The following is a 72,089-nucleotide window of genomic DNA, read 5'->3' as shown; positions in this document are numbered from 1 at the left end:
CCCTGGCTGCTTGGCTGTTGTGGTTATGGGACCTAGGAGTGGATAGTGTGATATACTCTGGTGAGGAGATAGAAAAATTGGCCTCCATCACCATGCACCCATCCCTGAGCAGTGGCTACAGAATAGCTGCAGATATGCACAAGTGTCGGGTCCACCGCTGGCCGACCCGAACAGCCCTAGCCTTGTTGCTTTCAGTGGGCGAGCGAATGGCCCGGGATTCCTCTTTACCTCCTGTTCCCTTTGGAAGGAGATGGGGGAAGAGAGCCATGAAGAGAGGTGAGCACACTGCCGGCCCCAAACCAGCCCAGTTTAAAGGACACTCAGATGCGGCAGGGGTTCTGTCAAGCAGTTCCGTTTATTATCACACAAGCACTTGCTTTTAAAGGCAAATGGGGAAGGGAGGTTTTTTACATAATCTTACCAGCCTAAAGGTCAAGAGAGCATGCATCCTGTCTCAATGCCTAGCTATTGCAATCACGAGCGCAGAAGCGTGTATTTGGCCAATAAGGGCTAAGGCAAGGTTCCCGCAGACACCCCCACCCTACTTCCTCCCGGTGCCATCTTAGGCTGCCCCGTTAATACGCCCTTGTGGGCCTATAATGGCGCCACTTGTAATGTCACTTAAGGTGGCGTTAGTTTTTAAGGCCCGACACACAAGGGACAGGGAATCACTCCTTAGTGGAATAGGTGAGTATAATTGCCTGAACCGTGTGAGCAATTGCTGGAGAACTGTCCAAGGTTTCAGTAAATGGCAAACATATGCTGTGTTAGTCCAAATAATTTGATAGCTGGGGATGCGGCCATCCACGTTTAATGTAAACAGTCATGGCCAAAATGATGAAAATTTTACAGGCAGCATGAGAAACATAGTGCTGCAAAATGCCCCATCAATGTCCTTTGGGTCACTGATGGTCATACTGGCCCCATACATTGGTCATCCTATACAGGAGGTAATGACCATGATAGCTGGCTTGGGTGAAGTAGAGGACAGGAGATGAGCAAAAGGGGTCTGAAACGTGGCTAAGACCAAACCCCCAAGAAATGCTCAGGATTTTATCCTGAGAGGACCAAGCAAGACTAGCCATAAGCAGATGTGGCTTGACTTGCTTGCAGCAGGTGTTGATAAAAAGAAAATTGACCAGCAGCCAAATGCAGTTCTGTTTGCCTTTTGGCAGCAATTGCATCCTGAACAGCATTTCACCAAAAGTCTGGAAACAGGTAGCAAGGCACACTAAGTGTATTTAAAAGACTTTTTGGTTGCTCCTGAGGAGGCATATGAACTGTTTCATTTTGACTAGGGAGCAGGCCAAGGTGCTTGTCTTTGGGGGGCAGGCAAGAACCAAAGGCCTCATGTTGAATTGGCAATGATGAAGCTGATGCGCTGGCTAAGGTAAGGTGGATGGAAAGAGCTCCAGCAGCTGATGTGGCTGAGTGACTACATTGGAGGGTGCAGCATGCTGGCTGCAGGACCGGGTGTTAGATGGCTTGCCAGGTGCCACATAAACCTGAGAAAGAATGCTCCTGATGAGCAGATGGTTGCCCCTGATGGGCAGATAACTCGTGTGAGAGTGCCCCTGAAACAGTGGCAGGTGGATCTCCTTGGACCACTGCCAAAGTCAGAGAGATCCTGGTCTTCTGTTTGTATGGCCTTGTGGGACCCCAAACCAAGTAAGATACCTATTCATGCAACCATCCTTTCTCAGGATGGCAAACTGGCATGTATCTTACCAGAGGGGTGAGAACTTCCCCTATTGGTACCAATAACTCTTCTGTCTTTTTGCTCATAGTGTTCTGGCTGCAGGCACTGCGCCAGAGTGAACTGGGTACATACATACATTGGTGTGATCATCTACTGAACATGCACTGAACTTCACATCAGTATGACTACAAGATTCCCATGGAAAATCACACCAATGATGATTACTATCCAGACATGTGTGACTAAAGGACAGAACTACAGGACAAGCCTTAAGGACAAACCTTAAGCCATATCAAACAGACAATAGGTTGTATAAATAAAAGGGTCATTTATCCTCGCTAAGGGAACATCATGGAAGATTTTTAATGCATAGATTGTACAGTGAGGGACCCTAAAGGAGTGGATCGTGGGGAAAATAGGATAATTTAGTCAGACTCCCTCGGCTCAGGTCTGGTTGGGGGTTGAGCAACCCCTTTCTTGTAAACAAGTTGTGTGTGGGTGGAGTTAGTGTGCATGTGCACCAATGTATCTTTTTAGTTTTGTTGCTATTGTGTGTTCTGGAGTTTGTGAAGCAGTGCTGGCCTAGCCAGCAGAGCTCGAGTTTAAAAACAGAGCACGTTTACTCTGCTGGCAGCTGTGTAGTTTTTCCTTGGACTTTGCCAGTAGCAGTTGAGATTCTGAGTTCCTCTTTGTACTGCCTAGCTCCTAGACATGTGGGTGCTGAATAAAGACTATTTATTCTTCAACCAAGGCTCCAAGGACCTTTTTGCCAGTTACCTAGCTCATAGACCTGCCTGTGAAGGGTTTGTGAATGAACTTGAAGGGTCTGTGAGCTCCAGACCCTAGCCCTAGCTCTACAGTTGTTTTGGATCACCCCGGGCTCACTTATGTAATAACAGCATTCCTCCCCCAAGAAGAGACAGGTGACTTCCTTCTCAGCTGTAAGGAGGTCAAGGGCCCAACAGTTCTGTAAAGTGACTGTTGTGAGTGAGGTGACCTATCACTGGAGGGAGGAGATGCTATCTATACTTAATTCTTCTGAGAGTTTCTGATAGAATTGAGAGGCATTAGCAAGGCCCCCTATGGCAGTCCCAGTTGCAGGAAGGATCCCTGCCCCAATTAAAAGGGTACAATTAGTGCCCTATGGTAGTGGGAGACTTCCTCAGAGGGGGGCCAAAGTTAGTCCCAGTCTTGTCTCCATCCCTCCATCTGTCTGGACTGTGATGTTGGAAAGAGCCAAATGAATATGCAAGATATCACATTAGGGGGCAGGCAACAGGATAGCATGGTTTTACAAAGGCAATATATTCCAGTTTTAGGGCATGAGTGAGGAGGGCATAAGTGAGTGGTAGCATTTGGTGGTGTTAGTAAAGCAGAGTGTGGGCAGGCCCCACACAACGCTGACAGTCCCCACTGAGGTGAGATTGGAGGAAAGTGAAGAGATGTTTGTGGAAACATTGCAGGCACATCAATGGGGGGTGACCACAAAAAGTTTCTCATGAAGTGGGAGACAGATGAGTCACTTGGGGATCAGTCTGATTCGTTGCGGACTGTGTCATCCCTGCAGACCTAGAACCTCCATGTTCCAGGTAAGGGGGAGCATTGAGATAGGAGGAAACACTCAAGAAAGATGCAAAGGGTTAGGGAGTCAAATAACTTAAAGGGCACATTGCCACAATGAAATTGCTAAGGAGCATCTTACTGACAGGAGGTAAAGGAGTGCCAGGAGCAATCTTCCTATAATGTTACAGTCCTTTGGGGCAGCACTGGCTAATCCTGTAGCAAGTACTAGAACATATAGTATAATAAAGGTTAGGGACATGAGGTGGCATATACTTATCATGTCACATGATGGCAAACCCGCAATAGCAGGTCAGGACCAGTCTCAGAGTAGCTTGTGAAGCAGGTCTGCAAGAGTGAGAGGGAAATCACCAGGGGAAAGATCATCCTTCTTCTGCGATTGGGGGAAGAGTGGAGGTCCTGGAGATTTTCAGTTTTGTGGGTTCTAAAATGGATGAGGTGTAAGGAGATGTTGTGTTGGGGGTTCAGCAGAGGGACCCCTCTGGCTTGGTGTTAACAGATTCTTTGGGTAAAGTCTCAGGTACTAGTTTTACCAAGGATAAGTAATACCAAGAGGTCTTTCCTAGTACTTTTACTGCCATGGGTATGGTGAGAAGTACTGTATAAGGCTCTTCCCAGCATGGTGAGAGGGGCTTTGGGATTCAGGTTTTAATATACACTTGCTGTCCTGGGCTCAGCTTAAAGTCTGAGGGGGTGGTGGGAAAGGATGAGGTAATAGAAGGTTGGCCTTCTCCCTGAGAAGATCCCTAGTGAGCAAAAGAGTAGGGAGATACCGGCCTAAAGGCGATGAGCTGGAAGGGAGAGATGTGAGAGGGAAGGGCCTACCACACATAAGTTCGAGGGGGCTGAGGCCTGTGGGCTAGTGAGCAACTGGTGGGTAGGCCAAAACAAGGGATGATTTCTGAGGTGAGAGCATGTGTTACTGCTGTAGCATCCTCTGAAGTGCAGGGGAAAGGCTCAACCCAACCTGAAAAGGTTGTGTCCTTTTGTGGGAAGGCATCTGAGTAAAGTCAACTTGCCAATCCTGGCCAAGAATGTATCCTCTGGCCTGGTGAGTGGGAAAGGACCAGACTTGGAGGCCACCTTGATTGGAGCAATGAGTACACAAAGGACAATTTTGAGTGATTTGTTTAAGTAACTTGGCTATGTGGGGAGAGTAATATAAGCACTGAGGAAGGCATAGTAGGGGTTCATAGTCTATATTAACTGAATTATGGAAATCCAAAAGGATTTGGTCAGCTTGTATGGTAGGGAGGACATAGAGACTGGAGAGAGTATACCAGTTGTCCTTTCTGTGTGCTCCCAACTGTTGGAGGTGTTGTATTTCTTGGGGTGTGTATTGAGATAAGGGTGTATGGGCCATGAGAAGGACCTGAGCAGGAGACGAAGAGTGGGGGGCTGGTGATTGAGCAGCCTATTTTGCAGTTAGATCCACTAGTTTGTTTCTGTAGGCTATGAGGTCATTGGAGGTTTGGTGTCCTCTGCAGTGTAAAACCCCAACCTCTTTTGGGAGTTGTGCAGCCTCAAGAATTATCTTGATGAGATGTCCATTTTTTATGGGCCCTCCCTGAGTGGTCATGTATTCTCTCTCCTTCCATATGGATGTGCAGGAGTGTAGGATATGGTAAGCAAACTTAGAGTCAGTGTATATATTGATTCATTTGTTACAATGAGTTCTGCCTGTTGGGAAGTGGTGTTAGGGGGAAGGGGGCAGCCACAATAGTTTGTGTTAGATTTACTGTGGGAAAAATAGGATAATTTAGTCAGGCTCCCTCAGCTGAGGTCTGGTTGGGTGGTCGAGCAGCACATTTCTTGTAAACAAGTTGTGTGTGGGTGGGGTTAGTGTGCATGTGTGCCAATGTATCTTTTTAGTTATTGCTATTGTGTGTTCTCCAGTTTGTGAAACAGGCTGGCCAGCAGAGCTCACATCTAAAAATAGAGCATGTTTACTCTGCTGGCAGCTGCTCAGTTTTTCTTTGAACTTTGCCTGTAGCAGTTGAGTTTCTGAGTTTCTCTGTGGACTGCTTGGCTTATAGTGTTGTGTGTGCTAAATAAAGACTGTTCCTACTTCAGCCAAGGATCCAAGGACCTTTTTGCTGGTTACCTAGCTCACAGACCTGCGTGTGAAGGGTTTGTGAATGGGCTTGAGGGGTCTGTGGGCTCCAGACCCTAGCTCTAGCTCTGCATTGCTATGGCATAACCCATCCAAGGGGGTGGGCATGGAGTTGGCACTCCCATCTATGAATGATGTATGTTGGGACCACAAAATGGGATGCAGGGAAATGTGTGGAAAGGGATTGAGAAAGAGGTCTAAAGCCTCTGTGCAATTGTGTTCTAAGAGTTGTGAGTGTTTTGGGATGAGAGTGGCTGGATTTAAGGGGGGGCAATGTTTAAAGGAGAACTGGGAATTTTCAATGAAAGTAGGGTAAATAAGTTGTAGGTGGGAATGGGAGAGAATTGACTTGGACTTATGGCTGAGAAGGTCTTGAAGATGATGGGAGGAACAAATGACTGTTTGTTGTCCAAAAGTAAGTTTAGAGCTTTCTTGTGCTAAAAGGGTGGTTGCAGCCAAGGCACATAATCAGGGGGTCCCATCCTCAAGCTGTGGTGTCTAGTTGTTTAGAGAGGTATGAAACTGGGGAGAAAATATCTCCTGCTTTTTGTCCGAAAACTCTGACTGCTAATCCTTGGGTCTTGGTGACATATAGGATAAATGGATGGGATGAGTTTGGGATAGAAAGAGCTAGGGCTGCAAGTAGAGCAACTTTTAATTGCTGGAAAGGAGAATGAATGGGCTTTGTGGGATCTAAGGGAATGGCAGGCTCCCCTTTGGCTGCCTCATAAAGTGGTTTTGCTGGCACACCAAAGTTAGGAGTCCATAGGCAAAGATAACCTGAAAACCCCAAGAAAGAAAGAATTTCATCCTTTGTGGTAGGAGTAGGAAGTTCAGAAGTTAGATTCTTGTGATCCACCATTATTTCTCTGGTGTTGGGGGTGAGGTGGACTCCCAAGTCGGTGACTGAAGGAGAAGAAATTTGGGCCTTGCTGGGGGACACTTGATATTCCCTGGAGGCCAGCAAATAAGGAGAGCAACAGTGTGGGCCTGTGAATCCTCATAGGAGGGGCTACAAAGGAGGAGATCATTCACATATTGTATTAAAGTGCTAGAGATTGGAGGAAGTTCAGATAAGTCTTGATCTAAGGCCTGGATGGAAAGTGGGGGCTGTCCCAAAACCCCTTAGGTAGTACTGTCCAAGTAAGTTGTTGGGAATGGCATGTGTCAGGATCAGTCCTGTACTAAATGTTATGATCCATTAGGCTTTATAACCAGAAGGATAGGTGTACTGAAAGGCCAGTGGGTAGGCCATAAGAGACGAGAAGAAAGGAGTTTGTGTATGATGCGTTTTAAGCCTATTAGGTGTTTGTTACCTAACAACAATACCCTATGATGGGGTATTGTGGGACATCAGGGAACGAAGAGGGGTTCTGTGATTTAACAAGTATAGGGGAATGGTGGATAGCAATGGAGAGAGAAGTATCCTATACTAGGGATTAACCTTGTCAAAGGGGGATGGGAAGGTGGAAGCTCCAGGGACCAGGTCTGGGTGCAGTCTGTAAAAGGAGTATTGTAGCTGGAGTTAAAGTGTTTAGGCTGAATGGCTTTGAGTTTGAAAAGAATGTCCCATCCCAGTAAGGGGATTGGGCATTGAGGCATTATTAGAAATTTCTGTGTGAATTGGGTGTGATGTAGGATGCAGGAAAGGGGTTGAGTGATCCATGGGTGGTATTCTGATCCTGTGACCCCTACTATTGTAATAGAGGATGAGGTTGTTGGTCCTACATGTTCAGGAAGGGTAGGGTAAATGGCCCCTGTATCGATGACAAAAGAGAGCAGGTTACCTGCTATGAGGTGAGTAACCCTGGGCTCACGCATGGTGATCTCTGTGGGGGCCTCAGGACCTGGGCATCATCAGTCCTCCTCCTGGGCAAAGCCAAGAAGCTCTGGTAGGGATGGCCATAGAGCCAAAGGCTGTGGGTTGGAGACTGGGCCACTCCCTCTCTGGTGAGTGGAATAGTCAATCCTCCCAGTGACCTGGCTGTTTGCAGTGAGGACAGGGCCCAGTAGGAGGCCAGGGGTTAGGATAGACCCTTACCCAGAGGCCCAATTGAGCACATTTGAAACAGTTCCTGGGTGGCTTGCCTCTTGAGGCAGCCAGCTTTGGAGTGTGTGAGCCTTGGATGGCAATAGCCAGGAGTTGGTATTTGGCCTGATCTCCTTTAAAATGTTCCTTTTCTCTCTCTCTCTCTCTCTCTCTCTCTCTCTCTCTATTGTTAAAAACCTTGAAAGCTGCATTGAGGAGGTAGTATAAAAGGGCCATACCTGCAGGGGAGTTTGGATCTATACGTGTATATTTATGTAAAGCCTCAGAGAGGCAGGTTAAGAATTAGTAGCCTTTTGGAGGCCATAAATTGAGTGTGTGATCATGTTATGCCAGAGATCCCGATCCCCATGGCCAGCCTGGTGGCCCCAGTTTGGGTCCATGTGAGGAAGAGCAATGGCTTCCACAGGCCACCTATTATTTTGGGCATGTACCTCGTCTGCCTGTTGTTGGGCCGCTATCCAGACCTGCTCCCTGTACATGGACTCGGATAATTCTCCCCATCCCAGTCACTTCACAGAGGGGGGTATAAAGGAGCCAGGGCTGAGGTTGAAGAGAGGGAAAAGGTGGAGGGGCTTGTGAAGGATTTGGAGCATAAGGAGGTAATCAAGGTGTCCTGTACAGGGAGCAGAGTAGGCTGATGGATTAAAAGATTCATCTGAGTCCAGAAGGGGAGGTCAGGCATGAGCTAGAAGAATTTGAGACCTAGGACAGTTTGAACAGAGAGAAGAACACATTCAGAGATAGAAGAAGGCTTGGACGTAAAGGAATCTCTCCAGCTTTTGCCATGTCAGAGAGTATCTAACTCAAGAGTGCCGTCTTGTGGCTACTGGGATCCATTGCAATGAGGCATTCAAGTTTTAATGTCTCTCTGGAGGCTGCAAGGTTGTCCAGGTGACAGCCCGAAGGTGTAGAGCACAGAGTATAATAGAAAATGAGACATTTAGGTTTAATGTCTCCCCAGAGGCCAAGAAATTGGCCAGAGATGGCCCACAGGCATAGAGTCTGGAGGTTTGGATCATGAGGATCCTGTGTAGAGGGTGAGAAAGGGAATGGGCAGTCCTGATAGGAGAACACCAACAAAAAGCATCCTCTTTTTGAAGCTGTTATCAGAAGCCTCCCCAAAAAGAAAAGCCCAGGACCAGATGGATTCACAACAGAATTTTACCAAACATTCAAAGCAGAATTGACACCGATTCTTTACAAACTATTCCAAAAGATTGAAACAGATGCAGATCTCCCAAACTCATTCTATGAAGCAAACATCATCCTGATACCAAAACCGGGTAAAGATATAACCAAAAAAGAAAACTAAAGGCCGATATCCTTGATGAATATAGATGCAAAAGTCCTCACTAAAATACTAGCAAACAGAATACAGCAACACATACGTAAAATTATTCACCACAATCAAGTGGGATTCATCCCAGGGATGCAAGGTTGTTTCAACATACGCAAATCAATAAATGTGATACACCATATTAATAAACTCAAACACAAGGACCATATGATCATCTCTATAGATGCTCAAAAAGCATCAGATAAAATTCAGCACTCATTCATGACAAAGACCCTCTATAAGTTAGGTATAGAGGGAAAGTATCTCAACATAATTAAAGCCATATATGCCAAACCCACTGCCAATATCATCCTGAATGGGCAAAAGCTGAAAGCTTTTCCTTGAAGAACAGGAACTAGACAAGGATGCCCACTCTCACCACTCCTATTCAACATAGTGTTGGAAGTATTAGCCAGAGCAATCAGAGAAGAGAAGGAAATAAAGGGCATCCAGATTGGAAAAGATGAAGTCAAACTGTCCCTGTTTGTAGATGACATGATCCTATATATCGAACAGCCTAAAACCTCTACAAAAAAACTCTTGGAATTGATAAATGATTTCAGCACAGTAGCAGGATACAAAATCAACACACAAAAATCAGTAGCATTTCTTTTCTCCAACAGTGAACATGCAGAATGAGAAATCAAGAAAGCCTGCCCATTTACAATAGCCACCAAAAAAATAAAATACTTAGGAATTGAGTTAACCAAGGAGGTGAAAAATCTCTATAATGAGAACTACAAACCACTGCTGAAAGAAATTAGAGAGGATACAAGAAGATGGAAAGATATCTCATGCTCTTGGATTGGAAGAATCAACATAGTGAAAATGTCCATACTACCCAAAGTGATATACAAATTCAATGTAATCCCCATCAAAATTCCAATGACATTTTTCTCAGAAATGGAAAGAACTATCCAGATATTTATATGGAATAATAAAAGACCACACGTAGCCAAAGCAATGCTGGGCAAAAAAAATAAAGCTGGAGGCATAACACTACCCGACTTTAAGCTATACTACAAAGCTATAATAACCAAAACAGTATGGTACTGGCGTAAAAACAGACACACTGACCAATGGAATAGAATAGAATCCAGAAATCAACCCACACACTTACTGCCATCTGATCTTTGACAAAGGCACCAAGCCTATTCACTGGGGAAGAGACTGCCTCTTCAGCGAATGGTGCTGGGATAACTGGATATCCATATGCAGGAGAATGAAACTAGATCCATACCTCTCACCATATACTAAAATCAACTCAAAATGGATTAAGGATTTAAATATACACCCTGAAACAATAAAACTTCTTAAAGAAAACATAGGAGAAACACTTCAGGAAATAGGACTGGACACAGACGTCATGAATACGACCCCAAAAGCATGGGCAACCAAAGGAAAAATAAACAAATGGGATTATATCAAACTAAAAAGCTTCTGCACAGCAAAAGAAACAATTAACAGAGTTAAAAGACAACCAACAGAGTGGGAGAAAATATTTGCAAAATATACATCTGACAAAGGATTAATATCCAGAATATACAAGGAACTGAAACAACTTTACAAGAAAAAAACAAGCAACCCAATTAAAAAATGGGCAAATGAGCTAAGTAGGCATTTCTCTAACTCAGATATACAAATGGCCAACAGACATATGAAAAAATGCTCAACATCACTCAGCATCCGGGAAATGCAAATCAAAACCACACTGAGATACCATCTAACCCCAGTTAGGATGGCTAAAATCCAAAAGACTCTAAACGATAAATGCTAGAGAGGCTGCGGAGAAAAAGGAACTCTCATACATTGTTGGTGGGACTGCAAAATGGTGCAGCCTCTATGAAAAATGGTATGGAGGTTCCTCAAACAATTGCAGATAGATCTGCCATATGACCCAGCTATCCTGCTGCTGGGAATATACCCAGAGGAATGGAAATCATTAAGTCAAAGGTATACCTGTTCCCCAATGTTCATTGCAGCACTCTTTACAATAGCCAAGAGTTGGAACCAGCCCAAATGTCCATCATCGGATGAGTGGATACGGAAAATGTGGTACATCTGCACAATGGAATACTACTCAGCTATAAAAACGAATGAAATACTGCCATTTGCAACAACATGGATAGACCTTGAGAGAATTATATTAAGTGAAACGAGTCAGGCACAGAAAGAGAAATACCACATGTTCTCACTTATTGGTGGGAGCTAAAAATTAATATATAAATTCACACACACACAATAAAAAACGGGGGGAGAGGATATAACAACCACAATTACTTGAAGTTGATACGACAAGCAAACAGAAAGGACATTGTTTGGGGGGAGGGAGGAGCGGGTGGAGGGAGGAAGGTTTTGGTAAGGGGCAACAATAATCAACTACAATGTATATCGACAAAATAAAAGTTAAAAAACAAAAAGCATCCTCTTTGGTGTCCACCTTCTTTTCAAGAGAAAAGCCATGACCAGCTAATGAAGCATCCTTTAATAGGTGGGGGGCACAAGAGGAGCTCCCCCGGCCAGGCACCTGGGCTTTGTAGAGACCAGAGTCATAGAGAGTAGTCAGGGGAACTCATAGATGTAGGACAGACCCACTGACTTACCCTGAATTGAGGCTGATGTTAGATGCATTGGTCTGAAATGGCAAAAGGAGAGTCCCAAGTGTACCTGCTTCAGCAGGTCCAGGAAGGGTGGCCAAGGGCCAATCAACCCAAGAGAGGGGATCGCCCAACTACATCAGCCAAAACCCTTCCCAGGTTTTGGCACCATAATGAAAGAAAGTGAGCCGAGATGCTGGGAACCAATCAAGCTTTATTAAAGGAAAAGAAAATCTGCCAGGTTGTGCTCAAAGTGGCGGGCAGCCCAGGGCTGCCCTCAAAATGGAGGACAGCACCAGGCATGGGGGTGGTAGAGCTTATATAGCATGCCAAAGGCTGGCTGATACCATCAAGGAGGGGCATTATGCTAATGTGGAAACTCCACCACCAGGGTGGAAAATTGTGCCCTTGCAGAAGCAAAAGCGTTTCTGTTTAAGTCACAAGGCTTCTTGTAAAGGGAAGGGGGAGGGGCTTGGTACTGGAGTGGAAGATGAGGCCAGTGGCTATTCTGTGCTTATTGTGTGCACAATGGCACTGGTCACATCTGAGATCCATCATTAGCCAACAGGATGTTGAAGCAGAATTAAACGTGTGTGTCTGTGTGTGTGTATGTGCACAAATGGATTGAGAATTTTAGTAGAAAAATGGAAATTATGGGGGGAAAGCCAAGACAAGATTGTAGAACTGAAAATAACAAACATCTAAAAGGCAAAACAACATTTCTGTCTGGGCATAACAGAAAATTAGAGAAAAAATAAAATAAAATTCAGTTAATTTAACATAAGCAACTAAAGGTTATCCAGAAAAATAAAGAGAAAAATGAAAATTCAGCAGTTCCTCAATGATCTTGCTAGAAGACAATATCAAGTAGTCTGTCTTATGTGTAATGTGTAATTGGTGTACCATAGGGAAAAAACACAGAGAATGAGGTTGAAAACATGATGACCTAAAAAATTACCTTACATATCCAAGATACATAGGGGCCATCCAAGGATATTAACCACATGGAAAACCACACAAAGGCACATCAGAGTCAAACTGCTGAAAGCCAAAGATTAAGAGAAAATTCTGAAAGGGTTAAAGAAAAGAAAATTGTATATTTCATACTGCATAAAGAGAAATACTATTTAAATAATGGCTGATGATCCAGCAGTAATAATGGAAGAAATGACCATTTTTCCCTTATTTATTTGAAAACTTCTGGACTTTTAAAGAAAAATGAAAACATTGTATAGGATGGTTTAGTATGTAAGTAGATGGTATAGGGGCATGTGTGCCAATGAGATAATTTCTTAAAACCAGTGATATGTACAAGTTCTGCAGTTGTTTAAGGATAGTGGATTTGTAAGGCTTGGATGTCAGTGAGCTGTTATGACAAATTCCATTAAGATATGGGCTGATATAACAGCTGGGAGGGGAAAAAAAGATGAAAGAGAAATCAATTCATCAACTTCTGTTGGTTACAGGCAGTTACAAAGAGTGGCTAACCACCCAGGAGAGGCAGAAGTGAGGCTTTTGGTCTCATTCCCCAATGGACCTGGAGCACCATGTCAGTGTTGATGCTTTTGTCCTACGACGCACAGCAATAATCAGCCTCATCTTCAGGTTGGAGCCCAGAGATGCTCAGGGAGGCCTTCATGCCTGAGTGGTTGCTTATTTTCTTATTGTTGCTTTTAAAAATTTTTTGTGCATTTTGGATAACTTCTTTATCACATATGTCTTTTGAAAATATTGTCCCTCACTTTTTGGCTTGTCTTATTCTCTTGACAGTGTCTTTCACAGTTTTTAATTTTGATGAAGTCTAGCTTATCATTTTTTTCTTTCATGGATCACACCTTTGGTGCTGTAATTAAAACATCATCACCATACTCAAGGTCATCTAGCTTTTCTCCTGTGATATCTTCTAGGTGATACATAGTTTTGCTTTTACAATTAGGCTGATAATCCATTTTGAGTTAATTTTTGTAATGGGTGTAATAATGTCTGACTCTAGACTTCTTTTTTTTTTCACCTGCGATGTCCCGTTGACCCAGCACCATCCAATGAAAAGACTGGTTTTTTCTCTGTTGTATTGCCTTTGCTCCTTTGTCAAATATGAGTTGACTGCATTTATGTAGTTCTATATCTGGGCTCTCTATTCTGTTCTATTAATTAATTTGACTACTCTCTTGCCAAAACACAGTGTTATAATTATTGTAGCTTTATAATAAGTCTTAAAGTTGGGTAGTGTCAGTTCACAGACTATTCTTCTCCTTCAATAGTGTGTTGATTATTCTAGGTCTTTTGCTTATTCATATAAACTTTAGAATGAATTTGTTGATATCCACAAAGTAACTTGGTGAGATTTTGATTGGGATTATATTGAATCTATAGGTGACTTGGAAAAACCTGATATCTTGACAATATTGAGTCATCTTATCCATGAACATAAAATATCTCTCCATTTATTTAGTTCTTCCTCAATTTCTTTCATTTAAGTTAAGTTTTGTAGTTTTCCTTATTGTACATATTTTGTTAGATTTATACCTAAGTATTTTATCTGGGGGATACTAATGTAAATGGTATTGTGTTTTTTTATTTCAAATTCCACTAGGTATGTAGGGTAGCTGATGACTTTTGTATATTAACATTGCATCTTGCAACCTTGCTATATTGCTTATTAGTTCCAGGAGTTTTTGTTGTGTTGATTCTTTAGACTTTTTTTGCACAGACAAACATGACATCTGCAAACAAATACAATTTTATTTCTTCCTTCCCAATCTGTATTTCCTTTTCTTGTTTTATTACTTTAGCTACTATTCCCAGTGTGATGTTGAAAAGGAAAGGTGAGAGCGAGGGAGTATCCTTGTCTTGTTGCTGATCTCAGCAGAAAAGCATCTAGTTTCTCACCATTAATATGTTAGCCGTAGGTTTTTGTAGGTGTTATTTATCAAGCTGTGGAAGTTTTCCTCTATTCCTACTTTGCTGAGAGTTTGTTTGTTTGTTTGTTTGTTTGTTTGTTTGTTTGTTTGTTTTATCATAAATGCATACTAGATTTTCTCAAATGCTTTTTCTGCATCTACTGGATATGGTCATGTGATATTTTTCTTATTCAATTGGTTGATATGATGAATTACATTAATTGATTTTTGAATGTTAAACCAGCCTTGTGTACAGGGGTAAATCCCACTTGGTTGTGGAGTATAATTCTTTTTATGTATTGTTGGATTCAATTTGCTAATATTTTGTTGAGGATTTTTGCATCTATGTTCAAAGGTATTTGTAATTTTCTTGTAATGTCTGTCTGGTTTTGATATTAGGGTAATGCTGGCCTCATAGAATGAATTAAGAAATATTTCATCTGTTTCTATGTGGAAGAGATCATAGAGAATTGACATAATCTCTTCTTTAAATGCTAGAACTTGCCAGTGAACCAGTCTGGGCTTCATTCTTTCTATTTCAGAAGGTTACTAATATTGATTCAATTTCTTTTATATATGTTCCTGTTCAGATTGCCTATTTCTTCTTGAGTGGGTTTTGGCAGACTTTATCTTTCAAGAAATTCATCCATTCATTGGGGTTTCCAAATCTTTGGGCATAGACTTGTTCATAGTATTCTTTTTTATCCTTTTAATGTCCAAGGTATTAGTAGTGATGTCCTTCTTTCATTTCTGATATTAGTAATTGAAGTCTTCTCTCTTTTTCCTCAGTTATTTTGGCTAGCAGCCTATAAATTTTAGTGATCTTTTCAATGAACTTTTGGTTTCATTGATTTTCTCTATTAAATTGTTGTTTTCAATTTCATTGATTTGTGGTCTAAATTTTTTTCTGCTGTAATTTTATCATTTCTTTCTTTTTTTTTTTTTTCTTCTTACTTTGCGTTAAATTTGCTCCTTTCTTTTCTAGTTTCCTAAGGTAAAAGTTTGTATTATGGATTTTAGACTTTTCCTCTTCTCTGATATGTGCACTCAACACCATAAATTTTCCTCTTAGCACTGCTGTTACTGCATCTCACAAATTTTGATAAGTTGTATTTTCATTTTAATTTAGTTCAAAACATTTTTAAATTTCTCTTGAGACTTATTCTTTGACCCATTTGTTAATTCAAAGTGTGTTGCTTAATGTTCAAGTATTTGGGACTTTTCTAGATACCTTTGTGTTATTGACTTATATTTGATGGTGCTGTATAATTCCAAGAGGTAAGAGGGGAGATGTGGTATAATTTCTATTATTTTGAATTTGTAAGGTGTGCTTTATTACCAAGAATGTAGTCTATCTTGGTGAATGTTCCATGTGAGCTTGAGAAGAATGTATATTCTGCTGTTGTTGGGTGAAGCAGTTGATTGATGTCAATTAAATCTAGTAGTTGATGCTGCTGTTTGGTTCAACTATGTCCTTACTGATTTTCTGCCTGCTGGATCTATTCATTTCTGATAGAGGGATGTTGAACTCTCCAACTGTAATAGTGGATTCATCTCTTTCTTCTTGCCATTCTAGCAGTTTCTGTGTCATGGGTATTTACAAAGTGTTGTTAGGAGCATGCACATTAAGGTTACATCTTCTTGGAGAAACAATCCTTTTATTATTGTGTATTGTCACTATTGACCACTGATAAATTTCCTTGCTCTGAAGCCTGCTCAGTCTGAAATTAATATAGCCACTCCAGCTTTCTTTTGATTAGTGTTATCATGGAATATCCTTTTCTATTCCATTATTTTTAATCTATACTTGTCTTTACAGACAACATAATAAGGTCTTGTTTTTTGATCCATTCTGATGATCTCTGTTTTCATATTTAGATCATTGATGCTTAAAGTGATTGCTAGTATAGCTGGATTAATATCTATCATATTTGTTACTATTTTCTGTTTGTTTCCCTTGTTCTTCATTCCTATTTTTTTCTATTATTTTTCTGCCTTTTGTAGTTTTAATGAACATTTTATATAATTTAATTTTCTATTTCTTTGTATATCAATTATCCTTTTTTTCTGCTAATTTTAGAAGTTGTCTTAGAGTTTTCTATATTCATTTACAACTTATTCAAATTCACTTTCAAATAACGGTACACCACTTCACAGGTAGTATGTTATAATAACTAAATATTTCTACTTTCTCTCTCCCATCCCTTGAATCACTGTTGTCCTTCATATCACTTACACATAAGCTATTATCATTGAATATATTATTGCTATTATTACTTTGAACATGCTATCATGTTAGATTAACAATAAGAAAGATAAAAGTTTATATTGTACCTTCTCTTACTCTTTCTCTAATGCTCTCCCTGTCTTTACATAGATGTGAATTTCTGACCTGTGACATTTTTCTTCTCTTTGAAGAATGTTTTTTAAACATTTTTTGCAAGGCAGGTTTACTGGCTACAAATTTCCTCAATTTTTGTTTTTATGCTTTTTGAGAAATTCTTTTTTGCTTTTGGAAGATAATTTCACAAGATACAGAATTCTAAGTTGGTTTTTGTTTTGTTTTGTTTTTCTCTCTCAACACTTTAAATATTTTATTCCTCTCACTTCTTGCTTGCATGAAGTGAGATGTCAGATTTCTGAGGAGATGTCAGATGTAAATCTTATCTTTGCTCTTCTGTACATGAGATGGGTTTTCCCTCCTCTAGCAAGAAGGGTTTGAAAATGATATGTACCCCATGAATATTCACAACCAATAAAAAATAAATAAATAATTTTTTAAAAGAAAATGATATGTATAGGTGTAGTTCTTTTGGCATTTAACTTGGTTGGTGTTCTCTGAGCTTTCTAGAACTGCGTTTTGTTGTCTGACAATAATTTGGGAAAATTGTTACTCATTATTGCTTTAACTACTTCTTTTTTTACTTTCTGTTTCTTCTCCTGCAGTATTCCCATTATGTGTGTGTTATACCTTTTGTAGTTGCCCCACAGTTCTTGGATATCCTGTTTTAGTTTTTTTCAGTCTTTTTTTCTGTTTGCTTTTTAGTTTTAAGTTTCTATTGACATATCCTCAAGCTCGGATATTCTTTCCTAAGCCATGTCCAATCTACTAATGAGCTCCTCAAGGACATTTTTCATTTCTGTTACAATTTCTTTTTTTTTTTATCTCTAACATCTATTTTTTATTTTTTCTTAGAATTTCCATCTCTCTGCTTACACCACCCATCAGTTCTTGCATTTTATCTACTTTTATATTAACCATGGTTGATTTAAATTTCAAACCTGGCAATTCCAAAATCCCTGCTATATCTGAGTCTGAGTCTGATGCTGCTTGCTCTGTCCCTTCAAACTTTTTAAAAAAATCTTTTAATATGCCTTATAATTATTTTGTCCAAAGCAAGATATGATGTACTCAGCAAAAGAATTCCAGTAAATAGGACTTTTGTACTGTAAGATGTGAAGGGAGGGAAAGTGTGGTATAGTGCTATGATTAAATCTCAGTCTTTTGGTGAACCAGTGCCCCTGGACTATGAGCTTCACAAGTGCTTCTTGATGTGTTACCTCCCTTGGGTGGAACAGGATGGCTAGAGCAGACTGGGATTGGGTATTTTTCTTTTCTTATGGAGAAGGCTTAAGGGGGGTGGAGCTGGGTATTTCCCTCCCCAGGTAGTCAGACTCTGATAAAAACCCAGTAGGTTAGGCTCTGGTAAAATAGTTTCTGTTGAGGGCTGGTCTTGTTAAGAACAGAATGATCTGGTATATTCCAAAATGGTTGCTTTTTCCCTTCCCCTGCTGGAAGCATGAGGGGATTTTTTCTCTGATAGTCACTGTGAGAACCTGGCAATGGTAAAGTGGCTGCAGGTAAAAGTCACAAAAGGGTGAAGGCCCTCTTGTGAATGGGCCCCCCTAGAATTTTTAACTCTCAGACATGTCCACATTGAGCCTCCAGTAATTCCTCAGTTACAGTTTAGGAATTTCTACTTGGCTACTGGTTCTTTTGTAGGTTTCTGCTCATGGGTTTCTGCTCCAGTAAGTTGTGATTCTCAGTTTTTGCCTGCCTGTCTCTCCAATTTTGGAGAGAGAGGTTTGTCCTGTGACCTCACTTCTCTGATCTATCTAAGGGGGGCTGTTGGCTTTTCAGTTTTTCCTCTTTTACGTGTTGTTAGGGTGGTGCAACTACTTCAAAGTTTCTTATGTGCAGGACCAGAAACTGAAAGTCTCTTAGGTAACCTTTTCAGAGGACTATTAAGCAGGAAGTTACTTAAACGCCAACCAACTATATGCAACTCTCCATATCCATGGTGTAGTAGTCCATTTCTGTTGCTTATAACAAAATACCTGGAACTGAGTAATTTGTAAGAAAATGAAATTCATTGTTTATGGCTTCAGTGGCTGGGAAGTCCAAAATCCAGGGAACACATCTGGTGAAGGCCTTGTTGGTGGTGACAGTGATGCAGGGGCCTCACATGGCAGAATGGCCGGGCAGAGGGAGAGAGAGCTCCTCATGCATTCTCCTTTTAAAGCCCTCAGAACTATGCCCACGACCACCATTAAACCATAAACTTATTAATCCCTTTACCGGGGCACAGTTCTCACAATCTAATCACCTCTTCAAGGCCCCATCATTCAATAACCATAATAGGATTTCCCACCCTTAACAGATACAGTGGGGATTAAGCTTCAATAAGTTTGGGGCAGCGAGACATTCAATTCACTGCACATGGGTTCTGCATTCATGGATTCAACCAACCACAGCTTGAAAATACTTTTTTTTAAAAAAACCTGTATCTGAACTGAACATTACAGACTATTTTCTTGTCATTATTCTCTATGCAATACAACATAACAAATATTTACATAATATTTACATTTATTAGGCGTTATAAGTAATCTAGAGGTGATTTAAAGGACACAAGAGGATATTCATAGGTCATATGCAAATACTTTGACATTTTAAGTCAAGGACTTGAGCATCCATGGATTTTGGTACCCATGAGAGGTCCTGGAACCAATCTCCCATGGAAACCGAGGGATGACTGTATATTGGAAACCTCATTTAACTCTCTGCTTTCCCCTACCCATTTTTTGAAAAAATGGTCAAACCCTTAAGAAACATCATTGACCTAGTTATAGGATACTCCACCTCATTCACTGTCCTTAATTTAGCCACTGTCATTAAGCTATCAGCCCTTCCTGCTCTACCCCTCCTCCCAACCCCCTCCCCCCACACACACATATCAGGACCTGACACACAATGGACACTGAAGACACAGGTCGGGGCTGATTCAATGGCTCTCCCAGCATCTCAAGTAATACAGGGGCTGCTGATTTTCATGAGTACTAGTTCCAGTTAAGATTCTTCTGAGAGCCTGTGGGTTGTATGAGAACCTTGTCAATATTTGTGCAAATGTCCAGCTCATCTCATCTCTCCATTCAAATGCACTCTTCCTTCCCCACACTTATGGGGAGGCACATTCTTCAGGCCCTCTGCATAATGAAGCCAGGCTGATAGGAGAGCGCAGTGAACATTTGGTGATCATGGGTGGAAAAGGTGGGGATAGCACTGCCTGTTCTTGTCCCTACCCCGTGCTCAGATATGCACTTGGTGCTCTGTGTCCCTCGTCCCACATAGTCTACCCACCAGGTTCATGAGGTGGGTACTTTATGTCCATTCTACAGATATTGAAAATGACACAAAGCAATTCAGTAGCATGCCTATTAAGCATGTTTAGTATTTGAAAGAGCCAGGTTTTAAATCCATCTTTTTCAAAATAAAAACAAGCTCTCTTTCCATCCCTCCTTTGGTGAGTGTGTCTTGGGAATAGGATTGTGGGGAAGAGCAAAAATCAGGGAAAAAATCAGAAGAGAACATTTCTAGAGCATCTGTTCCTATAGAAGGCAAAGTCTGTGGTGACAATGATCACAGCAGCTGAGTCTGAGCCACACTGTGACGAGTTCATATCCAAAACTTCATTTCATCCTACCACTGCCCTGTGAAGTAGACAATGTCCAGATCCCCTTCCATAAGTGAGGACCCCAAGACAAGGGCATTATTGGATCTGGGAGGTGAATCGGGAACATATAGGGAACAGGACCTCTGGGGCCAGCATTTCTGCTGACCCAAAGTGGCCATGCCCTGAGGATGCTCTGGCCCAGGACTGAGGACTGTCTCTGAAGCTCTGCTTGTTCAGCTCTGAGAGCCCACCCAGCACTGGGGAAGGTGGAAGAACCTCCCGAGCTTCTGTTGTGAGCAGAGCAGAGCAATGGGGAGGTTTTTGTCTCACTCCCCCGTAAGTTTGGAGCACTGTGAAAGTCTTTGAATTACCATGATAAGTTCCACAGAAATAGTCAGCCTCATCCTCAGGCTGGAGCCCAGAAATGAGCAAAAGCCCTGCATTGGTGGATGCATCACTGGATCCAGAGAATCTACTGGGAACCCCGGAACCCTGGTGTTTGTCTGAATCTGAATGGAATGTAAGAAGGTACCGGGGAGGGCTTCCTGGCTTCTGTTGGTACCAACGTATCCAGAAATCACCAACACTGAAGCCGCTGCTCAGGGTGCAGGTGAATCTCGCAGATGTTCCCGGGGATGCAGAGACGAACGGTGGTTGAGTCAGCACAGGCTGGGAGAGGGAACCTGCAAACACAGACATTTATGGAGTAAAGATCAGGGTAGAGTATCTGGTGTTCTGAGCCAAAGGGGCTGACACAGACTTGGGAGCTGCTCTGAGGCTCTGAGGCATGTTCCTACCTGTGCAGTAAGAGAGGAACACGAAGAGGAGAGGAGTCCAGGCCATGGTGGACGCAGCCCTCCTGAGGTCCCAGAGCTTGAGCTGGGCTGCCCCAGGTATCTTTTATCTCCTTCAGTGGCCTCAAGTAAGAGGGGAAGTTCATGCAAATTACTCTCCCCTTCTGGAGATTTCTTCTTTACCCTGAGCACCAGCTGAAGTCTGAGCTTCGTTCTTTAGTCAAACGAGGCTGCTGGATGAGATTCAGAGTTTGCCCCATGGAAGGGTCAGGGAGGAAGTAGCTGCTGGGGTCTTAACACAGGCCTGGGAGCAGGAGATTCTGCCCAGCCCAGAGGACACAGCTGTTGAGTCCGCATCAGCAAACACAGGCACCAACCCCCCTTCCCCAGAGACTTTGTGGGATTACACAGAAGTGTGCGCCCACTGTGCACTGTGCAGACCCTGGGGAAGACCCACAGCTCCCCCTGCTGCCTACTGGCCAAACTTCAGTTCCTCTGTGAAAACAATGTTGATTTTATCTTGATAGCTTAGTAACCATCATTTCAGAAACCTGAGTGGATCATGCCCCACAGTGTTCCATGGTAGCTGATATTAATAAACATCCTTTTCAATTGATGCCTTTCTAGATTACTAGGTAAAAGAGATGTGAAAATATGATAACCAGACAAGATGATGATGAAGCAGCAGTGAGGTGAGAACACAGAGGGCTCTGGAGAAAGACCTGATCAGCTCCTTCCACATGGGCCAGGGGAGGACGTGGCTGTGATCTGGGTCTGAGTGGAGAGTGGGGTCCTTCTGGGAGACAGACAAAGCAAACAATGTTTCTAGAAGAGATACAGGTTCCTAGAAGATTTATCAATAAGCAATTATAGAGAGACATTAATTAGTATGGGATATTAGGGAATGGTAAAATTCTCAGATTTATGGACCACCTTCCTGAATGCTTTTGTTGTCAAGCTACACAGTGTGTGTATTTTTCTGCTTCTCCTGCTACAGAAAATGTCTCCCCTGATATCCCAATACTGTGGATGCTGAGCCAGCACCACCTGGGCACAGGACTCTGAAAGAAAAGTGTGATGTCTGTTTCTCATGGCACTTAGAAAAACGTTTCCAATCATTCTAGAAATACTAGTAAAAGACTAGAACAAGCCAGCAGCATGCCAGGCACTAGGGATATGAAAGCTGAAAACACAGAAGACCACTGTGGGTAAAACAGGGAGCAGAGAGAACAGAAGGGGTATAGATGTCACCAGGGTTGACACCAGGATCTGTCAACTGTGATACAGATTTACTTCTCCAGTTCACCTTAGTCCCCTGGACATCCATGAAGTGAAAAATCACCAAAGTCTTTGTGATGGGACTTTCTAACATCCAGCTTCTCTCTTCCTTGGTCTTGCTCAGCTGCCCCAGCGTGAAGAGGGTCTTCATAGCTCCGTTCACTGAAGAGCTCTTTCTTATGGAAGAAACTTGATTTTCCATCAAAGTCCGAGTACTTGTTTGTCTCCTCACGAGGTGGATCAAAAGCTGAGCTTCTCTTCTAAAGTGCAGTACAGGCAGTTCACTCCCTGAGTCAATCAATCGGAGCCTGCTCTATTTGTTCGTCTTACCTTCATTGGTTGACCCTCTTGTTAAAACATCATCTCCGTCTTCTTTTCAGGGACAAAAGTGTCCACCTGTGCTCCTCACTGTTCGAGGGAACGGGGGAGGTGACTGTACCCGTGAGTCTTTACCTCCATAATGACTGAGTGATGAAAAACAAAGATAATAAGGAGGATCAGGTCCCTCGCTTTGAAGAATTCACTTTTGAAACATCAAGGTTTGGGAGAGGCCTATATCCTTTGATTAATTTATAGTGTGAAACTTACCCTAGGAAGCTTGACAAGATATAATGAAATGTGGAATCCTGTGGGATACTTATAATAAAGGCATGGATTATAAGGAAAAGGCCATATTCAGTAGACGATCCACGGGAGTCATGCATAGGGTGGAAGTCCACTGTGGTCCCATCACACTTCACTAAAGGCTGGCATCAAAGCCTAACTCCACCAATGCTTACCTCCCCACATTGCCACTTTCCTCTTGAGGTGTTTACAGTCTATTTACATCAAAATATCCAAAGGTTAGCATCTTAAATCAATAAACATGTAAGATGCTACAGTTTCTGTGAGTCAGGAAACAGTAAGCTTCTTTGCAGGTGGTTCTTGCTCAGGTTTGCTCACAGCATTGCAGTCAAGATTTTGGCTAGGGCTGTAGTCATATGAAGACATGACTGGGGCTAGAGGAACGACTTCCAAGTTGGCTGAGTCACAAGGCTGGTGGCAGAAGGCTGCAGGTCCTTGACCCATGAGCCTCTCCCCAGGGCTCCTTGAGTGTCCTTTCAAGTGGCTTTTCCCCAGAGTGAATGATCTGGGAGACAGAGAGAGAGAGAACAACGCAAATCACAATTTCTTTTATGATCTAGCATCATAAGTCACGCTCAAGCATTTTTTCAACATCCTGTTAGTTACATGAGCGTTCTTATTCAATATGTACAAGAGCATGAATATCACAGGCAGGAGTTGTCAGTAGAGTATCTTGGAGACCAAGTACCACACATGGTAAAGCCTTGTGAGACACAAATCTGACATCACAGAGGCCTCATACTGAGACACAGTGGAGCAAACCCCAGAGGCCAGAAGGAAGGTTAGAAATCCCACCTGTCCACCATAGTGTATTTGCCTGACAGTCAGACTCCTTGGGATCCTTCTCAGTCTGCATATCCAGATCTCTCTTTTATACCTTTTGTTCTCAAACCTTGGCTTTCAAATTTCAGTGCCCATAAAAATTACACCCTAGGCTTGCATCCAGAAACACCATGGCTCACAGAATACAGGAGGGATTTATCAAGAGTATTTTTACCAAATGGGCTGCATGCTCCCACGACTGGGTATATATCCAAAGGAATGGAATTCATCATATCAAAGGGATACCTGCACTCCTGTGTTTACTGCAGCTCTATGCACAATAGCCAAATGTAGAACCAAACTAAATGTCCACTGACAGATGACTGAATAGAGAAAATATGGTATATATACACAATGGGATCTACTCAGCCATAAAAAAGAACAAAATTCTGCCATTTGCAGCAGCATGGATGAACTTGGAGAAAATTAGGTTTTAAGTGAAATAAGGCAGGCACAGAAGGGGAAATATCACATTTTCTCATTTATATGTGAGAGCTAAATAAAGATAAACTGTTAAAAAGACAAAAACGATGGTTACTAGAGATCGGAAGGGGAGGAGAAGGGGAGAAATGAGAGGCTGGTTAATGGATAAAAAATTACAGCTAGATAGAAAAAATAAGTTATAGTGGTGCACAGTCAACCCAGAATCTATCATTAACGATGATTTACTGCACATTATCAAGTGACTAGAAGAGAAGAGATCAAATGTTCACACCACTAAGAAATGATTAAGTTTGGCACTGATTAATATGCTAATTATCCTGATCATCACACATCGCAAACATGTATTGAAATAAAACTGTGTACCCCATAAATATGTGTAATCCTTATGTTTCAATAGAAAATTAATTTAATACCGCATGTCCTCATAAGTGGGAGCTAAGAGACAGACAAAGAAAGACCATAATAAAACGTTGGACTTTCAAAAGGTAAGAACAGACCTATAGTTACTGGAGGTGGGCAAGGGGAAGGGGTCGGGGAATAGGGAATAATTGGGTAAGGAACACAAAAAGTAACTATGATTTGTAATGATGAACATTCTAATAATATTGATTTGATCATCGCATGTTGTACACAAATACTGATAGTCAACTCTGTACCCCATAACTATGTATAAATAAACAAAAATAATAATTTAACAAAATGGGCTGCCTGTATCCCTGAGCCCCCTTGCAAAGTGTGATGGGCAAATAGCTGCCTCCGGTGACAGATGGAATGGAATGAAAGTTGAGGGTTGTTAGGCCTGGTGAGCTTTCATAAGAACAGCCAGGCAGGGGTGAGCACACAGTCACCTGCATGTTTGACTCACTGGCTATAGCAAGAGAAGAGCCACAGGGGGAGGGGGAGGTCACTGCCGTGTTGCCTGGGGCACCCACCGTGTAGAGAAGAGGTGAAGAGGCGATGCTCTGCAGAAAAGCACAGGGGTACCTGGAACGACAGCCACAGTAGCACAGTGATTCAGCAGTGAGCCTTGTCTGCCAGAAGATGCAGCCTCGGTGAGCACCGCGCACCCTAGAGTTCTTAACAAATACTGTCACATCATTTGAACTTCACCAAAAGTGTGGAAGGAAACTGTAGGAAAAGGAGTGAAATGAGGGTCTCAGAGGTTAGGGGCCTTCCCTGAAAACTGAAGAGCGAAGAGGTATTAGTTCTGGCTTTTCCCACTACGTATGATTTAAGTGAGCAAGGATCACCTGTGTGCTCTCTGGAGACACCTGTGGGAGAAGACACCTGTATCCGTACAGAGGACAGGCCCCTGTGACTGAAACATCCCTCATGGGGGAGGCCTGGACCCCAGCCCGGCTCAGGAAGGAGGCAGATGGACAGCAGGGGACGATGAGTTACCTCTGGGGTCTCCCAGGAAAGGAGGAAACAAACAGGAAATTGTCAGCCGGGCCAAAAAAATATTCTGATAATTTTCCAAATGTCAAGGCTTAGTTCCCTCTTGCTTCAGAGTCTTCCCTCAATTCACTTAATTACTCACAAATTTCACCATAAACGGGAAGAAACCGAGTGACACCTTCAACACTTTGCCTGGGAACCTCCGCTAAGTATTCAAGCCCATCGTTTCCAAGTTCTGCTGTCTCTACAAGCGTCGGACACAATTTAGCCAAGTTTCCTGCCACATACGACAAGGATCCCGTTTCCTCTGGTTTCCAGTACATATTCCTCAATTCCTTCTGAGTCTTCACCAGCAGAGTCTTAACATCCATATTTCTAATAATGATGTGTCCAATGCAATGTAGGCTTTTTCTATCATTCTCAAAATTCTTTCATTGTCTACCTTTTACCTAATTCCAAAATTACTTCCACATTTTTAGTATTTGGTACAGTAGCACTCCTCCTAGTAACAAAATCTGTATTTGTTTCTATAGTTACTTTGATGAACTATCACAAGCTGAGTGGCTTGTGGGGAAATCCAGGTTGGATGTGAGTCGGAGTGGATGGGGTGAGGGGTGTAAGCCCACCCCAGGGCTGCAGAGTTGTGGCCAGAATGTCAAAGGGAGGTCACCACACTGAGGACTGGCCATTTTATCCTCTATGGATTTAGGGATATCATGATATTTTTAGTAGGAAAAAAGAGAAAAGAAAAAAAAGAAAGAAGTGGCCTTTTCAGTCTTCTGTTTCATAAAGATTTCACAGAATAGAGGATGGACTTCGCCAGTTGTGACACGTGCAGGAACAGTGTAGGTCACATAGAACAGTGCCAGAGTCCAGCTCCAGCTGCTTCCTGGAACCCGAGAAGGATGTGTGGAGTCCGCGAGGAAAAAAAAAAAAAAAAAGAACCGATGATGTCTAGTGCATCAGTGGACAACGAACAAAAGCCACTCTCCTTTACTTATATCATATCTATGCTCCAATGACACAAAGCAAACATTTCTCATTAGGTTAATATTAAACTATGAAGATAAAATTGATCAATACAATACTTAAATCATTGTCTTTTGATCACACTGAATCATAAGTTTTTAAAGAACTACATGTCATTATTTATAAATCATAATCTTTAGAGAAATACATATTTTTTAAAGTGACGAAAGTAGTGAGTTACCCCAACCGATTGTTCCCAGTCAGTCACAAAATCACAATCTCCCAGAAAAGTACGTATCATTCTTTAGAGTGAAACACACTTAACCAGCAAGCAAGAGTTTCAAACCGAGGTCTGTGGCCAGTGGCCAGAGACCTCACGGTTGGCAGCACGTGTGGTTTTTGAATAAAACATTTAACCCTTATACAACATATGATTTTTATATATCCATCACCTGTTTTGATTTTAATTTTTTATCTTAATCAACTGAAAGCAACAATTATTTTTTTAAAAAGTCACATCCCTTTCTAATATGATTTAACTGTGTCAAACAATTCTTTGTTTAAAAATTTTTGAACTTAGGGGCCCAAACCTAACTAATTATTCCATAAACAAAACTTTAGATTTTTTACTCATATTTAGTTTTACCTTACCATATCTTTGTCCTCTCTATACGGCCCTGTGTAAGAAAGAGGGGGTCTATCAGCTCCTACATGCAGCGTGCCATTTTTTTCTCCAAAAGCCCACCAGACTTTTAATATTTAACCAACACAATTGTCATCTCTGACAGTGAAAACCAAACCCATGTGTGGTAAAATAATGACCCAGGCAACCTGAACCTTGGGTAAATTTACAGGAAACTTATTGTTATTTTACTTTTTCTCACCGCCCCATCCATTCATCTGTACAGAAAGGCCTCTTGGCTTCTCTCTGTACCTGTTTTTTGGAGCAAAAGTTGGAACAAATCATAGACCCAGGTGTACTTTTTAACATTTTTGCCTGGGTTTCATTCATCAAATCAAACTTGTTTTTATTAACTGAGAAGTTTTCCAAAAAACCAGTTTCGTTCACCAAGAAAAATGTAATTTTGTTTGTATCGTTATTCAAGGGTACAACCGCCACCTCACACCAGATGCACAAGAGCATAAACATTCCCATAAAACATCCAGTTATTTCCAGGGGGGGGTTGATGAGTACATGCAATCCGGAGAACACCGGAATAGGGAGTTTGGGGAAAACTCCTGCGGGACCCCTTGCCGCACATTCGGAGACTCTCTGCAGCTCTGCTGAACGGGGAACCGTCCTCCTTACATTCCCACACCGGAGTCCACGGACACACGGCTTCCGACAGAACACAAGAGCTGTAGAATTAGAAAGAGCAACTATGACCCATTTATAGGATTTTATTCTCCGGCTATGGTGGCCAACTAGATGCACAGTACAAGAGAAAAAGAGGAGCAAATTAATACTCTGAGGTTTCCAATGTCTTTTAGAAAATAGCAATGTCATAAAAGCAGATAAAGTACGTTAGATAAGGTACATGACTGCAGAGACGATGCTTAAGGTTTGCAAATGAATATGGTATGTGTTTCAACAAAAATATAGCTCATTTATCAAAAGCATGTTAAAATAGGAAAATCCTCCAACAACAAGCAAGTGCTATAGAGATTTTTACGTTGAAAACATTGTTCATAGATGATAATGTCATTACCCTTTTCGTGTATTCAGAATCATTGTGAGGAATGAATTTAAAGTGCACAACGGTCTCCTATTTCAAGACCGTTCCTCACATCGTTGAACAGAACATAAGCCCTGTGGTCATTCAGTTACCAAACATTTCCACGATGATTCATTTTAAGATATAGTTGGTTTTACTATAGAAACAAATTTTGTTTTTCTCCTTTACATGTCATATTTTAATCTTAAACTTCATTAAATAACATGCATCACTATTTTTTGATAACAGGGAGTGTATAACTCGACATTTATAGGGATGCAAACTTTACTGTCTAAAAAGCTTTAACAGTAAAACTTCTAACTAGGGTGGCCACCAAAAATGAAAAGTAATGTCCATATATTCCTTGGACTCTATTTGATTCTGTAAACCACTGCATGTAAAAACATGTCATTTTCAAACTCCACAGCCAAAGGTTCTTGAAGGTTCTTGCTATTTTTTCCTCCCAAGCCCATCTTCACAACTGAAATTTAATTCTTAGTGTTACTTTTCCCAGAATTCTGTGGACAGGATCTGCTGCTGACTGCCACTGCTGTTAAATTTCACAATGGATTTGAAAAACATTTGGGAGACACAGCCTGCAGTGGACTCTAGAGGAAAGGCAAGGAGTCTCCCTTATGGCTAACTAAGCTGATCTGATGCACAAAGGAGATCCTGGGTTGAGGACTACAGGTCTGCTCGTGTGTTAACTATACAGAATTCTTCCCCATAGGCTGCCCTCTGTGCAAAAATAAATGAGATCCATAGGTAGGTTAGCAGCAGAAATTCCTCTCAGATTCAGTCTATAGTGTAATTGTATTGGTTTGAGCAAATGTTTTTTAGTCTTTATAGTTATTTGGTAAAAACTGGAAAAGAAATCCTGAGAGGAGATTTTTTTTATAAAAGTAGTGTAGAAGTATTTCAACATCAACAAAGTAAGAGTCATAGACCACGACCTGTGGGGTTTTTGTCCCACTTCCCCATCTGTCTGTGTCACTATGAAACGCACCACTGTGCCAGATCCCACAGTAGTAATCGGCCTTGTCCTCAGGCTCCAGCCCAGAGTTGAGCCAAAGCCCTGCACTGGCCGAGGCATTTTGTATTCAGAGAAGCAGCTGGAGACCCCAGAGCCCTGGTGCTTATTAAAATCTGAGTGGTACTACAGAGGATACCAGGGATGGCTCCCCCTCATCTCCAGGCATAAGCATGTCTAGAAGTCACCCACATGGAAGCCACTGCTCAGGGTGCAGGAGATGCTCATAGATGCTGCCAGAGATGCTGAGAGAGGGGGCAGCTGAGTCAGCCCAGGCTGCGAGAGGGAACCTGCAGACACAGACACTTGCAGGTGGTGGAACAGATACCAGGGTTAGCCTGCTGGGAGTCTGAGCCAGGCGGATGGGCCCTGGTGGAGAAGCTGACCCTGATGTCTGAGAACAGAGCCTACCTGTGCAGTGAGAGGGGAGCAGGAGGAGGAGAGGCATCCAAGCCATCATGGACACACCTCTCTTGATCCCCAGAGGGGCTGGGCTTCTCCAGGCCTGTCTAATCCTTCCCCTGTAGCCTTACAAAGAAGGACCTGCTCATACAAATGTTTTGCCACCACAGTGTGCCCTTATAAACAGACTGGGGGCCTGTGCAGAGTGAATTGCCTGATGGGCAGGACCTGAGAGGAAACAGCTGTTGGCACAACACACACACAAAACACAGCTGCCGAGTGCCCATCAGTGAGCACAGCGTTCACCTCCCTCCGTCCACCCCACAAAGACTCAAAATCCTTTGGAGACTTCACCTGTGAACACCCTTTACGGGGTTCCAGAAACTGTCCTACTGCGCCCCCTGTAGGTCCTTGTGGCACCTGCTGGTTGGGTCTTCCCTATCTCATGTTTTCACTGTGATTCCACACATATTGATTGAGATGTTCATGTGCCTGCTCTAGGCTTGGTTCAATATTATTCATATTAATGGGCTCTGTGTTTTTGAGGAGCTTATTATTTCAAAGAAAAAAAGTCACTATAAGTCAAAAGCAAAGTACATACTTTTTAAATGCCATAATAGAAAAGGGGGCTTTAGACACACTCACTACAGGGAGCACTTAGGAAATCTTCTCAAAGTGAATGTCCTTCAACTGGGTTCTTGAGGAAATTTGGGAGTAGAGGGGTGTTGGAGATTGTGAAAAGTATTAGAGATTTTTAGGGTTTTAGACATCCTCACTTTACAGGTCAGGAAACAGAATTAAGGAAATGCTATGTGAATTGTCTAAATCAGGACTGTCTAGTAAAATTTTCTGCTGTGGTGGAAATGTTCTATATCTGGCCTATCAAATACGGTATCCCCTAAGCTGACATGGCCATCGATCCGTTGAAATTCAACCAGTGTGACTGACAGAATGTTATATTTTATTTTATTTTAATGACCTTAAATGTAAACATAAATATCCACATGTTGTTAATGGAGACTATACTGCACAGTGGAGGTAAAGGATGTGCAAACAGTAGCAGAGCCAAAGGCTGAACCCAGACAATCTGGTGGGAAAAAAAGGACATTATTGTGCACTCAGTTGTGCAGCTGTGCTGGCCTGCTGCCTCATACGCATCTTAAAACGTAGACTCTGAGAGAATAGAACCTTGTCGTATTTTTCTTCATTTTGTATCCATGCTTGAAAACTACTCCCTGAATAAATAAAAATGGATGCATTATATTTTCATAAGCTTGTATAAAGATTAAAGTTTTAATTACAGACTTCCTCTGGCTGAAAATTGTACTCAACAGTCTGGTTGGGAGGAGATTCCATCTCATTGAGTAACAGGTTCTCTGACCTCTGGTACTTGGAATATTATTCACTTATCAAAACAAACACTCGCGTTCTCTGCAACTGTTTTCTCTAAAAGATGAGAAAGCAGGAGCACAGAGGAATAATACATCTAGCCTTACATCCAGCTAACTGGCATAAACAGAATTCAAAGCCAAAGGCTTCCTAAAAGCTAAGAACATAGTCTCTTAACCCAGTCACTTTCAAATTATGGTGATTTTGCCCCCCCCCCCCCAGTATATTTATCAATGTCTAGAGAATTTTTTGTTCGTCACACTTGGAGAATAGGTTGCTACTGGCATCTGGGGAACAAAGATGTTTCCAGACATCCTACAATCCACAGAAGAGCCCCCATAACAAGGGATGATCCAGTCCACATTAGCATTAGTGCCAAGGTTTGAAAACCCTGTTTTGAATTAAATCTTCTTCATGAAGTGATTGCAAAGAGATTAGAAGATCATCCACCATGACATTGAAGGAGAAATTCTTATTTTGGGAAATAAAATATAGGGATTCTTGTACAAACAATTCCAACTTAAGCATTCAAGCAGGAGACAGGAAAAAGCAACTCTTCCTGCTGGGGAAGCTCTGAGGAGTTTTCATCTCACTTCCCCATGGCTCTGGTGCACTGTGTGATTGTTGTTGCCATCATAAGACTGACAGTAGTAGTCGGCCTCTTCTTCAGGCTGCAGCCCAGAGATGGTCAGGGAGGCGACATTGGAGGAGCTGTCGATGGAGCCAGAGAACCGATCAGGAACCCCGGAGGGTCTTTGATTGTCCTTATAAATCATGGTGGTGGGGGCACTGCCCAGGCGCTGCTGGTACCACTGCACATATCCATCATCAATGCTGCCACTGCTGCGGGTGCAGGAGATGATGACTGTCTGCCCCAGAGACCCTGACACAGATTGGGGCTGAGTGAACACAACCTCAGCCCAAGACCCTGCAAGGGAGAGACACATAGATCAGTGAAGACAAGCCAGGCCTCATTCCCAGGGAGGAGGGAGAAGTCATCATCCCAGTTGACAACCTGATTCCCTCCTTGAATTCCCTGCAGGAAGCTACCTGTACAGTGATGTTTATGTTGCTGTTGTTGGGTTATAGGAGTTCTTTATAAACTCTGGATATTAACCCATTATCAGATACTGATTTACATTTTTTCACATTCTTTAGATTGCCTTTTTATTCTGTTAGTTGTATCTTGTGATGCACAGAAGTTTTTAAGTTTGATGTAGTGCCATTTTTCTATTTCTCCTTTTGTTGCTTGTTCTTTTGATGTCATGTCTAAGAAATCATTGCCAAATCCAATGTTATAAAGATTTCCCTCTATGTTTTATCCTAGAAGTTTTATAGTTTTAGGTCTTACATTTAGGTCTTTGATTCATTTTGAGGTAGTTTTGGTATACGTTGTAAGATAAAAGTCCAGCCTTCATCTTTTCCACATAGCTGTCAAATTTTCCTAGCGTCACTTAAATCTGTAGATTGATTTGCATAGAACTGACATCTTAAAAATATCAAGTCTTCTAATCCATGAACATGGGATATCTTTCCATTTATTTGTATTTTCTTTACTGTCTTTCATCAGTGTTTTGTTATTTTCAGTATACAAGTCTTTTGCTTTCTTGGTTAAGTTTATCCTGAGGTACTTTCAGGGAATTCCCATTACACTATCAGCACGTTTCTAAACAGAAACTTCGTAGGACAGGAGAGAATGGGATGATATATTCAAAGTGCTGAAAGGAAAAAAGCATCAGCCAAGAATACTTTATCCAGCAAAGCTATCCTTCAGAAATGAGAGAATTACAAAGACCTTTCCAGACAATCAAAAGCTGAGGTAGTTCATCACTACTAGAACAGCCTTGCAAGAAATGCTTTAGGGAGCACTACAACTATTACCATCATGAAAATATGAAAAAGTACAAAACTCACCTATAGAGGTCAATTCATAATTCAAACTCAGAAAACCCCAATGAAGTAATGTTGCTGTGTAAGCCTCTCAATCCCCTAATATGAAGGTTTTAAGTCAAAATGGTCAAAACAACAACAGCTACAATAGTGCCTAAGGAGCATACAGTAGATACAAATGTAAATTAAGGCAACAAAAATATAATTGGTGGTGGTGGTAAGGAGCCTAAAGTATTTTCATGTGACCAAAGTTAAGTGCTATCAGCTTAAAATGCTTTATTATGACTACAGGACTCTTTATGGTAGCTCCTAGTTAACCACCAAAAAAGAAATTACAGCAGACACACAAATGAAAAAGAGAAAGAATACAAAGCTTAGCATCACAGAAAACCACCAATTTACAGAGGTAAAAAAGAGAGAAAGAGAGAGAGAGAAGAGAAAAGGAACTAAGGATCTACAAAACAACCAGAACACAAAAAAATGACAGAAATAATTTCTATGTATCTGTAACAACCTTGAATGTAATTAATTAAACACTCCAATTGAAAGATATATAGTGGCAAAATGAATAATGACAAAAAAAAAGACCCAGTGATATTCTGCCCACAAGAGACTCACCTAACTACTAAAGAAAAACATAGACTGAAAGTGAAGGGCTGAAAAAGATATTCCATGCAAAACAAAACCAAAAGTGACAGGGAGTAGCCATACTTAAATCAGATAAAATACAGTTTAAATAAAAAACTATAAACAGTTACACAGACGATCATTATACAATGATTAAAAAGATCGATTCAATAAGAGGATATAACAATTGTTAATATATGTAAACCTAACACCAGAACACCCAGATATATAAAGCAAACATTATTAGGCCTAAGGGGAGAGTTAGATTGCAATTCAATAATAGTAGAGAACTTTAACACCCCACTTTCCACAATAAACACATCATCTTGATAAAAAATGAGCAAAGAAACATCCAATTTAACTGCACTATAGACCAAATGGATCTTACAGGCATTTACAGAGCATTCTATGCAACAGCTGCAGAGTACACATTCTTCTCAACTACACATGGAACATTCTCTGGGATAGATCATATCTAGGCCACCAAACAAGCTAGCACAAATTTTAAAAGAGATCATCTCAAGTGTCTTTTCTGATTACAATGGTATAAAATTAGAAATCAACACAAAAAGAGAAACTTCAGAAACTTTACAAGTACATGGAAATTAAAAAACATACTCCTAAACGACCAATAGGTTAATGAAGAAATTAAAAGGGAAACTTAAAAATTCCTTGAGACAAACTAGAATGGAAACACATCATATGAAAATTTGTGGGATGTGGCAAAAGAAGTTCTAAGAGGGAAGTTTATGGCAATAAATGTCTAATACCAAAAAGGAACAAACATTGCTAATAAATAACCTAATGAGGCGCCTAAAGGAACAAGAAAACCAACAAAAAACTAAGGCCAAAATTGGCAGAAAAAGAAATAATTAAGCTCAGAGCAGAAATAAATGAAATAAAAACTTTAAAAAAATAATTTAAAAGATCAGCAATACAATGAGTTCTTTTTTTTGTAAAGATAATATTGACAAAACTTTATCTGGTCTGACCAAGGAAAGAAAAGAGAGAAGCCTCAAATAAATAAAATTAGAAAAGAAAAAGGAGACATTACAGCTGACGCAACAGAAATACCAAGGATCATAAGAGACTGATATGAACAGCCATATGCCAACAAATCTAATAACATAGAAGAAATGGATAAATTTTTGGACAAATATAACCTACCAAGATTAAATAATAAAAAATATAGATATTATGAACAGACCAATAACAAGAAAGAAAATTGAATTAGTAATTCCGTTTTCCATTAAAGAAAATTTCCAGGACCTGATGGCTTCACTGCCGAATTCTACCAAACACTTAAAGAACTAATACCAGTTCTCTCCATATTATTTCAAAAAATTAAAAAGGGGGGAATACGTCCCAACTCATTTTATTACTCTGATTCCAAAATCAGCCACAGAGGCAACAAGAATAGAAATTACAAGCCAATATCCCTGATGAAAATAGATGGAAATATTCTCAACAAGATACTAGTAAACTGCGTCCAACACCACATTAGTCAGATCATTCATTATGATCAATTGGGATTTATTCCAAGAATGCAAGGATGGTATAACATACTTAAATCAATAAATATGACATCATATTAACAATATTACTATTATTGAAATTTTCATTGAAAATAAATATTTTTTTATGTATCTGTCTGGCAACTTTACTCAATTTTCTCATTAATTTTTTTAATTGAATTCTCTTGAGTCCTGTGGCATATGTTGTTTCTTAGTTAGGAAAAAACAGCTTCTACTTGTTAATCTTTATTCCTCTCATTTAAGTTGCATGCACTTTGTATTGATTAAAATGGCAGGAAAATAATAATAGTTGTCATAGCAGATATCTTTGTCTGACATATTTCTACACCTTAAAAATTGACAGATATTAATTAATTAAAATTTAAACCTTATTCATTCCTTAAGAGAGTATTCTCTATTTTTCCAAAATAAACCCATTGCCAATATCATCCTGAATGAGGAAAAGCTGAAAGCTTTCCCCTTAAGGTCAGGAACAGGACAAAGATGCCCGCTCTCTCATTGTATTGGAAGCATTTGCCAGAACAATTGGACAAGAGAAAGAAATAAAGGGCATCCAAATAAGTAAAGATGAAATCAAATTATCCCTGTTCTCAGATGACATGATTCTATATACAGAAAACCCAAGAGACTCTACCAAAAGACACTTAGAGCTAATAAATGAATTCAGTAAGGTTGCAGGATACAAAATCAATATACAAAAATCAGTGGCGTTTTCATACTCCAAAGCCAAACTAGAAGAAAAAGAGATCAAGAAAGCCCATTTACAATAGTCACCAAAAAAACAAAACACTTAGGAATAAATCTAACCAAAGAGGTAAAATATCCCTACAATGAGAACTACAAATCACTACTGAAAGAAATTAAAGACACTAAAATGTGTAAAGACATTCCCTGTTCCTGGATTGGAAGAATCAATGTAGTAAAAATGTCCATACTACCAAAAGCCATCTATAGATTCAATGTAATCCCCATCAAAATACTAATGACGTTCTTCACAGAAATAGAAAAAGCAATCCTAACATTCATATGGAACAACAAAAGACCCTGAATAGCCAAAGCAACCCAGAGCAAAAAAAGTAAGCTGGAGGCATTGCACTTCCTGACTTCAAACTATATTACAAATCTATAGCAACAAAAACAACATGGTACTGGCATAAAAACACATACGTGGGAGTTCCAGTCAGGATGGCAAAGTAGTTGGTTCCTGGTGTTGCTCTCTCCCACAGAGTGACCAATTTGCAGCAACTGAGGAGCAGCAACTGAGGACCTGATATCTGCACTAGATCAGACAGGAGCCACCTGCCATGGGACCCCAGTTCAGATTGCTCCCATTGTGTAGAAAGACTTTAGAGCTTCTGGGCCCACACACCCCAAGCCTGCTGGGCAGAAAAGGCAGGTGGGATGGGACTTCTTGCCAAGGATGGTTCTATTAGGTCTCTAACAACCTTGGGGCTCCCGTACCCTGAGTCAGCCAAGCCAGAGAAGGTAGGCAGGGTGGGACTTCCAGCCTGGCCAGTCCCGCAGCCAGGAGAGACTTAACAGCCTTGGGGCTCACACACCCTGAGCCAGCCAGCTAAGCTGGAGAAGACAGGTGGGGTGGACCTTCCGGCTCGGGCTAGTTCCTGCTGCCCAGAAGAGGTAATCCCTTCAGGATCCAAGCCAGGCATCAGGGTGAAACAAGTGGACTGTGATACCCCTGGTCACAATGACAAAACATCAAAGGAAAGATACCAGAAATAAGAAAAATCAAGAAAGTACATCACCACCAAAAGAAAATAATAACTCTCAAGCACTAGATCCTATACAACAGGAAGTCTATGAAATGACAAACAAGGAATTTAGAGTAACTATTCTAAAGAAACGAAATGAGATACAAGAAAACTCAGTTAGACAACACAAGGAAATGAGAAAAAATATACAGGATCTGAAAGAAGAAACATACAAAGAAATCAATGCCTTGAAAAAGAATGTAGTTGAGCTTGTGGAGCTGAAGGATTCATTCAATGAAATAAAAAACACAACAAAGAGTTTAACCAGCAGGCTTCAACAAGCAGAAGAGAGAATTTCTGACCTTGAAGACAGGCTATTTGAATTAACATAGGCAGACCAGAAAAAAGAAAAAAGAATTTTAAAAAATGAAGAAAATCTAAGAGAGACAACTGACAACCTTAAGCACTCAAATACTTGAATCATGCGCATTCCAGAAGGGGAGGAAAAAGGAAATGGCATTGATAACATATTTGATGAAATAATAGCAGAATACTTCCCAGGTATAGGGAAAGTCACAGATCTCCAGATTCAGGAAGCCCAAAGATCACCAAACACTTTCAACCCAAAAAAGTCCTCTCCAAGATATGTGATAATCAAACTGACAAAACTCAAAAACAAAGAGAGAATCTTAAAAGCTACAAGAGAGAAGCAGCAAGTCACCTATAAGGGAACCCCAATCAAAATAACATCGGACTTTTCATCAGAAACCCTAAAAGCCAGAAAAGAATGGGATGATATATTCAAAACACTAAAGGACAAAAATTGCCAGCCAAGAATACTTTACCCAGCAATGCTATCCTTCTGAAATGAAGGACAAATAGTACATTTCTCAGACAAAGAAAAACTGCAGGAGTTCACTACCACACGACCAGCCCTACAAGAAATTCTCAAGGTAGTACTGGGTTTGATACCACAAAAACAGCCATCACTGCCATGAATATGCAAGAAAGAAGAATACCTACCAGCAAAACAAAAAATGCTAACAAAAGACAAAAAAAAAGTTTATCCATCACCCCAAGAAACCAACAAATACAGAAGACAAACAGAAAATTAGAAAGAAAGGAACAAAAGATACTCATGACATCTGAACAAAAACCAATAAAATGCTAGGAGTAAATCAACAACTTTCAATAATAACTCTAAATGTAAAGGGTTAAATTCCCCATTCAAAAGACACAGACTGGCTGACTGAATTAAAAAGATGGACCCAACAATATGCTGTCTTCAAGAGATTCACTTGACCTGTAAAGACACACATAGACTAAGAGTGAAAGGATGGGAAAAGATATATCATGCAAATAGAAATGAAAAATGAGCTGGAGTAGCTATTCTTATATCAGATAAAATAGACTTTAAAGAAAACACCATAAAAAGAGATAAAGATGGCCAATATATAATGATAAAAGGATCTATCCATCAAGAAGATATAACAATCATAAATATATATGCACCTAATGTTGGAGCAGCCAGATTTACAAAGCAAAGATCTTTAGATCTTATTAGATCTAAAGAAAGAGATAGACACTAACATCATAACAGTGGGGGACCTGAACACCCCACTTTCATCATTGGACAGATCATCTAGGCAAAAAATGAATAGAGAAACACAAGATCTAGACAATGCTTTAGACCAATTGGATTGACAGATATATACAGAACATGCCATCCAACAACCTCAGAATATTCTTCTCATCAGCACATGGAACATTCTCCAGGATAGACCACATGTTAGGTCACAGAGCAAGTCTCAAGAAATTCAAAAAAACTTGGAACTATTACATGTACTTTTTCTGATCACAACAGATTAAAATTAGAAATCAATAGTAAATGAAACTCTGAAAACTATACAAACACATGGAAATTAAACAACATTCTACTTAGTAATATGAGGGTCCAAGAAGAAATTAAACAGGAACTCAAAAAATTTCTTGAAACTAATGATAATAATGACACATCATACCAAAACCTGTGGGATACTGCAAAAGCAGTACTAAGGGGGAAGTTTATTGCATAAATGCTTACTTCAGAAGAATGGAAAGATGGCAAATAAACAACCTAACATTTCACCTTAAAGAACTAGAAAAACAAGAACAATCCATACCTAAAGTTAGTAGACAGAAGCAATTAAGATCAGAGCAGAACTTAATGAAATAGAAACATGAAAAACAATACAAAAGATCAATGAAACAAAAGTTGTTTTTTTGAAAAGACAAATAAAATCAACAAACCATTAGCAAGATTAACTAAGAAAAGAAGAGAGAAGACCCAAATAACAAAAAATTAGAAATGAAAAAGGTGATATTACAACTGACACCTCAGAAATACAAGGAATCGTTAGAGACTACTATAAACAACTATATACCAACAAATTTGAAAATCTGGAGGAAACAAAAAGATTTCTGGATACATACAAACTACCAAAACTGAGCCAAGAAGAGGTGGGGGAGAGGAATGGTAAAGGGGCATGAAAATCAACTACAATGTTTTTTGAGAAGTAAAATAAAAAATAAAAATGAACAAGCACATGGAGCAATGGAGCAGAATAGAGAACCCAGAAATCAATCCACGAATTTACAGCCAACTGATTTTCGACAAGGGCACCAAGAACATACATTGGGGAAAAGACTGCCTCTTCAATAAATGGTGCTGGAAAAACTGGATATCCATTTATAGAAGAATGAAACTTGATCCATACCTCTCAAATCAATTCAAAATGGATTAGAGGCTTAAATATAAGGCCTGAAACTTTAAAACTCCTGGAAGAAACCATAGGGGAAACACTCCAGGATTTAGGGCTGGGCAATGACTTTATGAATAAACCCCAAAAGCATAGGCAACAAAAGAAAAATAAACAACAGAAGAAAAATAAACAAATGGGATTATATCTTGCTTTTCTTTCAAAACAAAGAAAGAAAAATCTCTGGGAAGTTGAGGTAATATCTACCAAAGAAATTTGATATACCTACTAAATCTCTTTAAAAACCCACACTCAATTTTTAAAAAAAAAAATGAAATTACACAAAACCCAAACTCTCAGTAAAACCAGAAGACAGAAAATGTCCAAACTTCAAATTATGTCAAATAGAATTATATGTGAATCACCTATAAATAAATAAATAAATAAACACACACACTACCAAATCCTAGCAGGCTATTTCCCACGCTTCCATCATGAGCCATAGTCTAAGCAGAAAGCAAGGCTAGTCAAAAAATCTTTGAGGTAGATAGAAGAGAAAAGCTAGCAACAGGCCTAATATTGATCTAAAACTATGGCAAGGAATAGAAAGTATAGATATTTGAGTGTAGAGGTCCAGAAGAAGAATGCAGGGAGGCCAGATCCCTGACCACAGTGTGGGCTAGGGACAATAAAGTAAAGGAGTTGTAGGAAAGGTAATGCTTTGGGAAAGACGGGAACTAAAAGGAAAGGATGGGAGCTGTTTAGAAACCATATGGTGAAGGCAAAAACAAGCAAGGGGGAGAAATTTACAGTTCTTCCAGGTACAAGAAAGTTAAAAAGACAAGTGAGGAACAATCTATTTACCCATCACAATAAAAGAAACCATTTACAAGGCAGAGAATTTTTATTAAAAACAGTAGATCAAAACAGTACATCAAAATATTTTTTTAATTTATTTGTTATGAATATTCATGAGATACAAAGCTAATTGTCAGCCTTTGTGTCCATAATGTGAGGGCCAGATTCATACTGGGGCCATATCCACTACCCAAAATTACTTTTGTACACCATGTCCCCTACCCAATTATCCCCCCACCTCACTCCCCCTCCCTCTTTCCCCCCGATGCCACTTTATAGCCCTAGGAATGTTCCCTCCCTCTGTACGACCAATGCACTACTGTGATCTTTCTTTCCTTCCTTCCTTTCTCTCTTAGCTCCCACATAAGAGTGAGCACATGCAGCATTTATTCCTCTCTGCTTTGCTTCTTTCACTCAACATATGTTCTCCAGACTCATCCATGTTGTTGCAAATGGGAGTATTTCATTATTTTTTATGGCAGAGTAGTATTCCATGGTATATATATACCACAGTTTCCTTATCTAATCATACGCTGATGGGCATTTAGGTTGGTTTCATATCTTGGTTATTGTGAACAGAGCTGCAATGAACATGGGAGTGCAGGTATCCCTTTGACACGATGATTTCCATTCCTCTGGGTATATACCCAGAAGTGGGATTGCTGGATCATGTGGAAGATCTATCTGTAGTTGTTTGAGAAACCTCCACACTGTGTCCCATAGTGGTTGTACTAATTTACATTCCCACCAACAGTTTAGCAGTGTTCCCTTCTCTCCACACCCTCACCAGCATTTGTTATTCACCATCTTTTTGATTATAGCCAGTCTAACTGGAATGAGGTGTTATCTCAATGTAGTTTTAATTTCCATTTCCCTGATGACTACTGATGTTGAGCATTTTTTCATGTATCTGTTGGCAATTTGTATGTCTTCCTTTGAAAAATGTCTATTCAGCTCCTTTGCCCATTTTTTAATTGGGTTATTTGTTTTTTAACTGTATACTTGCTTGAGTTCTATGTATATTCCGGATATTAAACCTTTGTCAGATGCATAGTTAGCAAAAATTTCCTCCCAATCTGTAGGTTGTCATTTCACTCTGTTGATTGTTTCCTTTGCTGTGCAGAAGCTTTTTAGTTTGATATAGTCCCATTTGTTTATTTTTTTCTTTTGCTGCTTGTGCTTTTGGGCTCATTTTCATAAAGTCTGTGCCCAGACATAATTGCCGAAGTGTTTCACCTATACTTTCCCTTAGTATTTTTACAGTTTCAGGTCTTATTAAGTTTTTAATCCATTTTGAGTTGATTTTAGTGTATGGTGAGAGATGCATATCTAGTTTCATTCTTCTGCATATGGATATCCAGTTTTGCCAGCACCACTTGTTGAATATGCAATCTTTTCCCCAATGTAGGTTTTTGTTGCCTTTGTCCAATATCAGATGGCTATAAGCCTGAGGGGTGATTTCTGGGTTCTCAATTCTACTCCACTGGTCTGAATGTATATTCTTATACCGGTACCATATTTGGGTACAATAGCTTTGTAGTATAATTTGAAGTCAGGTAGTGTTATGCCTCCAACTTTTTTTTTTTTTTTTTTCTGCTCAGGATTGCTTTGGCTATTCAGTGTCTTATGTTGTTCCATATAAAAGGTAAGATTGTTTTTTCCATTTCTGTGAAGAATGCCATTGGTTTTTTGATGGGGATTGCATTGAATCTATAGATCGCTTTGGGTAGGATAGACATTTTCACAATGTTATTTCTTCCTATCCAAGAGCATGGAATATCTTTCCATCTTTTTGTGTCTTCTTTAATTTCTTTCAGAAGTGGTTTGTAGTTCTCGTCATAGAGGTCTTTCACCTCCTTGGTTAAATTGATCCCTAGGTATCTTATTTTGTGTGTGACAATTGTAATGGGCTTACTTTCTTTATTTCTCTTTCTATTAATTCATTATTTGCGTATATAAATGCTACTGATTTGGAGGCATTTATTTTGTATCCTGCAATGTTATTGAAGTTATTAAGCAGCTCTAGGAGTTTTTTGATAGTCTTTAGGTTACTCTATATATAGTATCATGTCATCTGCAAATAGAGAAAGTTTGACTTCGTCTTTTCCATTCTGGATTCCCTTTATTTCTTTCTCTTGCCTGAATGCTCTGGCTAGTACCTTAAGTACTATGTTAAATAGAAGTAGTGAGAGTGGGCATCCTTGTCTTATTCCTGTTCTTAAGGGAGAGGCCTTCAGTTTTTCCCCATTCAGAAAGGTACTGGCAGTGGGCTTGTCATAAATGGTTTTTGTTGCATTGAGATATTTTCCTTCTATAACTAATTTGTTGAGAGTGTTTATCATGAAGCGATGCTGAATTTTGTCAAATGCTTTTTCAGCATCTATTGAGATAATCATGTGGTCTTTGTCCTTGAGTTTATTGATGTGATGTATCACATTTATTGACTTTTGTATATTGAAACATCCTTGCATCCCTGGGATGAATCCCACTTGATCATAGTGTATAATTTTTTTAATATGTTGCTGTATCCTGATTGCTAATATTTTGTTAAGGATTTTAGCATCAAGGTTTATCAAGGATATTGGCCTATAATTTTCTTTTTTTGTTGTTTCTTTATCTGGTTTTGGTATCAGAGTTACGTTGGCCTCATAGAATGAGTTTGGGAGAGTAGTGGCTGTTTCAATTGTTTGGAATAGTTTGAGGAGAATTGGTGTTAACTCCTTTTTAAACATTTGAAAGAATTCAGCTGTAAAACCATCCAGACCCAGACTTTTCTTTGTTGGAAGATTGCTAATTACTGCTTCAATCTCCTTGCTTGATGTCGGTCTGTTCAGGTTTTCTATCTCTTCTTGGTTCAGTCTTGGTAGTTTGTATGTGTCTGGGAACTTATCCATATCTTCCAGATTTTCATATTTGTTGTCATACAGTTGTTTATAATAGTCTCTATTGATTCTTTGTATTTCAGTGGTATCAATAGCAATGTCTCCCTTTTCATTTCATATTTTTGTTATTTGGGTCTTCTCTCTCTTTTTTTTTTTTTTTTTGGCTAACCTAGCTAATGGGTTGTCTATTTTATTTATCTTCTCAAAAATCCAACTCTTTGTTTTGTTAATCTTTGCCATTGTTTTGTGGGTCTCTATTTCATTTAGTTCTGCTCTGATCTTAATTATTTCTTTCCATCGACTACCTTTAGGTTTGGATTGTTGTTGTTTTTCAAGTTCTTTGAGGTGTAGTATTAGGTCATTTATTTGAAGTCTTTCCATTCTTTTGATATAAGCATTTATTGCAATAAATTTGCCTCTTAGTACTGATTTTGCAGTATACCATGGGTTTTGGTATGATGCATCTTTATTTTCATTAGTTTCTAGAAATTTTTGATTGCCTGCTTAATTTCTTCTTGGACCCATAGGTCATTCAGGAGCCTATTATTTAGTTTCCATGTATTTGTATAGCTTCCAGAGTTTTGCTTATTGTTTATTTCCAATTTTAGCCCATTGTGGTCTGAAAAGATAGTTGGAATGATTTCACTTTTTTTAAGTTTGCTGAGGCTAGTTTTGTGACATAATATGTGGCCCATCCTGGAAAATGTACCATGAGCTAATGAGAAGAAAGTGTATTCTTTAGCTGTTGGGTGAAATGTTCTGTATATATCTGCCAAGTACAGTTGTTCTAGAGTGTGGATTAAATCCTGTGTCTCTTTGTTAACTTGTTGCCTGGAAGATCTGTCCCATACTGAGAGAGGGGTGTTCAGATCACCCACTATTAATGTATTAGGTCCTATTTCTTTCTTTAGGTCTTAGGGTGTTTGCTTTATATATCTGGGTGCTCCAGTATTGGGTGCATACATGTTTATGATTGCTATGTTTTCTAGCTAGATAGATCCCTTTATCATTATGTAGTGGCCTTGTCTCTTTTTATGTTTTTTGGTTTAAAGTCTATTTTGTCCAATATAAGGATAGCTACTCCTGCTCGTTTTTGATTTCCATTTGCATGGTATATCTTTTTCCATCCCTTCACTTTTAGTCTATGTGTGTCTCTACAGGTGAGGTGGGTCTTTGAAGACAGCATATACTTGGGTCTAGCTTTTTAATCCAATCAGTCAGTCTGTTTCTTTTGAATGGGGAATTTAATCCATTCACATTTAGGGTAGTTATTGACAAGTGTTGCTTAATTCATGTCATTTAATTGCTTCTTGTTTAGATGGTTTAAATATCTTTTGATCATTATTTCCCCTTTTATTTCTCTTCTTCAATGTTAGTTGGGAATTTAAGGTGGGATGATTTTGCTTCTTTCTCCTTCTTCCTAGCATTTTTGTTTTAACAGTGGGTTTTATTTTTTCTTGTGTATTTGTGATATTGGTCATCATTACTCAGATTCCAAATGAATGACTCCTTTGAGAATTTCTTGCAGGGCTAGTCGTGTGGTGGTGAACTCCCACAACTTTGGTTTGTCTGGGTAATATACTATTTCTCCCTCATTTCTGAAGGAGAGCTTTGCTGGCTAAAGAATTCTTGGCTGGCAATTTTTTTCTTTTAGTATTTTGAATATATCATTCCACTTTCTTCTGGCTTGTAGTGTTTCAGTTGAGAAGTCTGTTGTTAGTTTGATGGGGGCTCCCCTGTAAGTGACCTGATGCTTCTCTCTTTCTGCTTGTAGAATTCTCTCTTTGTCTTTGAGCTTTGAAAATTTAACTATAATGTGTCTTGGGGAGGATCTTCTTGGATTGAATCTGTTTGGGGACCTTTGAGCTTCCTGGATCTGAAGGTCTGTATCTTGCCCCACAACTGGGAATTTTTCTGTTACTATTTCCTTGGCCAGGTTTTCAGTACCTTTTCCTTTCTCCTCCCCTTCAGGAATACCCATGATTCAGATGTTAGCGTGCTTGAGGTTGTCTGCTGTCTCTCTTATATTTTTGTCATTATTTTTAATTCTTTTTTCCTTTTTTTTTTTTGTCTGCCTGAGTTACTTCAAAAACACCATCTTCAAGCTCTGAAATTCTTCTGCTTGCTCTACCCTGCTGCCCAAGCTCTCAGTTGTGTTTTTTATTTCACTGAGTGAATCTTTCATTTCTAGATGTTCTGCTACACTCTTTTTTAAGGTATTAATCTCTTTGTAGATTTTCTCTTTCATATTCTGGATATTTTTTCTTGTCTCATTGTGTTCTATAATTGAGTCTTCCTTTATTTCTTCAAGTTTTCTTAAGATCATTGCTTGAAATTCTTTTTCAGACATTTCAAGGATTCCCTGTTCCATGGAGTCTGACTTTGGAGCACTACTGTATTCTTTTGTTGGTGTCATTTCTTCTTGTTTGTTTGTACTTCTAGTATTTTTTTGTTGACATTTGGTCATTTGATAGAAGCTTTGCTTCTTCTGTTACACTGAGTTTGGCTGTGGAGTAGCCCTGGTTGCTCCTGTGGTGGTGAATTGTCTTTGCTTGACAGTAGGTGTGGTGGTGGTTCTGTTAAATCAACTTGGGTCCTGTTCCAGAATCTGTGGTCAGACAATGAGCCCCTACTGCTGCACAGTTCTGCTGGGCATACCCCGGCAGGTCAGATCCCAGGGGCTGTTGTTCCCCTTGAGGTCCAAGGAGGGTGGAGGGACCACCTCTAGCCATGCAGATCCAACACTGCTGCTGGGCTCACTTTGATGTGGAATAGGACAGGGTGTGGGGTGGGGCTGGGTTGGCATTCCCTTCCAGGTACAAGGAGGGGCAGGGCTGCCACTCTCAAAATTTTTTTTTAAATGACAGAATAAAAGAACCACTTACTAACTTATTTAATGATGATACATAATTCTAAATATGTATAAATAATTGAAAATTAAAAATAAAAATAACCATGAGATAACCTCTATTTTAAAAATCAGATAAATCCATGCATTCCTTAAAAATACAAAATGTTTATTTTATTTTATTTTATTTTTTTTACAGTTTTATGTTATTTGTTTTTCTTTTTAGTATTTTTTTTTAAATTTTATTTTGTCGATATACATTTTGGCTGATTATTGCTCCCCATCACCAAAACCTCCCTCCCTTCTCCCTCCCCCCCACCCCTCAACAATGTCCTATCTGTTTGCTTCTCATATCAACTTCAAGTAATTGTGGTTGTTATATCTTCTCCCCCCCCCCTCAGTTTTGTGTGTGTGTGTGTGTGTGTGTCTGCGTGTGTGTGTGAATTTATATATTAATTTTTAGCTCCCACCAATAAGTGAGAACATGTGGTATTTCTCTTTCTGTGCCTGACTTGTTTCACTTAATATAATTCTCTCGAGGTCCATCCATGTTGTTGCAAATGGCAGTATTTCATTCGTTTTTATAGCTGAGTAGTATTCCATTGTGTAGATGTACCACATTTTCCGTATCCACTCATCTGATGATGGACATTTGGGCTGGTTCCAACTCTTGGCTATTGTAAAGAGTGCTGCGATGAACATTGGGGAACAGGTATACCTTCGACTTGATGATTTCCATTCCTCTGGGTATATTCCCAACAGTGGGATAGCTGGGTCGTATGGTAGATCTATCTGCAATTGTTTGAGGAACCTCCATAGCATTTTCCATTGAGGCTGCACCATTTTGCAGTCCCACCAACAATGTATGAGAGTTCCTTTTTCTCCGCAGCCTCTCTAGCATTTATCGTTCAGAGTCTTTTGGATTTTAGCCATCCTAACTGGGGTTAGATGGTATCTCAATGTGGTTTTGATTTGCATTTCCCGGACACTGAGTGACGTTGAGCATTTTTTCATATGTCTGTTGGCCATTGGTATATCTTCCTTAGAGAAATGCCTACTTAGTTCTTTTGCCCATTTTTTAATTGGGTTGCTTGTTTTCCTCTTGTAAAGTTGTTTGAGTTCCTTATATATTCTGGATATTAATCCTTTGTCAGATGTATATTTTGCAAATATTTTCTCCCACTCTGTTCGTTGTCTTCTAACTCTTTTAATTGTTTCTTTTGCTGTGCAGAAGCTTTTTAGTTTGATATAATCCCATTTGTTTATTTTTCCTTTGGTTGCCCGTGCTTTTGGGGTCGTATTCATGAAGTCTGTGCCCAGTCCTATTTCCTGAAGTGTTTCTCCTTTGTTTTCTTTAAGAAGTTTTATTGTTTCATGGTGTATATTTAAATCCTTAATCCATTTTGAGTTGATTTTAGTATACGGTGAGAGGTATGGATCTAGTTTCATTCTCCTGCATATGGATATCCAGTTATCCCAGCACCATTTGCTGAAGAGGCAGTCCCTTCCCCAGTGAATAGGCTTGGTGCCTTTGTCAAAGATCAGATGGCAGTAAGTGTGTGGGTTGATTTCTGGATTCTCTATTCTATTCCATTGATCAGCGTGTCTGTTTTTATGCCAGTACCATACTGTTTTGGTTATTATAGCTTTGTAGTATAGCTTAAAGTCGGGTAGTGTTATGCCTCCAGCTTTATTTTTTTTTTTTTGCTCAGCATTGCTTTGGCTATGCACGGTCTTTTATTATTCAATATAAATGTCTGGATAGTTCTTTCCATTTCTGAGAAAAATGTCATTGGAATTTTGATGGGGATTGCATTGAATTTGTATATCACTTTGGGAAGTATGGATATTTTCACTATGTTGATTCTTCCAATCCAAGAGCATGGGATATCTTTCCATCTTCTTGTATCCTCTCTAATTTCTCTCAGCAGTGGTTTGTAGTTCTCATTATAGAGATTTTTCACCTCCTTGGTTAACTCAATTCCTAAGTATTTTATTTTTTTGGTGGCTATTGTAAATGGGCACGCTTTCTTGATTTCTCGTTCTGCATGTTCACTATTGGAGAGAAGAAATGCTACTGATTTTTGGGTGTTGATTTTGTATCCTGCTACTGTACTGAGATCATTTATCACTTCCAAGAGTTTTTTTGTAGAGGTTTGAGGATCATGTCATCTGCAAACAGGGACAGTTTGACTTCATCTTTTCCAATCTGGATGCACTTTATTTCCTTCTCTTCTCTGATTGCTCTGGCTAGTACTTCCAACACTATGTTGAATAGGAGTGGTGAGAGTGGGCATCCTTGTCTGGTGCCTGTTCTTAAAGGAAAATCTTTCAGCTTTTGCCCATTCAGGATGATATTGGCAGTGGGTTTGTCATATATGGCTTTAATTATGTGGAGATACTTTCCCTCTATACCTAACTTATAGAGGGTCTTTGTCATGAATGAGTGCTGAATTTTATCAAATGCTTTTTCAGCATCTATAGAGATGATCATATGGTCCTTGTGTTTGACTTTATTAATATGGTGTATCACATTTATTGATTTGTGTATGTTGAACCAACCTTGCATCCCTGGGATGAATCCCACTTGATCGTGGTGAATAATTTTACATATGTGTTGCTGTATTCTGTTTGCTAGTATTTTAGTGAGGATGTTTGCATCTATATTCATCAAGGATATCGGCCTGTAGTTTTCTTCTTTGGTTATATCTTTACCTGGTTTTGGTATCAGGATGATGTTTGCTTCATAGAATGAGTTTGGGAGATTTGTGTCTGTTTCAATCTTTTGGAATAGTTTGTGAAGAATCGGTGTCAATTCTTCTTTGAATGTTTGGTAAAATTCTGGTGTGAATCCATCTGGTCCTGGGCTTTTCTTTGTTGGGAGCCTTCTGATAACAGCTTCAATCTCCTTTATTGTTATTGGCCTGTTCAGATTTTCTACATCTTCATGGCTCAGTTTTGGGAGCTTGTGTGTGTCCAGAAATTTATCCATTTCCTCCAGATTTTCAAACTTTTTGGCATATAGTTGTTTATAGTAGTCTCGAATGATTCCTTGTATTTCAGATGAATCAGTTGTAATATCACCTTTTTCATTTCTAATTTTTATTATTTGAATCTTCTCTCTTCTTTTTTTGTTAGCCATGCTAATGGTTTGTCAATTTTATTTATCTTTTCAAAAAACCAACTTTTTGATTCGTTAATCTTTTGAATTGTTTTTTGGTTTTCTATTTCATTCAGTTCTGCTCTGATCTTAATGATTTCTTTCCATCTGCTAACTTTAGGTTTGGATTGTTCTTGTTTTTCTAGTTCTTTAAGGTGAAGTGTTAGGTTGTTCACTTGCCATCTTTCCATTCTTCTGAAGTGAGCGTTTAATGCAATAAATTTCCCCCTCAATACTGCTTTTGCAGTATCCCACAGGTTTTGGTATGATGTATCATTGTTTTCATTAGTTTCAATAAATTTTTTGATTTCCTGCTTGATTTCTTCTTGGACCCATATGTCATTAAGTAGAATGCTGTTTAATTTCCATGTGTTTGTATAGTTTCCAGAGTTTCGTTTGTTATTAATTTCTAGTTTTAATCCATTGTGGTCTGAGAAGACACATGGGATAATTCCAATTTTTTTGAATTTATTGAGACTTGATTTGTGACCTAATATGTGATCTATCCTGGAGAATGATCCATGTGCTGATGAGAAGAATGAATAGTCTGAGGTTGTTGGGTGGAATGTTCTGTAGATATCTGCCAATTCCAATTGGTCTAGAGTCTTGTTTAGATCTTGTGTTGTTCTGCTGATTCTTTGCCTACATGATCTGTCCAATATTGACAGTGGAGTGTTCAGGTCCCCTGCTATTATGGTATTAGTGTCTATTTCCTTCTTTAGGTCTAATAGAATTTGTTTTATAAATCTGGCTGCTCCGACATTGGGTGCGTACATATTTATGATTGTTACGTCTTCTTGATGGATCAGTCCTTTTATCATTAAGTAGTGTCCCTCATTGTCTCTTTTTATGGTTTTTAGTTTAAAGTCTATTTTGTCAGATATAAGAATAGCTACTCCAGCTCATTTTTCTTTTCTGTTTGCATGGTAAATCTTTTTCCATCCTTTCACTCTTAGTCTGTGTGAATCTTTATGGGTGAGGTGGGTCTCTTGTAGGCAGCATATAGTTGGGTCGTCCTTTTTGATCCAGTCAGCCAGTCTGTGTCTTTTAATTGGGGAATTTAAGCTTTTTACATTAAGAGTTGTTATTGAAAGGTGTTGATTTATTCCTAGCATTTTATTGGTTGTTTGGTTGTCTTAGGTGTCTTTTGTTCCTTGCTTTCTGATTTACTGTTTGGTTTCTGTGTTTGTTGGTTCCTTAGGTTGTAGATAGAGTTTTTGTTTGCTTGTTTTCTCTTCATGAATGACATTTTTATTATACTAGTGGGTATTGATTTTTCTTGGGTTTTTATGGCAGTGGTAGTTATTTTTCAGGAACCAAACCCAGTACTCCCTTGAGGATTTCTTGTAAGGATGGTCATGTGGTAGTGAACTCCCACAGTTTTTGTTTGTCTGAGAAATATACTATTTTCCCTTCATTTCGGAAGGATAGCCTTGCAGGGTAGAGTATTCTTGGCTGCCAATCTTTGTCTTTTAGTATTTTGAAAATATCATCCCATTCCTTTGTAGCTTTTAGGGTTTGTGATGAAAAGTCTGATGTTAGCCTGATTGAGGCTCCCTTGTAGGTGATTTGACGCTTTTGTCTTGCAGCTTTTAAGATTCTCTCTTTGTCTCTGAGTTTTGCCAATTTGACTATGACATGTCTTGGAGAAGGCCTTTTTGGGTTGAATACGTTTGGAGATCGTTGAGCTTCCTGGATCTTAAGATCTGTGATTTTTCCTATACCTGGGAAGTTTTCTGCCACTATTTTTTTTAATATGTTTTCAATGGAATCTCCATTTTCCTCCCCTTCTGGAATACCCATGACTCGGATATTTGAGCGCTTAAGGTTGTCTGATATCTCTCTCAGATTTTCTTCAATGTCCTTGATTCTTTTTCTTTCTTTTTGTCTGCTTGTGTTATTTCAAACAGCCCATCTTCAAGTTCAGAGGTTCTCTCTTCAACTTCGACAAGCCTGCTGGTTAAACTCTCCGTTGTGTTTTTTATTTCGCTGAATAACTTCTTCAGTTCAGCAAGTTCTGCTACATTTTTTTTCAGGACATTGATTTCTTTGTACATTTCCTCTTTCAGATCCTGTATACTTTTCCTCATTTCATCATGATGTCTAGCTGAGTTTTCTTGTATCTCATTCAGTTTCCTTAGAATTATCACTCGAAATTCCTTGTCAGTCATTTCAAGGGCTTCTTGTTCTATAGGATCTAGAGTTTGAGATTTATTAACTTTTGGTGGTGTACTTTCTTGATTTTTTGTATTTCTGGTATCTTTTTTTTGATGTTTATTCATTGTGGCAGGGGGTTTCACAGTCCACCAGTTTGAGACTAATGACTAACTAGGATGTTGCTGTGGTTGCCAATTTCGTATGGCTACCTCCGTGACTGCTCAGTTGGCCTCTAGTGCCTTGTGTGTGTGGTTGCCTCGGGTCTTGTGCTTCTCCGGGGAGCCACCTTTCTGGTCAGCTTGGACTCTGCTGGGCTGGTGGATCATGTACCACAGGGTGTGTGATCGCTGTTGAGCTATCACTTCCTGTGCAGGACTTTTCCCTGTTCCGTGTGCTCTGGCCCAGGCTGTTGGGTTGTGCAGTGGCGACCCCACAGGGTATGTGGTTTCTGTCGAGTCTCCGCCTCTCTGGCCACACGTCTCCCCGCTCTTTGTGCACTGCGCTGGGCTGGGGCATGTCTTCTGCAACCCTCGTCTATCAGCTGGGCCTTCAAGACCCTGCTCGGCACCGCCTCGCCCAGGAAGTCTACCAGGTTTCTGCTAGGCACAGAAGACCGGTCGCTCTGGGTGCCTTTGTAGCACAGTGTAGATCTTTCTCGGGACTTGTTCACCTTTGTATCCCCCCAGTATAAACTGAGTCTAGTGCCAACCTGCAGCCAGCTCGCTGGCAGGTTCAAGCGGACCTGGGAACTCTCCTACCACACTATTCCCAACCAGAAATTCGTTAGGCTTTTTTCCGAACTGGTGGCCGCAGAGATGGTATCTGCCTCCCAGTAACAGGAAGTTTACCAGGGGCCGGATTCCAAGGTGTGGTGTAGTGGCAGTCGGCCGCCCGTACTTCCTTGCCCTCCCGACACTGGCCGGGGATGCCCCACGCCACCATCCCCGCCAGAGAACCTCAGAGGGAGTGGGAGGGGAGGCCGGCCCACAGGTTCCAGAAAGCCCCTTGCCGGGCCAAGCAGGTGGGAAGGCTCAGTGACGGCCAAGCCGGGCGGAGCTGCCAGCACCTGGGAAAATGGAGGCAGCCCCGGGGCGGTGAGTGAACCAGTGATGCAGGTGGGAGCTGGGTGGGCATCAGCCCCCCTACAGGGCTGGTCCAGGGGTCACTCACAGGGTTGTGCCAGGTCGGGCGCTCACTCTCTGCCTCCGGTTTGCTGCCTTTCCCATTCTTGGACGCTGCTGCCTTGGGCTGTTCAGTCGCGGCGTGGCTCGGGTGCTCCCAGGAATCTTCTTTAATGCCAGCCTGAAACCTCGAATCCTGAGTAGGGCAGCTGGCCGCCTTCAGCGCGGCCCTGGCCTCCTGGATCCTGTCTGCATCCACAGCAGCCCTGGTGCCGTGTTCCCTGTTTCGAGACTCGCTTTTGCATCTAAGAAACAGTTCTTTTCCTGCTCCACACTTCAAAGCTGTCACCTGTAAATGAGGCAGCCTCTCCTGCCGGGGGCAAAGTGGCAGTCACCCCCCACGACCGGCCACCAGCAGCGGTCCTCCCTTAAGAGATGGCAAGAGGAAGGTCCACAAGTTTCCCGGCTGCCTGAGGCCCAGTGGCCGCCTTTTCCACCTCAGCTACTCCGCGCCAACTGCCGCAGCCACCGCAATCTTGAAACAGTCCAAAATACAAAATGTTTAAACAGACCACTTTCCTTAGGGAAATAACAGAGACTGTTAGTATGGAACAATTCCACAGAAAGGCATGAGGTCAAAATAGTTTCCTGGGAACCTTCTAACTCACCTTCAAATATCAGATGGCTCCAGTTGGCTTGTTTCATAATTTTTTCCATAGCATTGAAAAATACAGACAAAAGGTGAAAAGAACTGGGAAAGGGAATCAGAAAGAGGTCTTAGCCCACATGCCCTGGGGCCAAGAGCACAAAGAAAGCTCCAAGACTGTTATTCAGGTCCAGAATAATAGTCTCCTGCTCAAGTTGCAGCCCAGGATACAGCAATCATCACATTCATAGGACTTTAGAATGGGAACTGTGGGTTCCAGACTGCATCAAAATTACCCACATATCTGAAGCTTCCATTACAAAAGATGGTGACCTTCTGGCTTAGTGACAAATAAACTGAGACAGAGAGTTGTGTGCTTGGTTTCACAGCACACCTGTTCCTTGCAAACCAAAGAAGAAAGGTGGACTTTTGTTATCTCAGGGACGTCTTCCCTTAAATCCCTGGCAAATGCCCCCCTTTATAAAGGACTGAAGGAGAAAGAATCCGGGGCATGGTGGAAATGCCTCGGAGCTCTGTCTCCAGAAGCTCCTCTATGGGGATTATACCCACAAGCAAGGTGTCATCCCCCAGTCAGGCTCTCCAAGGAGCAAACTTAATCCTTCTACATATATTCTGGGTCCTCACTATCTATCAACCCTTCATAGAACAGATTTGGGGAAATTCTATGGAGAATAAGGAGGAAATGATCCACATCTGAACAATTTGAGTGAGAGAGGCAGATCCAAAAGCTCATGGTATGATGGGGCTCATCACAGGTGGAGGAAAGTCACACATCACTGAGGACACCGTTAGTCCAACTCACCTAGAGTCAGCTCAGTGGTTTACCAGCTGTCCTGCACGCACCTGTTCTCCTAGGACATCACAGAGTGCCACCTGCTGGCAACAGAGCCCACCTCCTCCAGTCACTGTGATGACCTAGGCACATGGAGCAGAGTCCTTTCTGTACAGTAGTGTTTCCTGGTGTCGCTATCTAAGACAAAACAGTGAGAAGTGTCCTTTATAGGTCCACCATCAGAATAGTGATGCTCACACAGTTGGAGTTTTATCTCAATGGAAAACCATCATTTTTTTAAAATGTCAGTGTCTGTCAACTGTATCCCAGAAGCTCCAACTTTGCCTGCTGTTTCCAGACACTGTGGCATGTAAAGGAACAGTTAAAGAGTGCAGGGGGGAAAAAAACACCTGTGGGGAAATTGTCCTGTCTGCAAGTTGGAGGTATGCAGGGAAGTTGGGCAACAGAAACCTCAACAAAGTATGATGCATAAGGTTCGACCCATAGAGTGAGTCACGTGATCTCTGTGACAGAGAGGGGGAAGAGGCTATTGTAATCAGAGGTCAAGGCATGTACCAGGGCCAAAAAAGGAAGGGAAGCTAGTTTCCGGAGACCTTAGTACATGGCCACTCAGGTCAGAGAAGTGGACCGTCTGAGCATGTGAATCCAGCATCTCCAAATGGAATAGAAAAGAAAAATATGGAAAAACGTATCCTCCCTTAGTTAAACCATGCATTCCTTTTAACTAATATTAATGCATGTGTATGTACATATCTAAGTTGCTGCAAATAGATTCACAATGATTTTGCTTATATATTCATACACTTGTTAATAACTTTGCAGGTCCAGCCATTTTAACTCATTTTATTATTTTAATATTCCTAAAGTGTACACACCTGTCACTTGGAATTCAGCCCTTGACTTTCTGTGGGTCCAGTTTAAGCAGTGCTCCATGAGGTCCCCATGTGCTGGGTGAGGCTGGGGAGCTCATGGGTTTCTGTCTCACTTCCCCACTGGCCTGAAGCACCGTGCAAGCATTTAGGCTGCTGTCCCATGCTATGCAGTAATAGTCAGCCTCGTCCTCAGGCTGCAGCCCAGAGATAGTCAGGGAGGCCATGCTCCCTGACCTGGAGCCAGAAAATCTCTCTGAGATCCCAGAGGGCCGGTTGTTATTCCTATGCATCAGGAGTTTGGGGACATGGCCTGGGTGCTGCTGAAGCCAAGCTGCTCCTTGGTTGCCAACATTGTTGCTGTTCCCAGTACAGGTCAGTGTGACCATCTGTCCCAAGGCCTTGGACACTGAGGGCAGCTGAGTCAGCCCTGCCTGGGCCACAGACACTGTGAGGGAGGCAGAGAGGACTGTGAGATCAGGACCACCAGAGCACACTGGACTAAAGTGGGGGACATAAAGCAGAGCTGGGTGAGGATCTCCCACCTCCCAGGTAAGTTCTACACTCACCTGTGTAGTGAACAAGGAGGGTGAGGAGGAGAGGAGCCCAGGTCATGGTGCAGACTCTGACTCTGCTTCTTAAAGTTCTGATTTGAAGTCTGGGCTCCCCTAAGTCTCCTTATATCTCCCCAAACCTTGGGGGAGGAGTCGCCGCATTCAAATAAGACTTTGCTATCTGTCTCTTCCTGGCTCTCCCTGCCCTGGGTGCTCACAGGTCAGAAGAGGGAGGAGGAGATGAGCTGATCCAGTAGGTGGAGGTGGCCTGGCCCATGATGATCCCTGGCTACTACTGGGAGGTCAGCGTAGTTGCACAAACACGGTCCAATAGACACACTGATAGCTGAACCTGGAGGCCCTGAGTGAATTTCCAGCTGGGGGAGGAAGGTCAGTCTCAGGATTGTCCCACACTGCCCCACACTGTCCTCAGACCCAAAACCCTACCTGTCTCTCTGACACACCTGGGCATTTCAGTTAGAGGCCACAGGATTTCCTGATCCTCTTTTCTGAAGCTGCTCATGATGTCAGAGAGGGACCCGGGGCAGTTGGAGATTCTGAACAGCGGGGTTGCTGAGTAAGACAGGTCCTTCTCACTACCAAGAGGCCAGAGGCGCTTTTCTCCAAGCTCCATCAACATACCATGCATGGCATTTTTATTAGATCATCTATTACAACTCCAAAAATAAACAGTATTTTCTGTCAGTTTTTCATGGAACCCACATGCACAGTTTAATTACACTTAATTTCTTAGCACTCCCATCATCAGCCACTGAAAGGCCCTTTTTTGTTTTATTTTATTTTATTTCATTTCATTTCATTTTATTGTTTACCATTATGATCATTTCAAATCATGTCTCCACCTACTCTTGAAGCACCCTCTCCAGTGTAAATAATGTAGTTCCAGGCTAACTTCCATTGGATATTCTCAAAGATATCAGTGTTTCTGTTTTTAAATTAAATAAGTGTTTTTTCTTTTAGGTCTCATTCTGCTTCTTTTTTTTTTTTTTAAACTTTGTGTAGGTTTTTGCTTGTTTTTTGTTTGTTTTACTTTCTAACTCATAATTATACTTTTATTTTATCCATGTTGCTATATGCTATGTGAAAGTTTCTCACTACTTACAACTGGTAGCTCTACACCTACTACACTGAAGTTTTAGTTCCCCTTGTGTTGGGCACTTAAGTTGACGCCGGTATTTAACCACCAGGATGGACTTCCCCGTGCACATTTCCTCGTGCCTTGTGTAAGAGTGGACGTGCTGCACACACACTTAATATTCTCGGAGTGCTGAGGGACATCCTTCCAGACTGACTGGACTGACTTACACGTGCCCCTCCGTAAGCAACAGATTATGATTCTTCACATCCTCCCTGGTGCTTTATTTTCATTGTTTTTCTTTACAAAATCACTCCTCTAACATCCTCCAGGACTTCATGCATCCCTCAGAAGTAAGTCCATAGTTCTCAAAAGGTCCACAAGAACCTACATTTTTTGCCTCTTCTCCTGCCTGTGCCAGCTCCTTGATCCATATCTCACCCTCAGCGCTCTCTGACCTTCTCAACACTCTCCCGTGGTTCCAGCCATGGGCCTGTTGCTGCCCCTCACCTCCTCCCGTCCCACTCCCACCTGAAGCCCTTTTCCTTTGCTGGTGGCTCTGCCTGAGCAGCTCCCTCCACGCAGACATGCGGGGCTCTCTCCACAGCTTCACCTGGGAGATTCCATTCCCTTCTTTTTGCCTTTGGTGCAATTCACCTATGTTCGTGTAACTTTTATCCACTTACATTTTGCCTGCTATGAATAGTTTATTTGCATTTTTGCCCATTTCTCTTGGGTTTCTTAGTTATTTGTCTTCTCTATTTGAACTTTTCATTTGAATTATATATAGCAGTACTTCGTCATCTGGCTGTTGAGAGACAGAGGGAGAGATGAGTCTGAGAGAGGTTTTGGAGTTTGAACCCACAGGATTAGCAGGCAATTAGATGGTAGTGGCATAAAAGAAGAGTACATGATCCTCTTAATTGCACAAAGATTCTCTCTTTGTGGTGATGTCTGGTTGGCACTGATGCCGTGTCTTTGATCCAGGAAGTGGGCAATGGGGTGGATACATGTGACAATGTCTGGAGACATGTATCCACCCCATGTCACACTTGGGGCAGAGGGGTGCCACTGATATCTAGAGATAGAAGACGGGGATGCTGCTAATCACGCTTTAATACACAGGACAGCCCCCTACATCAAAGAGTTCTCTGGCCCAAAAGTCAACTAGTGCCAAAGTTCAGAAACTAAGGCAAAGAAAACATTTGAGAAGGAATATAACTGGTAATGAGTCTGGTTTTGTTTTTCTTGATTTATAGAACATGGTGGAAATACAATGGTGAAATTCAGGGAACTATTAGGGCTGCAGGGACTTCATTTTCTCTTCCTGTAGTTAAGGTATGAAAATAGGAAGGTTTGCTTCATAGGGTTTTTAGCATTCATTCATTCATTCATTAAACAATTATTTAAGGAACCTCTGGAATATGCCAGCAGTAGGACTGCTAACAGACAGAAGGCCATTCTGGCTGTTGCAGGGAGATAGGGACACAAGAGATGGAAAGGTCTGTCCACCACAGACCCATACATATGCAAAAACAGTTTTAAAACCAACTCTTCTATATACATCTCCTGGAGAAGGCAGGAAAGCTTTCTCTTCTTCTGGAGGGCACAAAATTTATTTCATCACTTTGTCCCAGTCGGGTCAGTGTCCAGGAACTGTCATGTCTCTGAGGCCTCCTCACATCCAGATTCCCACCTCCTTCCCCTTCCCTCTGTCCCTGGGCCTGGGGTGAGAGTATCTGAGTGCACAGCTGCAGGAACTGGAGAGGCTGAAACTGCAGAGCCTGGAGAAGCAAAGGCTGCAGGAGGGAGAGATGTTGGGTCTTCAACCTCCACCCTGCCCACAGGATGAGGTCGGAGGTTAGAGTGTCAAAACCCAGGCCCAGAGAAAGAAGACAGTGTGATGCCCAACAGTAACTTTTTAATATATATTTTTTATATTTATCGCAGCTCTAATTTTACAGAGAAATTGAGCAGAAAGTACAGTTTATTCCCATACCCTCCCTTACCAACATGTACAGTTTATCCTATTATTGACATGTTACATTACTGTGCTACATTTGTTACAATTATGAATCAGTATTGATATATGGTTATTAACATAATTTTACATTAGGCTTCCCTCTCCATATTGCACAGCTCTATGGGTTTTGAAAAATGCATAATGTCACCGTCACAGTATCACACAGAATCGTTTCCTGCGCTGAAAATCCTCTGTGCTCCACCTATTTATCCCTCCCTCCTTCCCTCATCCCAAAAAAACCCTGGAAACCACTGACTTTTTTTCCATTATTTCAAACATTCATCATTTCTTTGTCCTGACAGTAATTATTTTTTATCGAAACATATTAATTGTACATATTTATAGGATACAGAGTTATATCTCAATCTATGTATACAATGTGTGATGATCCATTCAGGGCAATCAGCATATTCATCCTTGCAAAACCCAATCATTTCTTTGTCTTGTGCACATTTCATCCCCCCTGTCCTAGTCATTTGGTAACATGCAGTAAATCATCCCAAGAGTTACTTCTTACTCAGAAAGAAAAATGATCTAAAGGAATCCTGTTGCTTGGCGGGTTAATTTCTTTGGTGATGGAAGTTATGCATGTGAATCTTTCTGTGGGAGCTTCCTAGGTCATTTCCCTCTTGTTGATTTCCTAATGCTGCACAGTGATCTAGCACTGAGCCTCATCTGCTGGAAGATGCAGCCCTGGGTGAACACCAGAAACCCGACAGCTCTTGCCACAGATGCCACATCTGATGCACCATTTGAACTTCACCACTAGTGGGGAGGACACCTGTGACCCTTGCAGGAGGAAGAGTGAAGTGAGGATCTTAGAGGTTAGGGGCCTTCCCTGCAAATTGTGGAGCTAAGGAGTGTTTGTTCTGGCTTTTCCCACTCTGTATGATACAAGGGAGCAAGGATCATGCGTTTGTGCTCAGGAAATAACTGTGTGAAAAGTGGACACCTGGATCCTTACAGAAGACAGGACCCTCCAACTAATCCAACCCTCATGGTGGAGGCCTGGACCCCAGCCCAGCCCAGGAAGGAGGCAGACGAGGAGCAGTTGACGATGTTACCTCCAGGGTCCCCCAGGGATAGAGGGAAAAAGCAAGTAATTGTCAGCATGGACACAGAATGTTTTGATAATTTCCCCAAAAATCAAGACCTTGCTCTTTTGCTAAAGAATTCTGCCTTCAATTTATCTGATTCATTACATATTTCACTATAAACAATAAGAAGAAACTGGGCCACACCTTCAACACTTTGAAAAATCTCCTTAGGTGAATATTCAGTTCATCCTTTACAAGGTCTGCTCTCCACGCAAGTGTAGGACACAATTCAGCCAATCTTTCTGCCTCATGCAACAGGGATCCCCTTTCTTCTGTTACATCCTTTCTCCAAAACATGTTTCTCAATTCCTTCTGAGGCCTCTCCAGCAGCATCTTAACATACATATTTCTACTAATGTTGTGTTTAATTCAATCTAGTCTTTTTCTATCATGCTCCTCAAAATTCTTCCAGCCTCTACCTTGTACCTAATTCCAAAATTACTTCCGCATATTTAGGTATTTGGTACAGTAGCACCCCTCTTCTAAGTAAAAGAAATCTGTATTCATTTCCATTGTTACTGTGATGAATTGTCACAAACTGGGTGACTTAGGAGGACATTATTTATATGTCACATGACATATTATATGTATATAATATATATATAATATATAAGCATATATATATTATATATGTGTGTGTATATATTTGATATAAATTGAAGGAGCGGATGGGGGCTGGGAGGTGTAGGGCAGCACCCAGGGCTGGCGAGTTGTGGATAAGATGATGGATACAATGACGGGGGGCAGATACCACACTGAGGACTAGACATTCTATCCTCTACGGATTTGAGAATATCTTGACTTTTTAGTAGAAAAAAAGGAGAGGAAAGAAAAGAAGTGGAATTTTTAATCTACTATGTTAGATATTTCATGGAACAGAGAATGGACTTAGGCTACTTGTCACACAAGAAGGGACAGTGTAGTGACATCTACAGAGAAAAAAAGGGAAAATCTGAAGAATGCATAGAATTTTAATCTCCATCTCTGGTGACCAACTAGATGTGCAGCGCAACTGGAAAAGAAGAGCACATAATACTCTAAGGTTTCCAATTTCTTCGACTGAGAAAATGGCAGTGTCATAAAAGCAGGTAAAGTATGTTAGGTAAGGTGCATGATTCGGGTATAAGATAATGCATGAAGTTTGTGGATGAGTATGGTACCTGTTTCAACAAGAATATAAACTTCACAACAAAACCATGTTAAGAAAATTCTTTAACAACAGTCAAGTGCTACAGAGATCTATATTTTGAAAACATACTTTCTGTGTGATAGTAAGATTATCCCTCTTATATATTCAAAACCAGGGTGAGAAATGAATTCAATATGAATAATGACCTTCTGTTTAAAGGCTTTTCTTCACTTCACTGAACAAAACGTAAGCACTTAGGTCACCAAGTCACCAAACATTTCCATAATGATTAATTGTAATATATAGTTGATTTTACCACAGATGTAAACTGTGGTTTTCTCCCTTATGTGTTTTTTTTTTTTTTTTTAAAGATGACCGGTAAGGGGATCTTAACCCTTGACTTGATGTTGTCAGCACCACACTCTCCCAAGTGAGCCACGGGCCAGCTCTACGTGTCATATTTTGATCATAAATTTCATTAAATAACATGCATCATCGAATTTTGGTAACAGGAAGGAAGGTATCATTCCAGCTGTATAGGGATGCAAGCTTATTGTCCTATAAGCTTTAACAGATGTGCAGAACTTCTATCTAGAGTGGGCATCAGAATTGAGAAATAAGTTCCTCGTACTCCCTGGACTCTTCTTGGCTATGTAAACTAAAGGATGTCAAAATTTTCAGCTCCCACACCCAAAAGTTCTTGTGTTTTTATTTCCTTCCATGCCCATCTTCACAACTGAATTTGCATTCTTAGTGTCACTTTTCCTTGTATAAGGACAGGGCCTGGTGCTGACTGCCACTGCTGTTGGATTTCAGGATGGGTTTGAAAGATGTTTAGGAGACACAACCTGCAGCGGACTCTACAGGGAGGGCGAGGAGTCCTCCTTAGGGCTGACTAAGCTGATCTGATGCACAAGGAGATCCTGGGGTGAGGACTACAGGCCTGCTCGCATGTTTACTGGACACAGTTCTTCATTGTAAGCTGCCCTCTGGACAAAACTGACCTTCAGAGATAGGTTACCAGCAGAAAATTCCTCTCAGATTCTGCCAATGGTGGAATTCTGTTGGTTCGAGCAATTTTTTTTTTTTTTTTTTTTTTTAGTCCTTGCAGTTATTTGGTGAAAAATTGGGAGAGTTTTCCTGAGTGGAGTTTCTGTTTTGTTTTGTTTTGTTTTAATAAATGTAGTGTAGATGAATTTCAACATCAACAAAGTAAGAGTCATAGACCACCACGTGTGCGGTTTTTGTCCCACTCCCCCATCTGTGTCACTATGAGATGCACCACCGTGCCAGATCCCACAGTAGTAATTGGCCTTGCCCTCAGGCTCCAGCCCAGAGATGAGCCAAAGCCCTGCACTGGCCGAGGCATTTTGTATTCAGAGAAGCAGCTGGGGACCCCAGAACCCTGGTGCTTATTAAAATCTGAGTGGTACTATAGAGGGTACAAGTGAGGGCTCCCCTGCTTCTCCAGGGATAAGCATGTCTAGAAGTCACCCACATGGAAGCACTGCTCAGGGTGCAGGAGAGACTCACAGATGCTCCTACAGGTGCAGAGAAGGAGGGTGGTTGAGTCAGCCAGGCTGGGAGAGGGAACCTACAGACACAGACACTTGTGGGTGTTGGAGCAGATACCAGGGTTAGCCTGCTGGGAGTCTGAGCCAGGGGGGTGGGCTCTGATGGAGAAGCTGACCCCGGTGTCTGAGAACAGAGCCTACCTGTGCAGTGAGAGGGGAGCACGAGGAGGAGAGGCATCCAGGCCCTGGTGGACACAGTTCTCCTGATCCTCACAGCAGGGCTGGGCAGCCCCAGGCCTTATTCCCTCCCCAATGGCCTCATGTCCTATTCCCTCCCCAATTGCCTCACAGAGGAATAGCTGCTCATGGGCATGTTTTGCCACCACAATGTGTCCTAATAAAAGGACTGGGGGCCTGTGGAGAGTGAATTTCCTGATGGGCAAGACCTGAGAGGAAGCAGTTGCTGGCGCAACACACACAGGACACAGCTGCTGAGTGCCCATCAGTGAGCACAGGGTCCACTTCCCTCGGTCCACCCCACAAAGACTTGAAATCCTTTGGGGACTTCTCCACCTGCGAAGTTTATGGGGTTCTAAAAACTGTCCCACAGGACCCCTGCTGACCACATGTAAAACTTCAGTCTCCTCCTGGTCCTTGGCCTCTGCTATTTCATCTTTTTAATGTGATTCCACACATACTGTTTGAGATGTTTGTGTGCCAGGCACTGGCCTTAGCTCAATATTACTTGCACTAATGGACTCTCTGTGTTTGTGAGGAGCTGCCCTGCTGGACTCAGGCACATCCACGTGTCATCCTTTGGAAAGGGAAATGTTTAACTCAAGCATCTTTAAATTTGTCTTTAAGCGTTTGGGATTGAGAAAAATTTGCTTTTGCAATTCTGCAATTCTCTATGATTCCTTTTTTTTTTTCCATGTTTTATGATTCTCATTCTTGTATTTTTCTTCTATTTGTGAAACAAGCAAAAAAATACTTTCTAAGCTCATCTCTTAGAGGTGTGTTGTAAAATTCAAACAGTGAGAATTAACCTGTGCTTGCAATCAGTATTCCAACTCTAATCCTACAGCCACTGGCTTATTAGAATTGTTTTTCCTCTTATGTGTTTTGCAGGTAACATCTAATGAAATATATGCCAATAAATAAAATGGAAAACTGTTTTTGCAACCATCATAAACAGTTTTATCAATGCCCACTGTCAGTCACAAAAGCCGATTCTCTATATTTCATTATTTTTGATACTGCTGCCCCCACCCCACCCCAATTTGCTATTTTAATTCCTATAGTGCTCAGGATAGGTTGCAGTAACGAATCACACCAATATCCCAGTAGCATACAAAAACAAAAGTTTACTTCTCATTATACACCATTTCCAACACCAATCGGCTGTGCCTCTTACTTATTTTATCTTCATTACAGAATTCAGGCTAGCAGAGAAAATCCCACTGGGTAAACTGCTGATCTCACAGTAGAGAAAGAAGATAACTTGGCTAAGCTAGTCTTGCATCTGGTGCTCAGAAATTACACTTTTCACTTCTCCTCATTTCGTTGGCCTAAGCTAATCATGTAACCATATCTGAGGTCAGTGAGGTGCAGTGGTTCAATATAATACTCCCACAGAGAGGGCTGAGGAGATTGTGGAAAGTATGAAAATTCTTTAGAGTTTTAGACATCTTACTTTACAGGTGACGAAAGAGTTAAGAAAATGCTATGTGAATTGTCTAGTGGACAATTTTTTGCTGTGATGGAAATGTTATATCTAGTTTGTCAAATTTGGTGGCCACTAGGCAGACATGGCCATTGAGCAGTTGAAATTCAACTAGCAAGACTGAAAGATAAAACTTTTAATTTTCTTTAATTTTAATAAACTTAGACTTAAATATAAATATCTACATGTCATTGGTGGAGACTATAGTGTTCACTGGTGGTAAAGGACATGCAAATAGAGGCAGAGTGAAAATCTCATCCCAGACACTCTGGTGAAAAAAGTGCAATATTGTCCACACAGTTATGCAACTGCTCTGACTTGTCTCATATCCATCGTAAAATGTAGACACCAAGAGTTTTGGACATTGTCGCATTTTTCTTCATCTTAGTATCCTATGCTTTAAAAATACTCCCCGACAGAATAAATGGTGATGGTTGTATTATTGTTTCATGAACTTGTATGAGGATTAAAATTTTCATTACATACTTAGTCTGGCCAAAAACTGTACTTGACACTTTGGTGGGGAGGAGATTCTGTGTGATTGATTAACAGGTTCTCTGACCTCTGGTGCTTGGAATATTATTCATCCATCAAAACAATCATTTGAGTTCTGTGCAACTGTTTTGTCCAACAGATGAGAAAGCAGGAGCACAGAGAGTGAATACTTCCAGCCTTACCTCCAGCTTAATGGCATAAACAGGATTCAAAGTCAAAGGCTTTCTTTAGATAACAACATGGTCTTTTAACCCAGTACTTTTCAAACTCAGGTGATACTGCCCCAAGGGGGGAAACATTTGGCAATGTCTGGAGATTTTCTTTGTCACGACCTGAAGAGTAGGTTGCTACTGGCATCTGACGTGTGGGGACCAAGGATGCTTCTAAACATCCTACAATGCACAGAACAGCCACCACCACAAGAAATAATCTATCCCACATTGTCAATGGTGCCAAGGTTCATAAACTCTGTTTTGAACTAAATCTTCTCCATGAAGTCACTGCAAAGGGATTAGAAGATCATCCATCAAGACATGAGAGAAGAAATTCATAATCGGGAGAAAAAATAAAAGGACTCTTGAACAGAAAATTCAAACTTCAGCATTCAATCAGGAGACAGAAAAGATATATCCAAAGGAATGGAAGTCAATATGTTTATCATGGCTCCATATTTATCACAATAACCAACCTAAATGTCCTTCAACAGATGATTGGACAAAGAAAATGTGGCATATATACACAATGGAATACTACTCAGCCTTAAAAAACAATGAAATTCTTCTGTTTACAGCACTATGAATGACCTTGGAAAAAACCATGTTAAGTGAAATAAGCGAGACACAGAAAGAGAAATACCGCATGTTGTCACTCCTATGTGGAAGCTAAAAAAGTTTGATCTCATAGAAGTAGAGAGTAGATTAGTAGTCATTAGAGACTAGGAAGGGGAGGGAGAGTGGGAAGAGGACAGAGAGGTCAGTGGATGAAAAATTGTAGAGAGATAGGAAGAATTAGATCCAGTGTTCAATAGCAGTTATAGAGAGACTACAGTCAACATCAAAGTACTGTGTATCTTTGAGTAGTTATTCGAGATGATGTTGAATGTTCCCAACACAAAGAAGTGACAAATATTTGAGGTGATGGACCTACTAAGCACCCTGATATGATCATTGCACATCATAAGAAAGCACCCAAATAGCATATTGCACTCCATAGGTATATATAATTATGATGGGTCAATGATGAAAACTAAATTACAAAGAAAAAAGAGAGAGAAATAAAGAGTAGAATAGTTGTTACCAGAGACAGGGAAAGGAAGGGAGGAGGAGGAGCCAGGGAAAGATTTGTAAACTGGTACAAAGTTACACAGTCACAGTTAGACAGGAAGAGTAAGTTCTGGTGCTCTAGAGTGACAATAGCTAATAACATTGTATTGTATATCTCAAGACAGCCAGAAAAGAGGATCTGGAATGTTATAACCACAAAGAAATGAAAATGTTTAGGTGATAGAAATGCTAACTATTCTGATTGGATTATTACACAATATATGCATGTAGTGAAACAACAAACAGTGCCTCATAAATATGTAAAATGAAAAATAAATAAATAAAATTTAAAAAAAGAAAGTAGGGATAAATGTTTTTTTTTTAAGTGAAATTAAAAAAAAGAAAAGAGCAGTGCTGCCTGGTGAACTCCCTGGTGGAGTCAGGCTGAGGCTGACCCATGATGGGGACGCTCTGAGGAGTTTTCGTCTCACTTCCCCATGGCTCTGGTGCACTGTGTGATTGTTGTTGCCATCAGAAGACTGACAATAGTAGTCGGCCTCGTCCTCAGGCTGCAGCCCAGAGACGGTCAAGGAGGCAACATTGGAGGAGCTGTCGACGGAGCCAGAGAACCGATCAGAAACACCTGAGGGTCTTTGGTTATCCTTATAAATCAAGTGGTGGGGGCACTGCCCGGGCGCTGCTGGTACCAGTACACATATCTATCATCAATGCTGCCACTGCTGCGGGTGCAGGAGATGGTGACTGTCTGCCCCAGAGACCCTGACACAGATTGGGGCTGAGTGAACACAACCTCAGCCCAAGACCCTGCAAGGGAGAGACACAGATCAGTGAAGACAAGCCAGGCCTCATTCCCAGGGAGGAGGGAGAAGTCATCATCCCAGTTGACAACCTGATTCCCTCCTTGAATTCCCTGCAGGCAGTCACCTGTGCAGTGAGCAAAGAGGGTGAGGAAGAGCAGAGCCCAGGCCATGGTGGAGAAACCCCCAGTGAGGCCAGAGCTCCCCAAGCCTTCTTATCCTCAGGGTGGGAGGTCTCCATGCAAATCTTCCTTTTTCTGGAGGCTGCACAAACCCCTCCTTTAACGTCAAACTCGCTCTGGCTGAGAAAAGAGACTGGGGGGGGGTTGTTTTTTGGTCTGGGGTTTTTTTCACTCCTGTGAGAGCACGGGAACACCTGCAAGGGTTGGGGGCAGTTTCTGAGAAACTGGGCAGCACCAAGGAGGGGCTTAGGCCACAGCGCCCTCTGGTGGGTGGAAGAGACACGTTGACCCAGGACAGGGGCTGGTGCTCAGGGCTCCCACTCTCCCCAAACCTCAGCCCTCACAATTCAGGCTATGTGTCCTGGGGGTCTCTGCACAGCACCCTATGCTCACTGTATATTTAAACCATGATATCTGTCCAGATGGGCCAAGGGCCACTGCTCTGATACAGACTTTTTGAGTCACTTTATGTTATTGGAGGTGATGAATATCATGGTGAGAGGAAAGCTCTGCATTTCTCCAGGAGGTACCACATGGAGTGAGGCTGTGAGCCCTCCTCTGAAAAAAGGCCCAGCCTTTCAGACAGGCAGAGGAAGGAGCCCAGGGATCAGGACAATATTCCATCATCAGAAGGCACCGAGAGAACAGAAAGACTCTGTGGAAGCAGGAAGGGGTGGGCCCGGGTCTGAATTAGGGGAAATTTAATCATAACCCATAATAATTAAGTTCTATAAAGGTCTGAAATAAGGCATTAGAATGGAAAGTCAACAGGACCAAATTTGAAAGCGGTTTGGAGGGAGAATGCATGTGGCTGGTGACCAACAAGATCTCTGTGTAAAGATAATTGTCAATATAAATTTCAGATTTCTCATTTTGCAGTTGGATGTTAACTACTTCTATTTTTATGTTGAGTAGCCTTAAACCAAATTTGCACCTCTTTATTAAGGCGATATATGATTACCATTAGTAATTCTGAAGCGGGTTGACAATAAATGATATTTGGAGATTCTGTGACCGCCGTGACGTTCTTTCATGAATGCATATGTGAACTCCATTGATGGCATGGTCACAGCCACTGCCATTGGTACCACTACCACTATGGCTTTATTTGGGAGCCAACATTCCAAGAGGATGAACGTGTTACTTTTCAGCATTAGGTGAGAGAAATTGCAGATAGAATTTTTTCCTATGCATATTCACACACCCACGCTGTCCTCCGTGCACCCATGTGGAGCCTATGCTTCAACAGCGCTCCTCATCTCTGCCTGGCTTCTCTATTTTAAATTTTGGTTAAAAACATACAATATGCAATTTATCATCTTAAACATTTTTAAGTGTACCCTTCTGTAGTGTTAATTATGTTCACATTGTCGTGCAATACACCTCCAGAACTTTTTTATCTTGCCAAATAGAAACTCCATACCCATTAAATAACACTCTTGATTTCTCTCTCTCTCCAAGCCACTGACAACCATCATTCTAGTGCATGTCTCCATGAATGTGATGATGTTGGATACCTCATAGGAGTGGAATTATACACTATTTGTCTTTTTGTAACTGGCCTATTTCACTTAGCTTAATGTCCTCAAGATTTATTCATTGTAGTATGTGAGAGGAATTACTTCACTTTTAAGGCTGAATAATACTCCGTGGTATGCATACACCATATTTTGTTTATCCGTTTATCTGCGGATCATCGTTAAGTTTGCTTCCATATGTTGTCTATTGTGAATAATGCTGCAATAAACATGGGTATACAAATATATCTTCGATATCATGCTTCCAATTCTTTGGATATATACCTAGAAGTGGGATTGCTGAATCATATGGTAACTCTATTTTTAATGTTTTTAGGAACCACTGTACTGGTTTCCATAGCAGCTACACCATTTTATATTCCCACCAGCAGTGCACAGGGATCCAATGTCTCCACAGTCTCCCCCACACTTACTATATGTTAGATTGTTTCTTTTATAGTGGCCATTTTAATGGGCATGAGATGATATATCATTGAGGTATTTGTATTAGTTCATTTTATGTTGTTTATAACATAATACCTGAAACTGGGGAATTCATAAAGAAATAAAATGTAATTCTTACAGTTTCAGAGGCTGGGAAGTCCAGAGTCCAGGGCGTACATCTAGTGAGGGGGTTTGTTCTTAGAGGTGACTCTCCACAGCAACACAGAATATCACATGGTAAGAATGGATTAAGCAGGAGAGGTAACCTGCTCACCCACTCTCCTTATAAATCCTCAAGGCCATGGCCATGACCACCCATTAAACCATCAACTCATTACTTCATGAATGGATCGATCCATTCAATAGGACACGGTGCTCACAATCTAATCACCTTAAAGATTCCACCTTTCAAATACCATAATTAGATTTCCCACTTTCTTAACACTGTTACAATGGAGATTAAGTTTCCAACACATGAACATTTGGGGGAAAAATTAACACGTAACATTCTATCCTTGGCCCCCCAAAGTTCATGTTCTTCTCACAGGTAAATACATTCTTTCCAACCCCAATGTCTTAACTCCTTTCACCTCAAAAGTCCAAAGTCTTATCTGTGAAATCAAACAAGTTCTCTACTTCCAAGATGTAATAGGGGAATGGGCATAAAACAGAAATTGTCACTCCAAAATGGAGAAATAGGCCAAAATAAAATAGTGACAGGCCCCAAACAAGTCCAAAACCCAGCAGAGATGACATCAAATCTTGAATCAGGTGAATAACCTCCCTTGACTCTGTGTACAGCATCCTCTGCACACTGGTGTGTGGGTTGCGCACCTAAGTCCTCAGGCACACCCTCTGCTGTGGCTATCCTGGTCTCTGGCCATGCTTCAGATCCCCCAGGCTGGCATTCCACTCTGGTAGCTCCACAAGTATGGGGTCCCCATGGCAGTCCTGCTACCACAGCTCCACTAGGCATGGCCTTGGTTAGGTTCTCTGCTGCATCTCCAACCCCACATTTCTGCTTGGCATTGCTCTAGCAAAGCCTCTCTGAGGTGATTCCACTCCTGTGACAGATCTCTACCTGGGTCCCCAGGCTTTTGTGTATATTCTTTGAAATTAGGGTGAACACTCTTGCACAGCTCTGGCATTCTGCAAGTCAGCACGCTTACCACCACCTGGACACCACCAAGGCTTCCAGCTTGTATCATTCAAAATAGGGGGTCCAGCAGCATCTGGGGCTAATTTAGCAATGACTGGAGCAGCTAAAGAAGCCATGGTTCAGGGAGCAGCATCCCATGGTGACCCTGGGCAGCAAGACCATGGAGTGCACCTTGGGCCTAAACCACTCTACCTCCCCAAACCTCTGGGCCTATGATGGGAGGAGCAGCCTCAAAGATCTCTGAAATGCCTTCAAGGTATTTCTTCTATTCTCTTGCTTCTCATTTATACCCAAGACCTTCTCCAAATGGTCTTTACTGTCCATGTTTCTGTCAGTATTCTGGTCACCACCACTAAACCACTCTCTAAGACCTTCTGACTATTCCTTGGTCTTCTTGTCTTCTAGCCCTTACCACAACCTAGGCTTTCTCTAGCCTGCTTTTTTCAATTCTTCCAGCCACTTCCACATTTTCAGATATTTGTCATAAGCACACCCCACTCCCACTACCAACTTTCTGTATTAGTCTGTTGCTGTTGCTTATAACAGGATACTGAAACTGGGAAATTTATAAAGAAAGCAAATTTATTTCTTACAGTTTTGGAGTCTGTGAATTTCAAAGTCCAGGGGGCATATCTAGTGAGGTCCTTCTTCTCAGCGGAAACTGTCTGCAGGGTTGCGTGGCTACCAGGATGTCATGTGGTAAGAATGGGTCAAGCAAGAGAAAGCTAAACTTCTCACTCACTCTCCTTATAAAGCCATCATAGCCATGCCCATTGACCATCCATCAATGGATTAATGTACTCACAAGGTTACAGTCCTCATGATCTAATCACCTCTTAAAGGGCCCACCTTTCAATTATCATAATTGGATTTTCCATCCTCTTAACACTGTTATAATGGGGGTCAAGTTTCCAATACATGAAATTTGGGGGGATACATTTAACCCATAGCATTCAAAATGCCTAGATCCTGGTGATGGCTTAGAAGACAAGAAGACCAGGGAAAGTGCGGAACCCCTTAGTGGCTGGTTAAGTGGTGGTGACCACGATGCTGATAGAAATATGGACTGTAAAGACCTTCCTAAGAAGATCTTAAGTGTAATTGGGAAGCAAGAGAATGGAAGAAAGACCCAGAAAGCATTTCAGAGATCTTCCAGGATGCACCTCCCATCACAGACCCAGAGGCCTAGGGAGACAGAATGGTTTGGGGGAACAGGCCCAAGGTGCCTTCACAGGATCACTGCCCAAGGCCACCTCAGGAAGCTGCTTCAGCTGCTCCAACCATGGCTAAATTGGCCCCAGCATGGCTGGACCCACAGCTTGGGAAGACGCAAGCTGGAAACCTTGGTGGGGTCCACATGGTATTAAGTCTGCAAAGAATGCAGGAGCTTGTGGAGCCATCACATCCAGATTTCAAAGGATGTATGAAAAAACCTTAGAGATCTGTGACAGGGGTGGAATCACCACAGAGAGCCTTCACTAGAGCAATGCCAGGTGGAAATGTGGGGTTGGAGTTGCATCACAGAATCCCCAGTAGGGCCATGCCTAGTGGAGCCATGGGAGCAGGATCACCGTGGAGACTCCAGAATTGTAGACCTACCAGCATGGAACGCCAGTTTGGGAGAGATGAAACATGGCCAGACAACAGGAGGGGGGGTGTCATGGACTCGGGTGCCCAGTTCCAAACCAGTGTGTGGAGAAATCCATACTTGGAATCAAGGGAGATTATTCACCAAATTTAAGATTTGATGTCTGCCCTGCTGGGTTTTGGACTTGTTATAGACCTTTTACCACTTTATTTTGTCCTATTTCTCCATTTCAGAATGAGAATTTCTGTTTTATGCCTATTCCCACATTGCATCTTGTGACATTCAATTTGGGAAAGTCCCACCCCCTCCCCCATTTTAGGACTCCCCAAAGGTCATCCTTCCCAGCAAAAGAACCCCATCTCCACGTGCCCTCCTGAAACTCTGGTCGTTCTGGTCAGGGACCTTTATAGTGCTGACTGACTCTGCTGCTGTTGCTGCTCAGGTCTTCAGAGAGGGACCAAGTGGCTGTTCTAGAACTCCATATGAAGTGGAGGTGACTGTGGGCAGCCACCACATTGGAGGTGAGGTCAGGATCCCAT

The 72,089-nt window shown here is 41.2% G+C and overlaps 1 pseudogene and 2 gene segments (V, D, J or C); all 3 read right to left on the bottom strand.

Moving 5' to 3' along the window:
* Window positions 1–31,679: 31,679 nt before the first annotated feature.
* LOC134370770 (immunoglobulin lambda variable 6-57-like) lies at window positions 31,680–38,911 on the bottom strand (the record flags this gene model as incomplete). The annotated part of the segment is given in 2 exon segments: window positions 31,680–32,023; window positions 38,884–38,911. Coding segments are annotated over 2 exon segments (372 nt in total), but the record flags the coding sequence as incomplete, so codon positions are not given.
* Window positions 38,912–45,913: 7,002 nt separating this feature from the next.
* LOC134370769 (immunoglobulin lambda variable 10-54-like) lies at window positions 45,914–55,564 on the bottom strand. The segment is given in 4 exon segments: window positions 45,914–46,026; window positions 53,193–53,306; window positions 55,095–55,397; window positions 55,519–55,564. Coding segments are annotated over 4 exon segments (576 nt in total).
* Window positions 55,565–61,783: 6,219 nt separating this feature from the next.
* Window positions 61,784–66,833, bottom strand: LOC134370768 (immunoglobulin lambda variable 6-57-like; annotated as a pseudogene).
* Window positions 66,834–72,089: the final 5,256 nt, after the last annotated feature.

This window comes from Cynocephalus volans, chromosome 2 (assembly GCF_027409185.1).
Source record: "Cynocephalus volans isolate mCynVol1 chromosome 2, mCynVol1.pri, whole genome shotgun sequence".
NCBI classification, from domain to species: Eukaryota; Metazoa; Chordata; class Mammalia; order Dermoptera; family Cynocephalidae; genus Cynocephalus; species Cynocephalus volans.
Note: the sequence above shows the minus strand (reverse complement) of the source record. Positions and strands in the feature narration are given on the sequence as shown.